The sequence below is a fragment of the Nicotiana tomentosiformis genome, chromosome 3, assembly GCF_000390325.3.
Source record: "Nicotiana tomentosiformis chromosome 3, ASM39032v3, whole genome shotgun sequence".
NCBI lineage: Eukaryota > Viridiplantae > Streptophyta > Magnoliopsida > Solanales > Solanaceae > Nicotiana > Nicotiana tomentosiformis.
In genome coordinates this window covers 44,118,046-44,190,134 of record NC_090814.1, presented here as the reverse complement: position 1 = coordinate 44,190,134, position 72,089 = coordinate 44,118,046, and the positions used below count along the sequence as shown (strand labels likewise).

The 72,089-nt window shown below is 40.2% G+C and overlaps 3 protein-coding genes across 5 annotated transcripts; 1 reads left to right on the top strand and 2 right to left on the bottom strand.

Annotated features, from left to right (window-relative positions):
• Window positions 1-837: 837 nt before the first annotated feature.
• LOC138907723 (uncharacterized) lies at window positions 838-1,254 on the bottom strand. The gene has a single exon (XM_070198329.1). The coding sequence runs from the start codon at window positions 1,252-1,254 to the stop codon at window positions 838-840; it is 417 nt and encodes a 138-aa protein (XP_070054430.1).
• A 21,525-nt stretch (window positions 1,255-22,779) lies between these two features.
• Window positions 22,780-23,697, bottom strand: LOC138907722 (uncharacterized). Its single transcript, XM_070198328.1, has one exon. The coding sequence runs from the start codon at window positions 23,695-23,697 to the stop codon at window positions 22,780-22,782; it is 918 nt and encodes a 305-aa protein (XP_070054429.1).
• A 5,226-nt stretch (window positions 23,698-28,923) lies between these two features.
• LOC104101163 (aquaporin SIP1-1-like) lies at window positions 28,924-33,319 on the top strand. 3 transcript variants are annotated; one of them, XM_009608585.4, is made up of 4 exons: window positions 28,932-29,373; window positions 29,983-30,255; window positions 32,719-32,761; window positions 32,968-33,319. In XM_009608585.4, the coding sequence occupies exons 1-3, from the start codon at window positions 29,080-29,082 to the stop codon at window positions 32,734-32,736; spliced, it is 585 nt and encodes a 194-aa protein (XP_009606880.1). In that variant the 5' UTR covers window positions 28,932-29,079; the 3' UTR covers window positions 32,737-32,761; window positions 32,968-33,319. The 3 variants fall into 3 exon arrangements, with proteins under 3 accessions (XP_009606879.1, XP_018627941.1, XP_009606880.1); XM_009608584.4 differs by lacking the exon at window positions 32,719-32,761 and having other exon boundaries at window positions 28,924-29,373; XM_018772425.3 differs by lacking the exons at window positions 32,719-32,761; window positions 32,968-33,319 and adding an exon at window positions 32,067-32,541 and having other exon boundaries at window positions 28,925-29,373.
• Window positions 33,320-72,089: the final 38,770 nt, after the last annotated feature.

The window sequence follows — 72,089 nt, the reverse complement described above, 5'->3', positions numbered from 1 at the left end:
AGACAAAACCCCTAAATTTTCCTTTAAAGTCAATTTTTTTAGATGTAGAAATTCATGGGAAAACAAGATACAAAGTCAAATCTAAGTGAAAATTGCTTTACCTCCAATGATGTAGTGAAATTGCTCTTCAAAAACCTCCCACTCTCGAAGTCTAGGGCTCAAAGTATGAAAAAGGGTAAAAGCTCTGAAAAACAACTTAAATAATTTGCCCAGTGAAATGCATCGCGATCGCAAAGGCCAAAAATCCACCTAACTGCTGCTCCTCTTTCCCACTACGCGAACACTATCCCTGAGTTGCGAACACGAAGAACAAACCACCTGCCAGCCTCCCCCATTCCTCGATCACGTGCAAAGAAGAAACCTGCACCAAAAAACCAGCAGTCTAAACCAAGGGAAAATGGTCCGAAACCACCCCGAATCACACCTGAGCCCCCAGGACCTCGTCCAATCATACCAACAAGTTCCAATACCTAATCCAAACTTGTTCAAGGGCTCGAAATACCACGAATTACACGAAAATCAAGAATCGATGATTAAAATCATTCTCTTAAGTTCAAGAACTTCCAACTTACAACCAAGTGTTTGATTCAAGCGTAACCAATTCGGATTCCAACCAAACTTTTCACACAAGTTCCAAATGATATATCGAACCTATACCAAGTTCTAGAACAACAATTTGACTTCGATATCATCAAAGTCAACCCCCAGTCAAAATTATGACTCTCCAAATCACCCGGTCTCTAATGCTCATACTTGACTTGCTGATAATTTAGACACCGCAACACATGTCCAACAATATCCTTCTTCAACATTTGCCATCAATAATGTTGCTTCAAGTCACGATACATCTTCGTAGTAGATGGGTGAATAGAATACTGTGAACTGTGAACCATCCATATTAGGAACACATATCCGACCTTGAAGCCTCAATATCCCATCATCACCAATGGTCACCTCCTTAGCACCACCTCGCAACATCGTGTCCTCAATGACAAGCAAATGAGGATCATCATACTGGCGAGCCTTAATGCGCTTAAACAAGAACGACTGCACAACAACACAAGCTAGAACTCTACTAGGCTTAGTTATATCCAAACTGGCGAATTTGTTGGCCAAAACCTGAACATCCATAGCCAAAGGTCTCTCCACCGCTGGAATAAATGCCAAACTCCCCATACTCTCCACCTTTCTACTCAAGGCATCTGCTACCACATTAGTCTTCCTCAGATGATACAAAATATTAATCAATATCATATTCCGTCAACAACTCCAACCATTTCCACTACCTCAAATTCAGACCCTTCTGTATAAAAAAAATACTAGAGACTCTGGTGATGAGTGTAAACCTTACAAGACACGCCATATAAGTAATACCTCCAAATCTTAAGCGCGTGCACAATAGTTGCTAACTCTAAGTCATGTACTAGATAGTTCTTCTCATGGGACTTCAGCTGGCGCTATGCGTAGGCAATCACCCTACCATCCTACATCAACGCACACCCAAGACCAACACGCGAAGTATCACAATAAACATTGTACAACCCTAATCTTGAAGGCAATACCAAAACTGGAACCGTACTCAAAGTAGTCTTGAGCTTTTGAAAGCTCTCCTCACACTCATCAGACCATCTAAAAGGAGCGCCCTTCTAAGTCAACTTAGTCAATGGGACTGAAACAGATGAAAACCCCTCCACAAAGCGATGATAATACCTAGCCAACCCTAAGAAACTCCTGAACTTTGTAGCTGTAAAAGGTCTGGGCCAACTCTGAACTGCCTTAATCTTCTTCGGATCCACCGTGATCCCATCACCAGATACCATGTGGCCAAAAGACCACTGAATCCAACCAGAACTCACACTTGGAGAACTTATCATATAACTTCTTGTCCCTCAGAATCTGGGGCACAATCCTCAAACGTTACTCGTGCTACCCAGCACTATGGGAATATACCAAGATATAATCAATGAACGTAATGACAAAAAAATCCAAATAAGGCTGGAATACACTATTCATCAAATGCATGAAAGCTGCTGGGTTATTGGTCAAACCAAAAGACATCACCAACCACTCATAATGCCCATAACGAGTCTTAAAAGCCGTCTTAGGAATGTCTGAAGCCCTGATCTTCAATTGATGGTACCCCGATCTCAAGTCAATCTTTGAGAATGCCTTAGCACCCTAAAGCTAATCAAACAAATCATCAATGAGAGGAAGTGGATACTTATTCTTCATGGTAACCTTGTTCAATTGCCGGTAGTCAATTCACATCCTCACAGACCCATTTCTTTTTCTTTACAAACAACAACGGCGCACCCCACGGTGACACGCTAGGCCTGACGAACCCCTTATCCAACAATTCTTGCAGCTGCTCCTTCAGTTTCTTCAATTCAGGTAGAGCCATGCGATATGGTAGGATAGATATGCGCTAAGTGCCCGGCACCAAGTCAATACCAACATCAATATCCCTAGCGGGTGTCTTGCCCGGTAGGTCTGTAGGAAATATATCCATAAACTCCCTCACTACTGGAACTAACTCAACAGTAGGAGTATCAACACAAATATCTCTAAGAAATGGCAGATATGCCAAACACTCTTTCTCGACCATCCACTAAGCCTTCAGAAAGGAAATCACTCTACCAAAAGTGTGACCAAGAGAACATCTCCATTCCAACCTTGGCAACCCTGGCATAGCCAAGGTCACGGTCTTAGCATGACAATCAAGAATAGCATGATACAGAGATAACCAATTTATACCCAATGTCAAGACCCAAATCCCACCTGGGTTGTGATGGCACCTAACCTTCAAGACTAGGTAAGCCAATCACATTATCAACATTAAATCATCAAAAAATGATATAGTAAATATGATTTATCATAAACAATAGCAATTGAGATAAACATCAGCCAAAACGGCAATACACAACACAACTCCCAAAACCAGGTAGTACACAATCATAAGCTATAAACCAGATACATAAAGAAATATCATAATACCATATTGTCTGAATGCGAAAACAATAGTATCAAAATAAGGGAAGGGACTCTAAGGGACTGCGACGACCGTGCAACACTACCTTGAATCCTCTAATCAGTGAATAACTCATTATCGAAGTCTGCTACCTCCAGCACCTGGATCTGCACAAAAATGTGCAGAAGTGTAGTATGAGTACGTGATAACATGTACTTAGTAAGTATCAAGACTAACCTCGGTGAAGTAGTAAACGATGTTCAATTCATATGAAACTCACTAATCAAAGAACCTGTGTAATATATCCAATAACTGGCAACAAGAATATAATAAGGTGCAATACCGAAGCTCAACAAAATAGGAGATATCAACTCAACATAGGTAAAACCATCCTGACTTCCTAATCTTCAAATGATAATAGAGGCATAGAATAGCATGTTAAATACAACGTGAAAACATGTACAAATGCAAGACAAAGCATAAAGAATGCATGTGCATGATCAGGAATACCACCCTTATATCGCCACATGAACATCAACGGTGAAATGCCACCCTTATACTCTACATATCATCAATAGTGAAATGCCACTATTATACTCCACACATCACAATCAATCACAACAATCATGCTACCACAGTCCGTGTCTACGCCATCAAGAGAGAAATATGAGAGGGCGACCTTAGGGGGATGAATTCATATCCACACGCTGCACGGCAACAATATCGTGCATAACAATAATCACAATCGCACAAAAAAGACCTCGTACCTCAATATCACACAATCACATAGCAATAACCTCGTGCCACAATATCATCACAATCGCACGGCAAAAATCTCGTGCCAACACCCAATCAATTTGCCCAACATGCACATGTTCCATGATTATAACAATGCAATGTGTCAAATTATCATCAAAAGATATATGCTCATAACTTTCCAACAATGTGCATAAGAACATGATATAACAAAATATGGATGAGTGTTCAATATATAAAGCATGAATTAAGCTAAATCAATTGTAGCAACTAAGTTCATGTAGTCATAGAATGATTAAGCATGTCTCATATAAAGCATGTCATCAAAATAAGTCATATTAGAAGCCGAAGGTCTAATCCGGTCAAAACCATACATAGCACTCGTGTACATGCTCATCACCTCGCTTACACATCGCTTTACACATAACAAAATTAGGAAAATAAGGCGAAATCCTAAGTGTTATTCCCTCACACAAAGTTAGGCAAGATACTTACCTCAATAAGCCCAAATTAACCCTTAAAATAGCCTTTCCTTTAAAACAACACCTTCGTCCAGCTCAAATCTAGCCAAAACAACTCGATAACATCAAACAATGCTATAGGAATCAATTCCAAATAAAAAAGTTTTAATCATTACCCAATTCTCAAAAAGTTAATAAAAGTCAACCCCGGGCACAAAAGGTCAAAGTCCGAGTCAAGGGATATATCCTGACTACCCATAATCTCATGAGTCCAAATATGTGATTAGATTCTAGAATCGAGTCTAACTCGACTCCAAATTCCCAATTTTTGTTTTCCAAAACATAACCAACCCCCCACCCCCCAGAATTTCTCTTCCAAATCCCATAATTTAGGAATAAAAATCCATGGTAAAATAAGATATAATATCAAAATCAAGTATAAATCACTTACCCCAAAGCTTATGTGAAAATCCTCTTAAAAAATTACCCCTCTCCAAGTCTAGGGTTCAAAATATGAGATAATGGGTCCAAGTACCGAAATTGGCTTATTAAAACCAGTTGCAGATGTTGCATTGATGACCAGAGATTCGCAAATATGAAGAAGGGGCACGCAAATGCAAACATGGCCCCAGAGAAGCAATCATCGCAAATGTGACCAGGAAGCTCGCAAATATGATCTAGAGTCGCAAATGCAGACTCCCCTTTGCAAATGTGGATGTCGCAATTGTGACACCAGCTTCGCAAATGCAAAACCTGGCCTTTCTAGCCAAAAATTACAAATGCGATCAACAGTCTGCAATTGCGGACCTTCACAAATGCGAGCAGATCGTCGCTAATGCAAGGTTTGCAGCACTAGAAAATCCTGAACTTCCCAAAATCAATCCAAACTAATCTGAAACTCATCTGAGCCCATGGGGCCCCACACCAAACATCCACAAAAGTATATAACCCACATAAAAACTTGATTGTAAGCTCAAAACATAAAAATAACATCCATAACCAAGAATCAAATACCAAGACACATCATGAGAGCCTTCAGGTTCATGAACTCTAAATATTCACAATCAAGCATCTGATTCATACCAAACCAACTCGGAATGAAACCAAATTTTTGCACACATGTCCCAAATGACAAAACGGACCTATTCCATGTACCAAAAAAATAATCTGAACCCAATAGCCTCATAGTCAACTCATGATCAAATTTATGAACTTTTTAAACCTTTAAATTGCCAACTTTCGGCAAATAGAGCTAAATCATTCTAGGAACCTCCAAATATAAATCCGGACACACCCATAAGTCCAAAATTACCATACAAACCTATTTGAACTATCAAAACACAAATCCGAGGTCATTTACATAAAAGTAAAACCTTAGTCAACTCTTATAATTTAAGCTTCCAAAAATAGAACGAAATCTTCTAATTAACTCTGAAACCTTCCTAAAACAAAACCAACACTCCTCACAAGTCACAAAACAACAACCAAGCACACGAGAAACATCAAATGGAGAATCAAGACTCAAATACACGAAATAACACCGGGTCATTACACCCAAATCATCTTTAAGTCCATGATACTAAGCAATAAGAGATCAACGCTAGTCTCATAACCCCCAATGGTAACCAAACAAGACCCATACACACGACCCACCATGATAGAGTCACAAACTGGTATAGATACATAAACAGGGATATCAAGAGAACTACAGTGGCAAATCCAAATGCGATGCAAAGTACGATGACACATAGGAATATGTAGAACCAAGATCAAATAGAATTGATGCATCTCTGTGATAGACTGAAACAATAACTGTACAACTGTATCAGAAGCCTCCACCTCTGGTCTAGCCAGAAATACATAACAATGTGCTTGACCTTCACCCAATTGACCTCCACCTCTAGGATGTTTCCTAGCTATTTTAGCTCCTCCTCTACCTGGTGGGGCTGATGGTGTAACAACTAGTGTTGGAGTCATGGTTTGAGAACACTGTTGTGTTGTGCCTCTACCACGCCTTGGGGCAATCCTTCTTGATATGACCCACCTCTTCCCACTCAGAACAACTTCAAGCTGAGAATGGCTACTGAATCTGAGGCTGCCTCTGGTAACTTGTGTACCCACTGGAAGAACTCTGCGTTAGTAATGAACTGAATGAAGACTGAACTAGAGTGCCAAGAGCGGGCTGATAAGCTGAAGGCGCTGACCCGCTAGGATGGCCTCTCCTAGAATGATCCTTACCTCCAGACGAGATACCACTAAAACTGCCAGAATATCGGGACATCTTGCCTCTCATCCCCATGGCCTCCCTATCCTGACCCCGAATGCGCTCAATCCTGCATGCTATATCTACAGCTTGAAGGAATATAGTCCCAGTCTCTGTCTCCCTCGCCATAGTAATCTTGATATCAAAATTCAATCCCTCAATGAACCTCCTCACTTTCTAAGCCTTGGCGGGGATTAAAAAAGCTACATGATGGGATAGCTCAATGAACCTTATCTCATACTCGGTCACAGACAAACAACCCTACTGAAGGTGCTCAAACTGGCCACACATCTCCTCCCTCTTCGTGAGGGGAATGAACTTCTCTAAGAAAAGATGTGAAAACTAACTCCAAGTGAGTGGAAGTGACCTTGCTGGCCTGCTAAGCTCATATGACTGCCACCATATCATGGCTAGCCCCTTGACCTGAAAAGTAGTGAAATTGACCCCATTATGCAGAATCTCCTGACAACCATCTAAGAAATCTTGTCTATCTACCAAAGGATCATCATCAAACTATGGAGGACCCATCTTTCTAAACTGATCAAACCTCTTATGCTCCTCCTCAGACATAGAAGTCTACATCACTGGCCTAAAATCAACCACGAGAGGGTGCCCCCAATTGGTACAACTCCTGGTGTCTGATACACAACAGCAAGTTGTTCAGGAATGTGAGTGGCAGGAGTCTGTGCCCCTCCCCCCGACCAATAAACAAGAGCATCCTAAAGTATTGGGGTAGAAATAAACCCTTCGGGACCTAAGTCGGTCCAAATGGCTCACCTTGATAAAAAACCTACTCCTCAACCGGAGCTACTAGTGGCTCTAAAATGGCTCCTCTAGCAGAAGCTCTAACTGTGGCGCGTGCTCCGCCCCTGCCTCGGCCCTGGCCCCTTGCGGCCCTAACCTGGGGTGCTGAAACCTGCCCAATTGCTCCCGATGAACGTGTTCTCACCATCTGCAAGAGAATATAAAGACAAGGATTCAAACTTCAGATCAATAAAGCGTCATGATAAAGAATGAAAGAAAGGGAAGTTTCCCAACATTCTGTAGCCTCTCGGAGATAAGTACAAACGTCTATGTGCCGATCCACAAGATTCTACTAGACCTGCTCATAACTCATGAGACTTACACAACCTAGGGCTCTGATACCAACTAGTAATGATCCAAATCCTACCTTGAGTCGTGATGACTCCTAGTTGTACATTCTAAGCAAGCCAACTCACAATCCACAAACATATAGCCATATTTCTTTAATTAACAAAGTACTATTATGAATAAAGATAGAAATAGTTCCAAAATAGTAAAAATATCTGATATAGTCATAACATGGCCTAAACACGACCAATATAGTACAACCCCTAAGACTAGGTGGCCTAAGTACACGAGAAACTATTGAATCAATACAAGTTTGAATACATGAATAAAGATGTCTGAAATAATAAAATAGACAGGGAATGGTAAAAGGACAGGGGCTCGGGAATTAAAAAACGAATCCATGGAGCACAGCTCACCCTAAGTCTATGTGCGACGCCTAGGCTCAATCAAGAGGCTTCATAAGGACCCACCTGAGCATCTGCACAAATAAAAATATGTAGAAGTATAGTATAAGTACACCACAATCGGTACCCGGTAAGTATCAAGTTTAACCTCGAAGAAGTAGTGGGGAGGCTATAGGTATCAAGATACTAACGACATGCATATAAATGATTGAACTTAGATCTGAAACAATAAATAGACACATAAATGACAAATATCAAGGATATCAACAGTCGAGAGATATAAAGCATGCCTTTTCAGTACAAGATATAATCATAACGCTGCTCAGATATAGTATTTAAAGAATACATGCTTCAAGCAACAGAGTCGAGGCTCCCAACTAGCATATATAGATGACATGTAATAATTAACACCTAAATGAATGCTCCTAGATTAGTCAAGAATATCTATGCATGCTCAAATTGGTACAAGATCCATGTACCACGATACACAATCTATGTATTATCATATCCTGATATAAAATATATGTATCGATCCGATACACAATCCATGTATCAACCATGCTCACAGGGCCCAAAGTATAATGGGTAATTACCTGACTCTAGAGGGACGGATCCTTATCCAAGCGCAAAATGGAGCTTGATATCTCACATAAACCAAATATCCAGTCATCATGTCATGTATACCATAACTGTATTTTCTCCGCATGACCTTACTTTTTATTCCAAAATTATCAGTCCAAATAAAATATTCATATACAAAATATATGCATATGCTCAAGAATTATAGATAAAAGATGCACAAGGACTTCATAAAATCATGCAGATATATGCTCATGGAATTTCTGTATGACTACTGATAGTTCAAGCAATTCAACATATCAAGAATAACTTCTCATGCCTTCATAAATAATCATAACCCTAGGCATGATTTCTAACACGAATAAGAGTGCGAACATAGTCATATGAGCCAAACAAATTATGAATCAAATGAGAATATAATCAAAATAAGGCATAAAGTATCCCACTTCTACCCGGTCATGATGTAACCTAGTAAGTGCATATACGCTCGCCACCGCGTATATACACTACCCCCAATACTTAAAACACATAGTAATCAAGTCAAATTCTAGGGTTTTCCTCTTAACAAGGTTCGCCAAGAGACTTACCTCCACCTGGTAGTCTTCAACCGTCCAAAATATCTGTCCCTCTCTAATCAACCTTTGAACGAGCCGAATCTAGTCAAATACAACTCAATAACGTCAAATAAAGCCATAGGAATCAATTCCAATTAATAAAGTTCGAATCTTTAATCAAATTCTCGAAAGTCAACAAAGTCAACCTAGGCCCACAAGATCAAAACATGAGTCAATGGGTAGATCCCGACTACCCATAACCCCACAAGTCCAAATTTTGATTATTTTCAAAAACCGACTCCAAATTAAGTTGTAGACAAAACCCCCAAATTTTCCTTTAAAATCCATGCTTTTAGGTGTATAAATCCATGGAAAAATAAGATATAAATTCAAATCCAAGTGAAAATTACTTACATCTGATGATGTAGTGAAATTGCTCTTCAAAACCTCCCACTCTCGAAGTCTAGGGCTCAAAATATAAAAAAGTGGGTAAAAGTCTCGAGAGCACAACTTAATTATTCTGCCTAGTGAAATACATCGCAATCATGACACACTCTTCGCGATCGCAAAAGCAAAAACCCCCAGTTGTTGCTTCTTTTCGCGAATGCGAAGCCCCTCCTTGTTAACGCAATGCCTGCCCAACTGAGCCTACGCGAACGCGGTCCTTCACCCACAAACTAGAAGACAATCCACCTTCCACACACCAAGCTTCCGCGAACGTATCCTCCTGCACATGAATGCGAAGCACCTGACCCAGCCTACTACACGAATGCAATCCCTGAGTTTTCAGTACAAGATATAATCATAACGCTGCTCAGATATAGTATTTAAAGAATACATGCTTCAAGCAACAGAGTCGAGGCTCCCAACTAGCATATATAGATGACATGTAATAATTAACACCTAAATGAATGCTCCTAGATTAGTCAAGAATATCTATGCATGCTCAAATCGGTACAAGATCCATGTACCTTGATACACAATCTATGTATTATCATATCCTGATATAAAATATATGTATCGATCCGATACACAATCCATGTATCAACCATGCTCACAGGGCCCAAAGTATAATGGGTAATTACCTGACTCTAGAGGGACGGATCCTTATCCAAGCGCAAAATGGAGCTTGATATCTCACATAAACCAAATATCCAGTCATCATGTCATGTATACCATAACTGTATTTTCTCCGCATGACCTTACTTTTTATTCCAAAATTATCAGTCCAAATAAAATATCCATATACAAAATGTATGTATATGCTCAAGAATTATAGATAAAAGATGCACAAGGACTTCATAAAATCATGCAGATATATGCTCATGGAATTTCTGTATGACTACTGATAGTTCAAGCAATTCAACATATCAAGAATAACTTCTCATGCCTTCATAAATAATCATAACCCTAGGCATGATTTCTAACACGAATAAGAGTGCGAACATAGTCATATGAGCCAAACAAATTATGAATCAAATGAGAATATAATCAAAATAAGGCATAAAGTATCCCACTTCTACCCGGTCATGATGTAACCTAGTAAGTGCATATACGCTCGCCACCTCGTATATACACTACCCCCAATACTTAAAACACATAGTAATCAAGTCAAATTCTAGGGTTTTCCTCTTAACAAGGTTTGCCAAGAGACTTACCTCCACCTGGTAGTCTTCAACCGTCCAAAATATCTGTCCCTCTCTAATCAACCTTTGAACGAGCCGAATCTAGTCAAATACAACTCAATAACGTCAAATAAAGCCATAGGAATCAATTCCAATTAATAAAGTTCGAATCTTTAATCAAATTTTCGAAAGTCAACAAAGTCAACCTAGGCCCACAAGATCAAAACATGAGTCAATGGGTAGATCCCGACTACCCATAACCCCACAAGTCCAAATTGTGATTATTTTCAAAAACCGACTCCAAATTAAGTTGTAAACAAAACCCCCAAATTTTCCTTTAAAATCCATGCTTTTAGGTGTATAAATCCATGAAAAAATAAGATATAAATTCAAATCCAAGTAAAAATTACTTACATCCGATGATGTAGTGAAATTGCTCTTCAAAACCTCCCACTCTCGAAGTCTAGGGCTCAAAATATAAAAAAGTGGGTAAAAGTCTCGAGAGCACAACTTAATTATTCTGCCTAGTGAATTACATCGCAATCACGGCACACCCTTCGCGATCGCAAAAGCAAAAACCTCCAGTTGTTGCTTCTTTTCGTGAATGCGAAGCCCCTCCTTGTTAACGCAATGCCTGCCCAACTGAGCCTACGCGAACACGGTCCTTCACCCACAAACTAGAAGACAATCCACCTTCCACACACCAAGCTTCCGCGAACGTATCCTCCTGCACATGAATGCGAAGCACCTGACCCAGCCTACTACACGAATGCAATCCCTGAGTGGCGAATGCGAAGAACAAACACCTGCCAGCCTCTACTATTCCGCGATCGCAAGCCTCCCCCGCGATCGCGAACAAACAACCTACACCAAAAACCCAGCAGTCCTAAAATAAGGGGAAATGGTCTGAAACCTTCCCGCATAACATCCGAGCCCACCGAGACCCCATCCAATTATACCAACAAGTTCCAATACCTGATCCAAACTTGTCCAAGGGCTCAAAACACAATGCATTACACAAAAACCAAAAATAGACGATCAAAATTATTCTTTTAAGATCAAAAACTTGCAACCAAACGTCCAATTAAAGCCTAACCAATCCACATTCTAACCAAATATTTCACACAAGTTTCAAATGACATAGAAAACCTATACCAAGTTCTGAAATAAAAATCTGACAGTGATATTATCAAAGCCAACCTCGGTCAAACCTATGAACTCCCAACCTATAAATTGCCAACTTTCGGCAAATAGAGCCAAAACATCCTTGGAACCTCCAAATCAAAATCCAAACATACGCCTAAGTCAAAAATCACCATACAAGCCTATTGGAACCATCAAAATTCAAATCCCAGGTCGTCTACTCAAAAGTCAAACCTTGGTCAACTCTTACAACTTAAGTTTCCAAAATGAGACTAAGTGTCTTAATTCACTCTCAAACCTCGCAAGTTGCAAAACCACAAACAAACATACGGAAAGCGTCAAATAGGGGATCGAGGCTCAAATACACAAAATGATCGACTGGTTCGTTATAAGTCGTGATGGCACCTAACTCCCAAGACTAGGTAAGCCAACATGCAACAGTTCAAAAACACACGAAATGAGATATAATATGATTGAAATAGCATAATAATGGAATAAATCTCCATCAACAGACAATGTACATATACCACAATAACACATCCCAAAAACCTGGTAGTACGCAGTCATGAGATCTAAAATTGAATACAAGAAAATCTCTCAATAATATCATACTATCTGAATGTATAGATAATAGTATGAATGATAGGGGAAGGGGACTCCAAGGTTATGCGGGAGATCATGCAGTACTACCTTGAATCCTCTCTGCTAGCTACAAGACTCACTCATGAGGTCCTTTACTGCCAATGTCTGGATCTGTGCATAATATATAGAAGTGTAGTATGAGCAGGGGACAAATTGTACTCAGTAAGTATCAGGTTAAATAGTGACAAGGTTCAAATCAAGTGATACTCACTAATCAAATAAACTTGTGTAGTTCATAATTTATCCACAACAAGACTATAACAAAAGAGGCAATGTCATCAAATATCATATCAAAAGATATCATCTCAACATGGATAATTCAACCTTGACTAACAAATCATCAACATATAATAGAGGCATCGAGGAGAAAGCATATAGAATGCATAATAAGACATAAATGATTCACTTGCATGGTCAAAGATTCCACCTTTATGCTCCAAACTCACCATCATCAGATTCTATATCAGAATTAACCAAACTTCTCACAATTTATCACAAACCGCGTGTACGCCATCAAGAGAGAAACATGGGAGAGACCCTAGGGGGTGGATCTAAATTCACACACTGCACAGTGTAAAACTCATGCCAAAACAGTAATAATATCATCATAACTGCACGACAAAGACCTCGTGCCACAACAATAACAATACACATCAACCGCACGGAAGAAACTTTATGCTAATTCCAATTCAATCTGCCAAACATGTCCATATGTGCCATAATCATAACGATCTTAAATAAAATTTCATCATAAAAGAGATATATACTCACAATTTATCAATAAGGTGCACAAGGACATAATAATAATAATAATAATAATAATAATAAAGCGCGAATGTGAGTGTGATATGTGAAACATGACTATTTCTAAATTAAGTATAATCACAATTTCACAAATACCCATCTTGGCCAAATAAGAGAAAATGATCCTAAAAATGATCACAAACATGAAAGAATAACCTCACATAGTCATACAAATGATTAAACATGAATCATAGAAAACACACAATTCAAATAAGGCATAATAGAAGCCTAAAGTCTAATTAGGTTACAAATCATATATAGCACTCGTACACGCTTGTTACCTTACATATACGTTACTTTACCCATAACCCTACGAGTCCAAATATGTACGTAGTTTCCAAATCTAAGTCCAAATCATAGCTCAAAACCTTAATTTTTACTCTCTTAAGTTATAAGGAAAAAATTCCAAATTTCATCTCAAGTTTCTATATTTTAGGTATTAATAATACATGTAGATTCTTGAAGTAATACCATATATAAGTAGAAATCACTTACCCCTTAGTCTTATAGAAAAATCTCCTTGAAAAATCGCCTCTCTCCAAGTCTAGGGTTTAAAATATGAGAGAATGAGCTAAAATTTAAAAATTCCAACGTAATAAATCTGCCTAGGGATTTCGCATATGCGGATAAAAGGCTCGCATCTGCGAGCTTGCTTTTGCGAAAAACCCACTCCTCAGCCAAACCTCGCACCTGCGACACAACCATCGCTTCTACGGAATCGCATGTGCACAAATACTACTGCAGGTGCGCAATCACTTCTGTAAAACACCCTCCGCAGGAGCGGTCTCCCAACTTTCTTCTCCTATTAATTTCAGAAGCCAAAACTTTAACATTTTAAATTTATAACTTTGCACGAAACAAAAGTTAAAAAAAGTTTAGAGCATAGAAAAGAAAATGCAACCAATCTAGTATTCTCTTGACAATCAACTATTGTACTGCCATTCTCGTCGTGGACGAAATCAATTTGGGTTTTCTTTATGGTGATATTGTTGAGGATGACTTCTTTTTCTTTGAGCATGTTTACCCTTAAAACGGATAACAATTAAATTTATACGCGGTTTTAAGGGCATGCAGATAGATTCAACACAAGTAATCAAGAATGTCAGATAAACGAATTAAAGATAAAATAAATAACCAAACCAGTTGTGACGTTGAGTCCAGGCTCAGATTTAAACTTAACAGTAGTTTTGCCCTCGACCGGACCCTCAATTCGAAGCCAAATGTGTATGGAGAACTATGATTAAAATAAGAACCTTTTAATAGCTAGAAAGCAAAGAAATAAATTTGTATTGCCTTGATATGCATGTTACAATGTCCCTATTGAATAAGAAACTTTCCCTTTATATAGTAGGAGAGTTTTACCTTTAGTAAAATTCTAAAAAAGGTAAAAATCCTCCTTATACGTCAATTACTGATATATTACCGACATCGGGCGAGATCCGCGCCGTGATATCCGGTTGGATGCAGATATCACGGTCCTCTTGTTAGTCGTGTACAACTGTTCGTAGTGTTTTCCGAGGTCTTGGAGCTCGTTCCGGGTTTGTGGGTGTTGTCTTGTCAGGCCCGGTGACGAGCATCCCGCTCCGACCTCGATTTAAGGAGTTCTCATAACCGGTCTTTATCTCATATATTCATACTTCCTACTTCGTTTGACTCACCAGGAACTCGGTGAGTATGCTAACCCTGAGTTCACCCGTATACAGAAAGTCCCCCTCATTTCTGAGAGAGTATGTTTGCCGAAATGATGGGAAATGATAGATGAACCCCGATTCCTTCCTTCGTATGTTACAACCGAGACTGTGAATAAGCCGAAACGTCCCATTAGTCGCGTCGCTCTGACTTCGGACACGTGCCAATCATTGGTTGGTTGCCTCTGAATGTGAAACGCCGCGTATTGATTACATTTTCTTCTATAAATGCTTCGGCCTTCTGTACTTCTTCCACTTTCCGATCCTACCTTTTATCTTCGAATTCTCTAGCGGCTATCAACTCTTTCAAATCTTCATCTCTTTACCTTTGATCTTCAAATCTTCATAATTGTTCTTATGTTTCTATCCAGATCTTCATCATACCTTCAAACCTTCATACTTTTTACTTCAAACCTTCATATCTTTCCTTCAAACCTTCATACCTTTCCTTCAAACCTTCATATCTTCCCTTCAAATTTTTTTATTTTTCAGATCACGATGGCTGAGACTTCCAAGTCAGTTCCTCAGCAGGCTGCCTCTTCATCTTCCCAACCAACAGGTACCGAGGCGGCCGTTCCCGAGGTGGTTCCTCTCGAGACAGCTGCTCCCGAGGTGGTTGCTCCCGCAGTGACTGCTACCGAAGCGGCCCCAAGCCCCACATGAAAAGCTTTATTTTCGGGGTCTGTTCAATCACAGAAGACTTCAAAGTCGAGAAGGCCTCATCCAAACAAGATCGGGGTAAAGGATCATGGAGATACATATGCCCCATTACTAAAGATATCCTTCCCATAGTCCGTGAGGACTGTAAATGGGAAGACAAGGACATGGTTGTCCCCGGGCCCAATAACGACATTACTACCCACGTGGAGGGGTATTCAAGTGTTTACACTTGCCCCTTCATGTTGGGCCAGTAGACCCGGTGATCCTGGCCTTTTATAAGAGGTACAAGGTGTGCCTCGGGCAAATCCACCCGTCCCTTTGGAGGATCGTGATCCTCCTCCGTCATTTCGCGAACAACACCGAGTCTCCTCGATTTACCCTCGACCATCTGCTTCATCTGTACAGTCCCCGAATTTTTCATGGGGTACTAATCAAGCTTGCCCGCCAAGCCAGCAAGGCTCCCTTTTCAAGTATCGGTGAAGATCAGGATCGAGGTTGGCATGGGCATTTTGTTCGGGTAAAAGTTGAAGACCTAATTCATCCCGAGTTTCTGCCATTCCCCGAGAAGTGGAATATATCTCGTAAGTATAGCCTTTTCTTAAGTGTCAATTTTCCTTTAACTCCTTTCTCATCATCAGTGTCTGTGGTCATGCAGTTGTTGCCCGGGTTCCCAATGCGGTCTCCCGGATCAAGGAGTGGATCGAAGGCATCTGTAAGAAGATGTCATATTTCAAGCGCGCGTGGCGCAAACTTTCAAAGGGTAGATGGGAGGCCCGTTCTCGTGGTAAGGCTTTCCCCTGAGTAGTTATTACTATGCCTCAAACTCTTATGACTCTGACCTTTTCTTTTTCCTTTGCAGGTTTGCCTAAGACCACCAAACTTAGGCCGCTAGAAAGGGACAAGGATGCGTCCTTATCCTTTGATCCCTCTATTATGGGACAGCCCGGGGCTGCCACGGGGGAGGAGAAGAAAAGGAAAAGAAAGTCCTCGGGCTCCTCGGGTCCCGAGGTGAAGCTAAAAAAGAGGGCGGCTTCCCGTGCTTATAACCCAAGAAGAATACCAAGTCTTGGGTGTCGTACTCTGACTCGCTTCGCTAGCTTAGGAATGAGTCTGAAGATGACAACATCTTTGTCGCTCATGGACTGACCCCTGTCGGGGAGCAAGCGACAATCGAGGAAAAGAACCATGAGGCCGATCTTCTTCCGAATCGAGAGGCCGAAATGGAGACGGGGGCTGAGACTTCCTGAGAAGTTGTTTTCATTTTGAAAGAGGCGACCAGTGTGATAGACATCATCGAGATGCCCTCCTACACCGAATCCATACTTGAAGAGGCCCAAGCAGGAAAAGAAAAGTCGAGTGAAGGAGTTCACGGCGCAGACGACCCTCTCCACTCCTTCTTTGATGGCATGGACATGTCTACTTTGGAAGACTTTTTCGGGCTGGGTGACTTAGATATCCCGAAGAAAGACCTGCCTTTGGGAGTTGGCGGGCCAAGTTCGAGCCCAAAACTAGTGAAATAATTTCCCACTCCGAGTGTGGACCCCGGTCGCAAGAGAACGGTTATCCTTACGGTCTCGGAGGATGCTCGGGTTCTATCTTCTCCCGTGGGCATAGCCAGCTACCTCTGATTCCTGGTGACCGAGGAGGACCAGGCAAAGATGAACGAGGTGGGTGTGTCGAGTCTCTTCAACGAGGCGTAGAAGGCGCTAAACCGGGTAGGCACCAACACTCCCTCGTAAATTCCACTTAGGTTTCGATATCTCTTACTATTTTTGTTATTTTGCAGGCTTCGGTGCTTCACCATGAGAGCTTCCTCTGGTACCGCTTTGAAATCAACCAGCTCGAGTTCGATCTCAAGGAGTAGGTTCGGAAGAAGGATATGTAAATGCTTCTCAATGAGCAACAGGACGGGGCTGTCAAGGATCTTCAGGCCGGGCTGGACAGGGCTCAGAAGGAAGCTTCGACCCTGTAGTGGGAACATGCCGACCTGGTTGAAAAGGTAAAGGTTTTTGAAGCTAAAAACAAGGATCTAGTTGTGGTGACTAACAACAAAACCTTGCAGGTCCAACAGAAGCTCGACCTGATCGACCAACTCCGAGTCAAGATAAACGAGGTCCAGGCCATGGCCGACGGGTGGAAAATAAAAATGGATATGTTGGCTTCAGAGAACGAAACCGCTAAGGCGAAGCTGGCATCGGTTGAGAACCAACTCCGAGTGGAGAAAGACAAAGCTAACCAGTGGTCTCAACTGAATGACAATCTCCGAGTACAGCTGATCATGACCGTCGCAGAATAGGACGCCCTCGGTAGAGAATATGAGGCTGTGAAGTCCAAATTGGACACAACCTCCGCCGATGCCAAGGAGATGGTGGCCCAATACAAGGCCGATGTGGAGGCCACCGAGACCCGCCTAAAAGCAAAAGCCGAATATATGAAGTGGCTATCCCGAAGAGAGACCCTCGAAGAGATCCACGCCTGAGGTTTCGACCTGTCGGCTGAGATCGAGGAAGCAAAAAAGCTCGAGGACGAGGCGAAGAAGCTTTACGAGCCTGAAGGTGCCGAAGACTCTGAAGGTTCCGAGGGCTCCGACAGTTTTGGTGATGAGTCGTGCCCCGGTGAAGATCATGCGTAGATGCCTTAGTACGTTTTTTGGTTTTTGTCTCATATATATATATATATAAAATTTTGAGGCCATTTTTATGGGGCCTTTGTAAGTATATTCCAGAATATATATAAAATTTTCCCTTTTTGGCAATTTTGTGTCTTTACTTTTTCAGCAACTTTTCATAATTTCTATGCTTGTAATGTTTCTAATACCTTAGCATAGAATCAAATGTAGTTATAGGGCATTTGTTTTTCAGAGATCCGAACGGAGCCTGACTTAGATACAACTTTGTTTGCTCGAGGCTTCGAAAACTCGGTGTGGTCGGAATTTTTTTTAAGATGCTTAAGTGATTTTAGATGATGCTTTTACCGAGGGTAACCTTTTAGTAGGTTTTAAATTTTTATAAAGGCCTTACTTTCTGATTACGAGCTTCGGACGTCTCTGAGCCATTTTTAGGGTGACCATAGCCTTTTGTATTTAGTCACCGCCTGATAGGTTTGGTGCCTCCGGAATTTAGTAGCCCGAGTTGTCTGAACTTTTTTCGGAAGACAGTACCTGAGTAGGGGTAGCCCTTGGGCTCGATAGTTCCCGAATAGGGGTAGCCCTTGGGCTCGATAATCCCCGAATAGGGGTAGCCCGTGGTCTCTTAGTATCCAAAATTTAAGATGCAAGAAAATGTGTAATAGGAAGGCAGAACTTTCTTTTATTTCAGTGTGTAAAGTACATGATCGAAAATGCGTAAAAGCTTGTATCATGGCTAAAGTGAACTATGTGGGGACGGTTCACATGACCGTTTGGCCCTTACAATGAATCCTAACCACCGAGCCTTAGCTTCTAGCATACAAGGTTTTATTTTTTCCTTGCTAAATTTTCCCTTGCTAAGAACCTTAATCCGAGGGTAATGGACCCCAGTATTCGAGGTCGATCTTGAGAGGGCTCGGATAATTTTGATGCAAAATTAACACCCATTGATTTAGGTTTGAGATCGGCCTTCGAATCTAAGTTAGCACGTTTTACTATTGCCTCGTTAAAAACCTTACCGAAAAATCCATTTCGGGACAAAAACAGTTCAAGGAAAAAAGAGTAAAATGCGTGCTTTCAGACCTAACATCCATATCCATCCTTGGTCGTTTACCTGCAAATGCTAGTCCGATTTGTAACATGTTTAAATATTAACTAAGTTCGTACCTTAGCAGTAGTACCGCTTTAAGTGTGTATGTTTTAGTTGTTCGGTAGCTGCACATTGTTTCCTGCTTCGAGTTTGGACGAGCCTTTGCCTGTAATTCCGATGACTCGATATGGTCCTTACCAATTTGGTCCTAGCTTCCCCTCGTTCGGGTTCCGGGTGTGCAATGTTACCTTTCTCAACACCAAGTCCCCGATCTTAAAGTTTTGGAGGTTGGCTCTTCGGCTGTAGTATCTTTCTATTCGTTGTTTCTAGGCGGCCAACCGGACTAGGGCGGCCTCCCACCTTTCATCAAATACCTCTAGGCTCGTGATCATGGCCTCACCGTTTGACCCTTCTGTCGCATATTGGAAACTGAGGCTCGGTTCTCCCACTTCGATTGGTATTAAGGCTTCGGCCCCTTAGACTAATAAAAATAGGGTGGCCCTGGTATTAGACTTCGAGGTCATACGGTTTGCCCACAGGACTTCAGGCAGGATTTCCTTCCATTTCCCTTTGGCATCGGTCAACCTCTTTTTCAAGTTTAGAAGTATGGTTTTGTTTGTCGATTCCGCCTGTCCATTCCTACTAGGGTGGTAAGGTGTTGATATTATGTTCTTAATCTTATGTTCTTCGATAAATTTATTTACCTTGCCGTCGATGAACTATCTCCCATTATCATGCACGATCTCGGCCGGAATCCTGAATCGACATATTATGTGGCCCCAAATGAAAACAATGACTTCTTTTTCCCGGACTTTCTCGAATGCTTGAGCTTCGACCCATTTGGAAAAATAGTTAGTCATGAATAGTATGAATTGAGCCTTACCGGGTGCCCACGGCAGGGGACCGACGATGTCCATCCCCCATTTCATAAATGGCCACGGGGACAAGACCGAGTGGAGTAACTCTCCCGGTTGATGGATCATCGGTGCGCGTCTCTAGTAGTCATCACAATTTTATAAGAAGTCCTTCGCATCCTTCTGCATTTCGGTCTAGTAATAACCGGCCCTGATTAATTTTTGAACCAAAGATTCCGCCCACGAATGGTTCCCGCAAGTGCCTTCATGAACTTCTCTCAAGGCGTATTCTGTATCTCCCGACCCCAAGCACCTGGCTATTGGACCATCCAACATTCTCATGAACAATGTCCCTTCGACCAAGCTAAATCTAGCAGCCTTGGTACGCAGAGCTCTCGATTCTTTGGGATCCGAGGGCAATTTTCCAGTCTTCAAGTAATATATGTACTTATTCCTCCAATCCCAAGTTAAACTCGTGGAATTTACTTTGGCGTGGACTTCTTCTATCACCGATTTGATGAGTTGTACTACTGTCCCTGAGCTGAACTCATCGACATTGACCGACAACCCCAGGTTAGCCAGAGCATCGGCCTCACTATTCTGATCTCGGGGCACGTGCTGCAGGGTCCATTCCCTGAATTGATGCAACGTTACCTGTAACTTATCTAACTACCTTCGCATCCGTTCCTCTTTTACATCAAACATTCCATTGACTTGATTTACCACAAGGAGGGAGTCACACTTGGCTTCGATCACCTCGGCCCCAAGGCTTTTAGCCAACTCGAGACCTGTAAATATAGCCTCATACTCGGCCTCATTGTTAGTCAATTTCACAGTTCTAATAGATTGCCTAATTATACTTCCCGTAGGTGGTTTCAACACGATGTCGAGTCCGGACCCATTTGCATTCGAGGCACCGTCCGTAATAAGGGTCCATATTCCCGAAGTAGTCCTCGAGGTTAATAATAATTCCCTTTCGACTTTGGGTATTAAGGTCGGCATAAAGTCGGCCACGAAGTCTGTCAAAATTTGAGATTTGATGGTGGTTCGGGGTCGATACTCGATATCGTACCCACTGATTTCGATGGCCCATTTGGCTAATCGGCTCGAGAGCTCGGGTTTGTGCATAATGTTCCTCAGTGGGTAAGATGTTACGACACATATGGGTGGACATTGAAAGTACGATTTTATTTTTTGGGAGGCGCTTAGCAGAGCGAGCACCAATTTTTCCAGGTGAGGGTACCTTGTTTCAGCCTCGCCTAGAGTTCTACTGACATAGTAAATAGGAAATTGCGTACCTTCCTCTTTCCGAACTAAAACTCCACTTACCGCCACCTCGGATACCACCAAGTAAAGGTACAGTTGATTATCCACCTTCAGAGTGTGGAGCAAGGGCGGACTCGAAAGGTACCGTTTGAGTTCTTCTAAAACTTGTTGGCATTCCGGGGTCCAGAAAAAGTTATTCTTCTTCTTCAATAGTGTGAAGAAACGATGGCTTTTGTCCGAGGACCTTGATACGAACTGACCCAGGGTGTCTGTACGCCCGGTTAGCGTCTGAACGGCCTTGACGTTATCCACTATGGTGATGTCTTCTATGGCTTTGATTTTGTGGGAATTGATCTCGATCCCTCGATTGGATACCATGAACCCGAGGAATTTTTCGGATTCGACCCTGAATGCGCACTTTTTTGGGTTCAGCTTCATATTGTATTTCTTCAATATGTCAAATGTTTCCTGCAAATATTTCAAATGGTCCTATGCTCGCAGGGACTTACATGTCGTCAATATAAACTTCTATTAATTTTCCTATCTGTTCTCCAAACATCCGATTTACTAGGCATTGATAGGTGGCACTGGCGTTCTTTAATCCAAATGGCATTATGTTATAACAATAGGTGCCGAATTTAGTGATAAAGGAAGTCTTTTCTTGATTGCCCGGGTCCATCCGAATCTGGTTATACCTGAAATAGGCATCGAGAAAACTGAGTATCTCGTGCACCCGGCCGTCGTGTCGATCATCATCGATGTTAGGCAAAGGAAAAGAATCCTTAGGGCATGCCTTGTTCAGATCTTTATAATCCATACACATTCTTAGCCTATTTCATTTTTAGGTACTACCACTACGTTAGCTAACCAGTCCGAGTATTTAACTTCCTGAATGAACCCTATTTTAAGGAGTTTAGATACCTCATCCCTGATGAATGCATGCTTGACTTCAGATTGAGGTCTCATCTTCTGTTTAACCGAGTGGAAATTCGGATCCAAACTCAGCTTATGAGTGGTTACCTCAAGCGGATCCCTATCATGTCAAGATGGGACCAAGTGAAACAAGGTATGTTAGCTATAAGAAATTTAATGAGTTTTTTCTTGAGTTTGAGAGTTAACCCCATTCCCTGGTATACCTTCCAATCGGGTAGGTGTTCGATCAATATGAGTTGCTCCATCTTCTCGACCGACGACTTGGTGGCATCAGAATCATCAGGAGCTATGAACGACCTAGGAACTCTGTAATTATCCTCCTCGTCTGCTCCTCGTCCTTCCGGTTCGTTCGGGACCGGTATCGGTGATTGCTATTTAATTTTTTCCTTTCTGGTTGGCTCCGTGTTCTTTGATATTGAGATCAAGGGCAATAGGATCACCTCATCGACTGCGAACATTTCCTTTGTGGTCAGTTGCTCTCCGTAGACCGTCTTGACTCCTCCCAGTGTAGGGAACTTCAGTGTCTGGTGTAAGGTTGAGGGTACCACCCTCATGTTATGAACCCATGGCCTCCCGAATAGGGCGTTGTACCTTATGTCCCCTTCGATCAAGTAGAATTTTGTGTCTTGGGTCATCTTAGCAGTGTTAACTAGTAGGGTTATTTCTCCTTTAGTAGTTTTGCATGCCATGTTAATTCCATTCAACACCCGGACTTCCCGTACTATTTGGTCTTGTAACCCCAATTGCTTTACGACCCTTGATCTAATGATGTTGGCCGAACTGCCTGGATCAATCAACACACATTTAACTCGAGATTTGTTGATAAGTACGGATATCACTAGTGCATCATTATGAGGTTGTACGATGCCCTCAACATCCTTGTCGCTGAATGAAGTGCGCTTTATCTTTCGCCCTTGGGGGACATCGACCCCTCCAATGATCATGTTGATGACATGGTGAGGTTTTTCTTGTTCAATCTGTTTATTGGAGTTCTTGTTCCTGAAGTGGTTTTTGGCTCGATCACTCAGAAATTCTCGGAGGTGCCCGTTATTAAACAACCGGGCAACTTCTTCTCTCAATTGTTGGCAGTCCTCGGTCCTGTGACCATGAGTTCCATGATATTTACATATCAAGTTAGGATTCCACTGGGTAGGGTTGGACTGCAATGGTCGAGACCACTTGGTTTCTTTTATGCGCCCAATGGCTGATACGATGCTGGCTGTATCGACGTTGAAGTTACTCTGATAATCTTGGTGCTTCCCTTCCCCCGAGCGGCCTATCGAAACCATTTTTGCTCATCATACCTCGGCTATTGGACCCTCGATCTCTTCTCTTTTCGTTCCTTGTAGAATTGCACTCAGGATCATTTCTGTCACGCCCCGACTTCGGGGAGCGCGACCGGCACTCAACCGAGATAACCCGGTCAAGCAAGTCTGCTAGATGATTTCTACCCGAACTTACTCATGAATAAAGTGAAGGTGCATTCCCATTAATTAGACAATAAGATGATCACGTGAACAACACAATCTCATTACCATTAGTTACCTCATTTATAATTTCCAAAAATACATTACACATTCATAGTTTTAAGTGGAACATGTGATACAATTACAACAATTCTAGTTTGACTTTCCCCCCACCAATGTACAACCCATACTATGTCTACGGAGCCTTTAACGGATACAAAAGAGTACTATGATAGTGTCGGCAACAAGGCCCCAGCTATACCTCAACATAATACACAAGGAACAAAAGATACACGACCCAAAAATAAAGTGGGGCTCACCAAGTCAGCTGGGAAGAGGGTGTACCGCTATCACTGATCAATGCCGCATGCTGTAGAACCACCTACATCCATTAAAGATGTAGCGCCCCCATCAAAAGGGATGTTAGTACATATTTAATAGTACTAGTATGTAATCCTAAACACCCCATCAATAGAACGAGTAACAATACAAAGAGAAACAATCATAGGAGCAATGGAAGCCTCAAACAATACCAAAGCATCAAGTTAGGAGCAAGATATGTTTTCAAGTAAATTTCAATATTTTAGGTTGGGAGATCTTTAGTACCGATATACCATTGTGTTTTTAGCATGGATTCCGATCACGGGCTGATCGGCTAGTCCGTCTCACCGAAAGACAACCACAACCACAATCACCACCAAGTGCGCGGCACGGCGTCCGATCTCGACCCGACGGCTAGGACGTCTCACCACAATGTTGTGTGGATCGACATCACATTTCTCTAGTAATCCTCTCATTCCAATTAAGGGGAAACAGTATCAACACATCAATCTCATCCCATTTAAGGGGAATATTCTCAACACATCAGTTCGGGGATTTACGCCTCAATCACTCCTACACCGGCACGTGTAGTTTTGGGGTTAAGTTATTTCAACCTACCCTTCCTCGGTAACTAACGATACTCCCAAAATATTTATTACATAAATGATTTTCATCTCATTCCATAATCTTTTACACATCTTTTCATTTCATTGACACTAGTGGCCATAAATGTAATATCATTCTTGGCACGTGGGCCATATTTCATATTTCATACTCACCCCTTTCACTTTCAAGCATCATCATGGATTATCAACAACAAGGCATTTCTAATCAAGACTTTAAGTACACATATAAAAAATTAAGAGTCTTAAGCACATTGAGTTTTCTTTCACAATTTGGCATAATAACTATCATTTGAAATACGACTTGAAGTCATAACATTTTAATACACAACCCATACTTTGAACACATTCTCGAAGGATAACATCATATGATAATAGCATTCGGAACACATTTTGAACATATATCTTTCGACACAAAGCTTATTCGGAATAGTCAAATTTATAATGAATATCTCGGAATATGAGAAATAAGAACTTGGACCATCATACTTGAGACTTACGAGAACATCGTGGGATTCAATTCTAAGAGAGAAGTTCAGCCAACATACCTCGCTTTGAGTTGTTCTTAAATTACTACAATATTTCGAAAATCCTAGCAACTTCAATCTATTTAGAAATATAATAAAATTGAACCATAATTAGAAAGATATTCGTGGTTTCATCTCATTTAAGCATTTTATCAAGTACTAGGTGTGCATTGTGATTTCAAGGTTCTCCTATGGTGGATTCCTTCGTCCCACAACCCAATATTTACCCATTTGAGCTCAACAACCTTCCCATAAATCTTGTTGGTACATGTATGCATAAATAACACTTTCATACCCAAGAATCACACTCCTCATTACCCATCTTCTACGCCAAATTCGAAATTGAATACTAGGGTATGGAACCTTACCTTTTGGATGAAGACCTTGTGAGTTTTCCTTGTGAATTCTCCAAGACTTGAGCAAGGATTGATGAACAAAATGCTTAGGGATTCCTCCTCTCTCTCTAGAGCACTTTTCTCTCTCTAAAATAGCAGTTGGAACCCTCTAAAATAACCCCTAAGGTCATTTTATAAAAATAGGATAGAGTGAAATTTTTCCCAAAGTTAAGCTTATGAAGTCGGGTCTGCGGTCGTAGACCGGACCACAAAATGAGTATGCGGTCTGCAAAGGGGACCGCAAAAATAGTCCCAAAAACTATGATGGCCTGGTCATTTTTGCGGCCTTTATGCGGTCGCATAACGTGCCGTGAAATCTCCCTCCGAAAATCTTCATGCTGGTTCTGCGACAGATTGTGCACCCCACAAAATAATTATGTGGCTGCATACTCGACCGCAAAATGATCTTCAAAAATTGGTTCAAGTTCTGTTGCACTCTATAGCCGATCTGCTGTCTGCGAAGAGGATTCTACAGTCGCATAGTGGACCGCAGAAATGCCATATTCTGCAAAAAGTTTCCTTCAACTCCCCGACGTACTCTACAATCCTCAAACACATTAGCCTACCTCAGCACCACAAAACCCCGAGTTTTAGTAAAATTTTATGGGGCCTTACAATTTCCCCTTCGATCTGTGTTGTATGGTTGATACCGATCTCGGACCGGCCTTGATTCATGATTGACGACTCTCTTTTGACCTGTCGTCAGTTCTGGTGGGATAAACGGACCTAGAAGGGGCTCTGAGTTGGTCGTCCTCGACTCTGATTTTTGATTGATACCTGTTGTGGACGTCGGCCCAAGTTACTGCTGGGTACTCTACCAAATTTTGTTTTAGCTGCTGCAAGGCCAATGAGCTTTGGGGGTTAAGTCCTTGAGTGAATGCTTGAACGGTCCAATCATCTGCAACTGAAGGCAAGTCCATCAGTTCCATTTGAAATCTTTACACTAACTCCCTGAGCATCTCGTTGTCTCTTTGCTTAACCTTGAAAATGTCCGATTTTCTGGGAATTATATGTCTCTACCTTCTTGTTGTTTGCCTCAACTTTCTTTTCACCTGATTCCACCCGTTTCGTTAATGCTTCAAGAATTTTCATTACTTCGGGGCTGACACCGGACTCAGCTTCACCCGGCCTCTTGGTGATCTGCTCATTTCTTCGGGTGTTTTTCTGGGATGGTTCAGGCTCAACTCTACTAGGGACACGACTTTGATTTTGCGGCTGTGTTATCGCCGCTTATTGAGCCTGTAATATTTCGAAGATCAATCGTAGATTGACCCTGTCACCTTCGCCTTCGGGCGCTCCTCGAGCCGTTGGTCGGGCTCCTCCGCGAATGCTGTTCTCGGGGTCGGTAGGCAGGTTGGCATTGATGGCCACCTGCGAGTTAGCATCGATTGGATCTGCAACTGGGACTCCGTTGGGATTTGCAAGGGGCACCTCATTGCTAGGCACCAGATTGTTGTTTTTGCCATGATGGCCAGACTCAGCCTCAACGTTCAAAGGAGCAGACTGAGAATTTGACATTTTTAAACTGACTTGAAACTGAGACCTTAGAGAACAAGTGTAAAATAGAGTGTATTATGGACATTTGTATCAAACCACTACTATTATCCTTAGCCCCACGGTGGGCGCCAAACTGTTTACCCTTAAAACGGATAACAATTAAATTTATACGCGGTTTAAGGATATGTGGATAGATTCAACACAAGTAATCAAGAATATCAAATAAACGAATTAAAGATAAAATAAATAACTAAACCAGTGGTGACATTGAGTCCAGGCTCGGATTTAAACTTAACACTAGTTTTGCCCTCGACTGGACCCTCGATTCAAAGACAATTATGTATGGAGGACTATGATTAAATAAGAACCTTTTAATAGATAGAAAACAGAGAAATAAGTTTGTATTGCCTTGATATACGTTTTACAATGTCCCTATTGAATAAAAAACTTTCCATTTATATAGTAGGGAGTTTTACCCCTAGTACAATTCTAAAAAAGGTAAAAATTCTCCTTATACGTCAATCACTAATACACTACCGACATCAGGCGAGATCCGCGCCGTGATATCTGGTTAGGTGCGGATATCACAGTCCTCTTGTTAGTCGTATGCAACCGTTCGTAGTGCTTTCCGAGGTCTTGGAGCTCGTTCCGGGTTCGGGGGGCATTATCTTGTCAGGCCCGGTGGCGGACTTCCAGCTCCGACCTCGATTCAAGGAGTTCTCAGATCCAGTCTCTATCTCATATATTCATACTTCCTACTTCGTTTGACTCACCAGAAACTCGGGGTATCTGCTAACCCCGAGTTCACCCGTATATAGAGCCATTGCTTGAGGAACAAACTTGTGAGTAGGGATTTTTGCGATTTGGTAAAGTGGGTAAAGACATTGATTCTATTATTTAATTGTTACCATTTTGATTGACCATTGAGATGGAGAGAAAGACTAGTTACTTTAGATAAGAAGAGGATGAAAGTGGAGAGCATTTCATATGGGGTAGTTAGATTTTCAATATGAGAGAGAAAAAATTTAGGTTCTTGTTCGAATTCGAATTGTGGGTTAGGTTAGCTGTTTAATGGGCAAAATGAACATGTCTCTTAAATTAATTTCCAGCCCTCCACATGTCCCTTTAATTGGTGGATCCTAGAGGTATTAACGGAGGAAGGGCGGATTTGAGCCGAAATATAAAGGCGCTAGAAACTAAAAGGTAAAGATGATCCTTTTCTATTTTTTTGTATTATATGTGCATACTGCATAGTACTTAAATTTCTCCTTAAAATGAATCTATATCTTATAAATATTTTTTGGCTAAAAGTACTTTTTTAGTAAGAAGTGTTTTTTTTTAAAGTTAAGGTGTTTGGTCAAATTTTAGAAGGGAAAAAGTGCTTTTGATTAGAAGCGGAAGCTATTTTTGAAAAGCTGAAAAAAAATAGCTTATTCCTAAAAGTACTTTTAAAAAAAATAATTTTGAAAAAATACACTTAGAAATAATTTTGAAAAGTTTGATCAAATACTAATCGTTGTTCAAAAGTATTTTTTAAATTAATTAATTAAAAATAAATTTTTTTTTTTATTTTAAGAAAATATTTTTTAAAATAAATTTATTTTAGAAGTTTGACCAAAGAAACTGTTAAATATTTTTATTCAATTAGAATAAATTCATATAATTTGGTGCACGTTAGGTGAACTTTTGTCCAACCCAAAATTTTGTACCAGATTAGTATCCATCGCTCTTCACTTGTATTTTTGCCGTCCTCTATCTATTTGTAATACCAATACCAATTCAGTAGGAGTACTTGGAGTTGACTTTTTTCTCCAGAGCTATCTCCTTCCTCTCTTCTCTGAGATGGGTGTGATTAAAGCAGCGATTGGTGATGGGGCGTTAACTTTTTTATGGGTTTTATGCTCCTCTTGTATTGGGGTTTCTACTTACTTGGTAGCTACTACTTTTGGTGTTGTCAATGAAATGGGCAGCCTCTTCATCACTACCCTTGTTGTTTTTCTTATATTCTTAGTGTTTGGATTTCTGGGTGATGCATTGGGTGGTGCTGCTTTCAATCCAACTGCCAATGCCGCCTTTTATGCAGCTGGTCTTGGTCACGATTCTCTTGTCTCAGCCGCCCTTCGTTGTCCTGCTCAGGTTCTTCATTTTTTTTTTTGAATAGAGGAGGTGAATAGATTAAGCACAGTCCGCCTTTTAAGGTTGTAGTTAGGAGGTAACAGACTAGTCTGATAGTGTTTTGTTTTAGGCTTAGGGTGCTAGTATTGTCCATACTACTTCATTAGGTTGCAGGTTAGGTTGTAAGAGCTAGTTTGATAGTGTTTTGTCTTAGGATGCTAGTGGCTCTTGTTGTGTCCTTATTACTTCCGTTGTGTCGGTAGTACTGCTTATTGTTACTGCTTTTCTTTCTATTTTTTGGTTAATACGGTGTTATCTTTCTGGCTTCCTTTGGTGTTACTGCTCCACTGTCTTCTGGCTTCCTTTGGTGTTACTGTTCCACTGTCTCTTTCCATCCTCGTGAACCGAGGGTCTATCGGAAATAGCCTCTCTACTCCTCTGGAGTAGGGGTAAGCTTTGCGTGCACACTAACCTCCCCAGATCCCATTTGTGGGATATCACTGGATTGTTGTTGTTGTTATTGTTGTTGTTGTTGTAAAAGGAGTTGAATAGAATAAGCACAATCCATATTCTGATAACATTGACCAATCAATTGGAAAAAGTATAAAAGCTATGATTTGATTGTTATAGGTAGCAGGTGCAGTTGCCGGTTCGCTTGCAATAATGGAGCTTATGCCTAAGCAGTATCACCACATGCTTGAGGGGCCTGCTTTGAAGGTGGATGTACAAGCTGGAGCTATTGCGGAGGGTGTCTTGACCTTCATAATCACATTCATGGTCTTTGTCATTGTCCTTAGGGGTCCAAAAAGTGCACTTCTCAAGAATTGGTTGCTCACGTTGGTAACTGTCCCTTTGGTGGTTGCAGGTTCAAACTACACTGGACCTTCTATGAATCCAGCCAATGTAAGTCTTGCTTTTATTTGTTGGCGCTCGCTTTCTAGACATTGATGATGAATAGAATTAGTTTTCCAGTGACTATTCAATTGGCGATAAAAAATAATTTGCAACTATCAAAGTATTTGCACATGGAAACTAGGATTATGAAAGATCTTCACTTGCATATCTTGAATCTCAGGCGCTGTCTCTCCACAAACTTAGCATATGTCAAAACACTTTTTTACCATCAATTCTTACTGGGAAAGAAAAAACAATTCTAATTTATAGAAAGGGATAAATTTAACAAGTTTCATTAGAAGCAATAAACTAAATACTGAAGTAGAATAGGAATGCGATTGCAATTTCCCCAAGGAACTTCTAATCTAACTTTGGTTTCATAAATCATCCCAAAAGGCCTGTTAGAAGATTCATCAACTTGCAAATTGCAAGAATACATGGGATTAAATTCCATAGAGATGGTAAAAGGCTCCGAGCTCCTCATCTACAAATTGATAACATGCCCCATCATAATATACTGTATAAAACGCAGTGTTTTTGTCAGACCCTTTGTTAGCAATTGTGGATGGAAATATACGGATGGTACTACCTGGGAATGAAAATTATGCCCTAACATTACACCACTAACCATCACAAAAGTCTTAAATTGAAACACTGTGAATCATTACTGGAAGGGAACTTGAAATCTTCCTGTATCTTTTGAAAACCAACTCTAACCTCATTCATCCTTCCAAATTTTATCTTCATACATTTATGTTCCCCTGAAGCTATTCTGTGTTGTTTCTGGCTCTAGCAATCTTGAGACCATCTTTGTGGATCACAAACTTAGTCATAAATTGCAAGCATCCTTGAAAAACAAGGCAATATTGTGCCAATGCAGGGGGGATTTAGGTTATGCCAAGCGGTGTCACGTGACACCGCTTCGCCGGAAAATTTTACAAAATATACTGTAGGAGCAATGTGAAAAAACAAAATTTCACCTATATTGTCTTTAAAGTGACACCACATGATTTTAAGTACTTAGTGGCTCACTGGCCAAGCACTGCATTTTTGTTGTAAATGTCAAGGGATCGAACCTCGACATGTAAACATGTGTAAGCTTCTAAATAAAACCTAACTTTTTAATACTCTCAAGAAACCAATTGGTACTAAACATTTTGACGCTCCCGGAAATCATTTAAGTATATAAATGAATGTAAAATTATATTTTGGAAAAACTGTTTGTCATCTCTCTCATCATCTACGCCAACTTCGGTGGGTCATCGACCGTTATAAGTTGTCTTGTTATTTTTTCGTTTATATTTCTCGTTGATTTTTTAAATATATTTGGTGTTTTCTTTATGAGTTGAATTCTATAATTTTATGAAAAGACTTTTTAATATGAAGACATTTTCGTAATTTGTTCATCTATTTAGCTTTTTAATAGTGACACCGCTTACGAAAAATTCTGCGTACGCCACTGTGATTACGTGTTAGCATCAAAAGTAGAGACCATCCATTGTCTCATAGGACTGGAGATTTAAGCCCATATTATGTAATGAGATCAGAAAACCAATGCGATAGATGAGACTCAAAGAGAGAGACTAAGATGAAGAATTGTTACTTCTCTTTACTCTCTAAGATTGCAAACTCTTGGGATTTATAACCTTGCTAAGCATTTATTTTCGACTGTCCAATTTTATCCTTTTCCACAATGCTGCCTTGCCCCAATGTATTACATCCCCATAGCCTCTCCATGTTACACCATGAGGGGTGAATGGACGGAATAAGTGAGATCATTCTTTTAATTGGTTTTTTCGTTTTTCTGGGGTATTATTTAGGTAGTCCCGACAAACCAGCTTTGGACTTTGCCTTGCATCTCAAAATTGAAGATGACCGCTGCAAAAAAATGCACTTTCTCTAGCATTTCTGTTTTGGAAAAGAGACAAGTGAAGAAAGGCGCAAACCGGATGTGCCATTTGAGTTTTTAGGAAAGATTACCAATGTGTGAACATTAACCAATTGAACCCTGAATATACTTGTATTTACCTCATACTGTCATGGAATATGGTAATTATAGAGAATAGATTTAGACAGCAAGTATTACCTAAATTTGCCTTTCAATCTAACCTAGATTATCCGTCTAATCTAGAGAGTGATCACATTGCTATTGTTTCGTTTTACTTATTTGCATTTTGTCGCATAAAGTCTAGTTACAAACTTCTTCGCAAGTGTAAATATTAATTGATACTTTACTTTTATGCATCTCTGTTTAGAATATGGAGAAATAAGACCGGGAATGAGTTCAATCAAGAATCTAGTCAAGATGACTAACCAAGTGTTTTATTTTACCCTACAATTTTCTATGAACGCATCCTGATCTGATTTGGAACTTTATACCTTTTCCTTCTACTAGCAACTGCTATCTTTAAATATATAAACATCCTCTTGGGCATATTAAGTTTGTTTTTCTTTTGAACTGGTTTTTTGTAGGGGCGAAATGGACAATAAGTTTGGCAAGGACTGCAGTAATCTTGTTAGTTTCATCCTTGTCTAACAAAAAATGCTATCTAAATTGTCAAGGAATTAAGTATTCTTCTTAGCTTCAACCTCACTGACATAGCCTAAATACGGTAGCCATTTGTTTGTTATTGTTGTTGTTGTTTCCTGCGTAACTTGTTAAATCGTTCCATAACACGAAGTACCACACAACTGCTTGTTAATTGGGTATGACATTTGCAGGCATTTGGCTGGGCGTACCTGAGCAATGCACACAACACATGGGAGCACTTTTATGTTTATTGGGTCAGTCCCTTCATAGGAGCAATATTAGCTGCATGGATTTTTCGAGCTCTATTTCCGCCTCCAGTAAAGCAGAAACGAAACTGAAAAACATTCTGCTTCAGTTTGTTCTCCAGTTCCTATATTGTTGTTGTACCTCGTCGATTAAGGATAGCTTAAAAATGCTCTTACAGAGTTCTTATATGGAAGTGTTCATTGTAGCTTTTGATTTTATTGTATTTTTTTAATAAATATTTCCCTTTTGAGTGACTTCTTAAACAAAATCAATCACAAAACTTTAGTTGTTCTTGCACTTGTGCATAATATGCTGGATTTGTTTTTTTGTGCTAGTTTATGTCATGACCCCAATTTTCCACCTTAGAATGTCGTGATGATACCTAGTCTCTAAGACTAATAAAGCCTAACATTCATTGATAGCTTAACAGAATTAACAACTAAGATAATAAGATAACTCGATAAAACTCATACTAACTCCAAAACAGAACATCTGTAATAAAATTTTCAAAACCGGTGGAACTGAGTCATAAGCTCTGCAGAAATAGTCTAAAAACCTCTAACAACACTGTCCGAGTAGAAGATAAACAACAGTAAAAGTAGTGACTGAAGGTGACTCCGAGGCCTGCGAGCGCCAAGCAGGTATACCTTGAAGTCTCCGGAATGTATAGTCAAATCACTGATGCCTAGCCTAAGATGAAGTACCTGGATCTGCACAAAAATATACAGAAGTGTAGTATGAGTACACCACAATGGTACCTAGTAAGTATCAAGCCTAACCTCAGTAGAGTAGTGACGTGGCCAGGTCAAGACACCTACTAGGATGAGAAACTGAATAACATATAGCATAAACGAATAATGGAAGACGAGGAAATAAATGACAATAAGGAATATCAATAATGTAAGCTAACACGAAATTTGAAGCAATAGAGGCAACAAGGAGTGATCACATAAAGGAATTACAAGTAATCAAAATGGACAAAATCATGTAAGGCAAATAAAGAGATAACAAAAACCGTTCAACCAATAAACCTCTTTAACATAGAATAAACAACAACAGTCACGACTGAGGTACCGCCTCGTATCCTTATTTCTCAATTTCAAAATCACAACCTTTCCTTATACCACCGCGTGAGCCTTACATTAAGATATTTTTTAAAATATTTTTTCCGAAATAGCTACACGCACCTTAGCCCCCTTATGTCGCCGCATGGCTTCAAGTAATTCCCTTACTAGCAACACGTATATAAATTGCCATCTTATGTCGCCGCATGCACATTAACCCCTATCCTTATACCGCCGCATGCGCATCAATATCACAACACAATAACAACACGCACCACAAGTGCCCATATGCCACAACTTGCCAAAACAAACAATATCGAAGTCACCACAACATATAGGCCACGACTCAACCACAATACGAACAAGAATCTCAATAATAACAAAATGAGTGAGAATTTCTCTACAAGGAGAGATATCTCAATAATCAACAACTTCAAATAATAATAACTGACAACAAAGGAGGTAACATAACAATAAGAGAGATAACAAAGGCAATTAAGACATATAAGAGCATGTTTGACAATAAAGGATAGAGCATGTGATAACCACATCAAGTAAAACATGTAAGAATAATTTAACAATGGAAGATCTAACATGATATTTCAATTTCTAATTAAATGCATGAAAAAGTCTAAGCGCCTAAACCGGTAAAATACTATATATAAGCAACACACTCATCACCTCATGTACACGTCTTTCACATAATCCAAATAACGCAAATCAACCCAAGTCCTAAGGGGTAATTCCCTCACACAAAGTTAGACAAGATACTTGCCTCAAACAAGCTAAATCAACCCACTAGTAAGCCTTTCCCGCGAAAATCTAATTCCAGACGGCTCGAATCTAGCCAAAATAATGTAATACCATAAATACAAACCATAGAAATTGATTCCGGATAATAAAGTTGCAATCTTTACAGAAAATTAAAAAGTCAACTCAAAAAGTCAACCCTAGGCCCGCACCTCGGAGCCCAACCAAACTTATAAAATTCGAACACCCATTCGATGAGTCCAATCATACAAAAGTTATCCAATTCCAACCTCAAATCGACCTTCAAATCCTCAATTTATAGTTTTGAAAATTTTTCATAAAATTCTCAATTTCTCCAACTCAAAATACTAATTAAATGATAAAAATAATGATAGAATCATGAAAAGTAAGTAAATCCGAGTTAAAAACACTTACCCCGATCCAATCCTTGAGAATCCCCTCCAAAATCACCCAAAACCGAGCTCTCTAACTCAATATATGGATAATGAAAAAAAAAACCTAAAAGAAGCAATTTCTGCCCAGCGATTTTCGCTTTTGTGGTCAAATTGTCGCATCTGTGACTCCGTATCTGCGGAAGAAATATCACAGATGCAGCTCTAACTCAAGTCTAGCAAATCCCGCTTCTACGGTCCACACAACGCATTTGCGCTTCCGCTTCTACGAAACTCTGCGCACATCTGCGTATCTGCTTCTGCAGCCTTCGACCGCACCTGCAGTCCCTCAATGCTCGCTCAAAGTTCGCTTCTGCAGACCAGTTGTCGCATCTGCGAGTGCGCACCTACACCCACGTGTCCGCACCTGCGACTTTCCCCTGACCAGCCTCCCTTCGCTTCTGCGATCACCCAGCCGCACTTGCGGCCAAGCCCACCGCAGGTGCGATGACACCAGAAATCAGATGTTCTTCAGCAATCCTCCTAAATTCAAAATGGACCCGAATTCAATCTAATTCACACCCGGAGAACCCGTAAGCCCATCCAAATATATCATTAAGTCCCCTTAAATAACATCAAATCTACGAATCATACCTCATTTCAAGCCTATTGAATCGATGAACATTCAACTTGTAAGACAAATGTCGATTCATACCAAACCAACTCCGAATGAGCTCAAATTTGTTATACAAGTCCCAAATGACACGACGGACCTATACCAACTCCCAGAATCACAATTCGATCCCTATATAAATAAAGTCAACTCTTGGTCAAACCTACCAACCTTCCAAACCTTCAACTTACCAACTTTCGCCAAAAAACCTCAAACTAACCTACGAACCTCTAAATCGATATCCGGACATACGCCTAAGTCCATAATCACTATACGAAACTATCTGAACCATCAGAACTCCATTCAGGATTTATCTCTACAAAAGTCAAACTCCGTTCAACTCTTTCAACTTAAGCTTCCAACTTTGGGACTAAGTATCTCAGTTCACTCCGAAACTCACCCGAAGCAAAATCAACCACCCCGGTACGTCACATAACCACAATTGAACATAGAGGAGGCAATAAATAGGGGAACGAGGCAAAATACTCAAAATAATCGGCCAGGTCTTTACATTATCCTCCTCTTAGAACAAACGTTCGTCCTGGAATGAGTATATAGGTATACCTGAAGTGCTGAAAAGGTGAAGATAATCGCTACGCATATCATGCCCAGTCTCCCAAGTCTCCTCCTCGACTGGTTGACCCCTCCATTGAACCTTCACTGAAGCAATGTTCTTTGACCTCAACTTTCGGATCTGCTTGTCCAAGATGTCCACCGGCTCCTCGACATAAGTCAAATCCTTATCCAGTTGGATTGAGCTGAAATTTAACACATGAGATGGATCACCATAATACTTCCGGAGCATGAAAACATGGAACACGGGGTGAACTGCTGATAAGTTGGGTGGCAATGCAAGCTTGTAAGCCACCTCCCCCACTCTCTTAAGGGTATCAAAAGGACCAATATACCTAGGGCTCAACTTTTCCTTCTTCCTAAATCTCATCACACCCTTCTTGGGTGAAACCCGCAGCAAAACTCTCTCTCCCACCATAAATGCTACATCACGAACCTTCCTATCGGCATAACTCTTCTGTCTAGACTGTGTTGTACGAAGCTGATCCTGAATCAACTTGATCTTCTCCAAGGCATCCCAAACCAGATCAGACCCAACAACCTACCCTCTCCCGGCTTAAACCAACCAACTGGAGAACGACACTGCCTCCCATATAAGGCCTCATAAAGAGCCATCTGAATACTCGATTGGTAGCTGTTGTTATATGCAAACTCTGCAAGAGGCAAGAACTAATTCCATGAACCCTCGAAATCTATAACACATGCACGTAGCATATCTTCTAAGATCTGCATGGTGCGCTCGGACTGACTGTCCGTCTGTGGGTGAAATATTGTACTCAACTCAAACCGTGTGCCTAACTCACGTTGTACGGCCTTCCGGAAGTGCAATGTGAACTGCGTTCCTATATCAGAGATAATGGACACCGATACTCCATGGAGACAAATAATCTCACGAATATAGATCTGAGCCAGCTGCTTTGAAGAATAGGTAGTCATCGCCGAAATAAAATGCGCCAACATGGTCAACCTATCCACAATCACCCACACTGCATCAAATTTCTTCAAAGTCCGTGGGAGCCCAACAACGAAATCCCTAGTAATACACTTCCACTTCTACTCAGGAATCTCAAGTCTCTGAAGCAAACCGCCCGACCTCTGATACTCGTACTTCAACTGCTGATAGTTCAAGCACCGATCTACATACTATACTATATCTTTCTTCATTCTTCTCCACCAATAGTATTGCCTCAAATCCTGATACATCTTAGCGGCACCCGGATGAATGGAGTACCGCGAACTGTGGGCCTCCTCAAGAATCAACTCACGTAACCCATCCACATTGAGCACACATATCCGACCCTGCATTCGCAACACCCCATCATCTTCGATAGAAACCTCCTTGGCATCGTTGTGCTATATCCTGTCCCTAAGGACAAGAAAATGGGGGTCATTATACTGACGCTCTCTGATGCACTCATGCAAGAAAGACTGAGAAATCACACAAGCAAGAACCCGATTGGGCTCCGAAACATCCAATCTCACAAACTGATTGGCCAAATCTTGAATATCCAATGCTAGTGGCCTCTCACCAACTAGAATATATGCAAGGCTACCTATACTCTCAGCCTTTCTACTCAAGACATCAACCACTACATTGGCCTTGCCAGAATGGTACAAAATAGTGATATCATAGTTTTTCAACAGCTCTAACCATCTTCGCTGCCTCAAGTTCAGGTCATTTTGCTTAAACAAGTGTTATAGACTCCGATGATCTATGAATACCTTGCAAAACATGCCGTAGAGATAATTCCTCCAAATCTTCAATGCGTGCCAAATCTAGATCATTAACATGGTAGTTCTTCTTATGGAGATTCAGCTGGCGCAAAGCATGAGAAATTACCCTACCTTCCTGCATCAATACACACCCAATACCAATCCACGAAGTATCACAATAAACCATATATGAACCTGATGGTGAAGGCAAGACCAAAGTTGGAGCTGTGGTCAAGGTAGTTTTTGAGCTTCTGAAAGCTCTCCTCACACTCGCCGGACCACCTGAATGGAGCACCCTTCTGGTTCAATCTAGTCAAAGGTGCAACAATAGACGAGAAACCCGCTACAAAACATTAATAATATCCGGCCAAACCCAGGAAACTCCAAATCTCAGTAGCTAAGACAGCCTAGGCCAACTCTAGATTGCCTCAATATTCTTCGGATCTACCTTGATCCCCTCACTAGACACCACATGACCCAAAAATGCCACTGAATCAAGCCAAAATCCACACTTTGAGAATTTTGCATATAACTTCTTCTCGCTCAAGGTCTGGAGCACAATCCTCAAATTATGCTCATGATCCTCCCGGCTGCGGGAGTACACCAAAGATGTTATCAATGCATACGATGACAAAAGAGTCGAGATATGGCTGGAATACACTGTTCACCAGATGCATGAATGTTGTCGGGGCGTTAGTCATCCCAAATGATATCACTAGGAACTCGTAGTGACCATACTAAGTCCTGAAAGCAGTCTTCGGAATATCCAGATCCTGAATCTTCAGTTGATATTACCCTAACCTCAAATCAATCTTCAAGAACACTTTAGCACTCTGAAGCTGGTCAAATAAGTCATCAATACGTGGTAATACATACTTGTTCTTGACTGTGACTTTGTTCAAATGCTTGTAATCAATACACATCCACATAGTACCAACATTCTTCTTCACAAACAAAACTGAAGCACCCCAAGGTGATACACTAGGCCAGATGAAACCCTTATCAAACAACTCCGGAGGCTGCTCTTTCAATTCCTTCAACTCCATATGTGCCATACGATATGGTGGAAGAGAAATAGACTGAGTGCCCGACACCAAATTAATATCAAAATCAATATCTCTATCGGGCGAAATACCCGATAGGTCTGCTGGAAATACATCTGGAAAATCCTTCACTACCGGAACTGATTCAACGGTAGGAGAATCAACACTAACATATCTCACAAAGGCTAGGTATGCATCACACCCCTTTTCAACCATTCGATGTGCCTTAAGAAAGGACACAACTCTGCTAGGATTATAATCCAATATGCCCCTCCACTCCAACCGTGGAAAACCTGGCATAGCCAATGTCACAGTCTTGGCAGGTCAATCCAGAACAGTATGATAGGGCGACAACCAATCCATGCTCAAGATCACATCAAAGTCTACCATATTGAGTAATAATAGATCAACCCTGGTCTCAAAACCACCAATAACAACTAAACACGACCGATAAACACGGTCCACAACAGTAGAATCTCATACAGGCGTGGACACATATACATGAGAACTCAAAGAATCACGAGGTATATCCAAATACAGAGCAAAGTAAGATGACACATATGAGTAAGTAGAGTCTGGATCAAATAAAAATGAGGCATTCCTGAAACAGACCGGAACAATACCTGTGATGACTGCATCTGAAGCGGTATCCGCTATCGTACCCGAAAAAGCATAGAAACGAGCCTGGCCTCCTCCTCTAGGGTGACCTCTGCCTTCTCGACCTCCACCTCTAGCTGGCGGTGCAAGTGGGGCGGCAACCATGGCCTGCGAACCTTGTGGAATCCGTGGAGCATGTGTAGTCTGTGGAGGTGCACCCCCTAAGTCTGAGACAGTCCCTCCCCATTTGTCTGGTATCGCCACACTCAAAACAAGCTCTCAGTAGGCGTGGCTGATGAAACTGACCCTGGCTTGGTCAGCTGGACTGATCGCTGAAAGCACCCCGTGTGGGAGGTGCACTAGAAAGTGGTTGTGCATATTGGTCAACATGGGGCCTAGAAATAGCCGGAGCACTGCTAGAAGCTGGAAGTGCTGAATGAACTAGTCGACTCACACATCCCCTACCATGACAGGATGTAGCTGCAGCGTGGCCACCACTAAATCCTCCAGTACCTCGAGGCCTCTTGGCCTCCCTGTCCTCTCTCTCTCGGCCCCGCATGCCCTCCAACCTCCGTGCGATCTCTACCACCTGCTGATACGGAGTGTCAGTATCCAACTCTCGAGCCATGCTGAATCTAATACCATAGTTGAGCCCTTTGATGAATCTGCGGACTCGCTTTCTGATGGTAGAAACAAAGTAGGTGCATGTTGGGACAACTCACTGATTCTGATAGCATACTCTAACACTAACATAGTCCCCTGACGTAGCTGCTCAAACTCCGTGTGCCATGCATCCCGAAGGGCATGGGGAACAAACTCCCTATGAAATATCTCTAAAACCTGAGCCCAAGTGAGTGAGTTTGCATTATCTGGTCTACCCTCCTCGTAAGCCTTCCACCATTGGTACACTGCCCTTGATAGCTGAAATGTAGTAAAACTAACTCCGCTCACCTCCACAATACTTATGGTGCAGAGAATACAGTGACACTTTCTCTAGAAAGCCCTGAGCATCCTCGGTAGTTGTGCCGCTGAAGGTAGAAGGATCATACTTCTTGAACCTCTCAAGTTTCCTTTGATCCGCCTCAGATGCCGCTGGCCAAACCTCAGGCTGAACCGGAACAATAGGAATTGCTGGCATAACCCCCGGGACCTGATCAACATGGACCCGTTGTTCTGGAGTGTAGGTTGTGGGAGTCTAAGCTCCTCCCCCATCCTGAGATATAGTTGGTTCAAGGGGAATCAATCCCGCCTGAGCTAGAGTGTCGAACATGCTCATGAACTATGCTAGGGTCTCCTGAAGTCTAGGGGCAACAGCAGGTGTCTCGGGTGTTTGTCATCCAATCGGAGCTACTAGTGGCTCCTCAATCGCCCTTCGGGCAAGTGCTCTGGCTGCACCACGTGCCTTTACTCGGACTCTACCCCAACCCTGGCCTTTTGCGGCTCTAGCAGGGGGCACAGATATCTGATCATCGGATCTAGCAGTGCGTATCCTCACCATATGTGAGAGAATAGAAAGACAAAACTCAAAATTCGTAATCAATAATTTCGCATGATAAGGAATTAAAGAAGTGGAATTTTACCTAGTGTCGAACATGCTCATGAACTATGCTAGGGTCTCCTGAAGTCTAGGGGCAACAGCAGGTGTCTCGGGTGTTTGTCATCCAATCGGAGCTACTAGTGGCTCCTCAATCGCCCTTCGGGCAAGTGCTCTGGCTGCACCACGTGCCTTTACTCGGACTCTACCCCGACCCTGGCCTTTTGTGGCTCTAGCAGGGGGCACAGATATCTGATCATCGGATCTAGCAGTGTGTATCCTCACCATATGTGAGAGAATAGAAAGACAAAACTCAAATTTCGTAATCAATAATTTCGCATGATAAGGAATTAAATAAGTGGAATTTTACCTAACAGTTTTGTAGCCTCCCGAAGATAAGTACAGACGTCTTTGTACCGATCCATAAGACTCTGCTTAACTTGCTTATGACTCGTAGCACCATAAACCTAGAGCTCTAATACCAACTTGTCACGATTCCAATTTTTCACCTTAGGATATCGTGGTGGCATCTAATCTCTAAGACTAAGTAAGCCTAATATTCATTGATAGCTTAACAGAATTAACAACTAATATAATAAGATAACTCAAAAAAACTCCTAATAACTCCAAAACTGAACATCTGTAATAAAATTCCCAAACCAGGTGGAACAGAGATATAAGCTCTACAGAGATATCTAAAAATCTCTAATACAACATTGTCTGAGTATAAGATAAACAACAGTAAAAGTATTGACTGAAGGTGACTCAGAGGCCTACGAGTGCCAAGCAGGTATACCTTGAAGTCTCTGGAATGTATAGCCAAATCATTGATGCCTAGCCTACGATGAAGTACCTGGATATGCCCAAAAATATGCAGAAGCATAGTTTGTACTTATGAGCACACCACAACAGTATCCAGTAAGTATCAAGCCTAATCTTGGTAGAGTAGTGATGAGGCCAGGTCAAGACACCTACTAAGATAAGAGAAACTGAACAAGGTATATCATAAAAGAATAATGGAAGACGAGGAAATAAATGTCTATAAGGTAGTTCAATAATGTAAGCTAACACGGAATTTAAAGCAATAAAGGTAATAAGGAGTGAGCACATGAAGGAATTACAAGTAATCAAAACAAACAAATGCATGCAAGGCAAATAAAGAGATAACAAAAATTGTTCAACCAACAAACCTCTTTAACATAGAATAAATAACAAGAATCACGACCAAGGTACCGCCTCGTATCCACATTTCTCAATTCAAAATTACAACCTTTTCTTATACCGCCGCATGAGCCTTACATTAAGATATTTTTGAAAATATTTTTCCCTAAATAACTACACGCACTTTATCCCCCTTATGTCGCGTGTGGCTTCAAGTAATTCCCTTACTAGCAACACGCACATAAATTGCCACCTTATGTCACCGCATGCACATTAACCCCTATCCTTATACCGCCGCATGCGCATCAATATCACAACACAATAATAACACGCACCACATGTGCCCATATGTCACAACTTGCCAAAATAAACAATATCGACGTCACCATAACATATAGGCCACGGATCAACCACAATACGAACAAGAATTTCATTAATAACAAAATGAGTGAGAATTTCTCTACAAGGAGAGATATCTCAATAATCAACAATTTCAAATAATAATAACCCGACAATAAAGGAAGTAACATAACAATAAGAGAGATAACAAATGAAATTACGACATATAAGAGCATGTTTGACAATAAAGGTTAGAGCATATGATAACAACATCAAGTAAAGCATATAAGAGAAATTTAACAACAGAAGATCTAACATATATTTCAATTTCTAATTAAATGCATGAAAGAGTCTAAGCGCCTAAACCGGTCAAATACCATATATAAGCCCGTATACACACTTGTCACCTCATGTACACGTCTTTCACATAATCCAAACAATACAGATCAACTAAAGTCCTTAGGGATAGTTCCCCCACACAAAGTTAGGCAAGATACTTATCTCAAACAAACCAAATCAACCCACTAGTAAGCCTTTTCCATGAAAATCTAACTCCGGACGGCTCGAATCTAGCCAAAAAAATTTAACACCATAAATACAAACCATAGGAAATGATTCCTGATAATAAAGTTGCAATCTTTAAAAAAAAATTAAAACGTTAACCCCGAGCCCGCACCTCGGAACCTTACCAAACTTACAAAATCCGAACACCCATTCCGATACGAGTCCAAACATACTAAAATTATCTATTTCCGACCTCACTTCAACCTTCAAATCCTCAATTTATAATTTAGGAAAGTTTTCTCAAAAAGCCCAATATATGAGCAATATTCAAGATAAATTGAAGTTGACTAAAGACGATACTCGTGACTTTGTTAATGCTACATATTTTAGAAAATTGGTAGGGAGTCTAAGGTACTTGACTTCTATAAGACCTGATATTACTTATGGAGTTGGATTAATTAGCAGATTTATGGAGACTCCATGACAATCCCAGTTGCAAGCAGCAAAGAGAATTTTGAGATATATTCAAGATACGGAGACTGATGGTATATTTTATTCAAAGACTAATGATAGTAGTCTTGTGGGATTTACAGACAGTGACTGGGCTGGTGATACGATACAAAGAAAAAGTACTTGTGGCTATGCATTTTATTTGGGTTCTGGTATATTTTCTTGGTCTTCCAAAAAGCAACAAGTTGTTACTTTATCAAAAGCTGAAGCAGAGTACATGGCTGCAACAAGTAGTGCTACACAAGCATTGTGGTTAAGAAGAATGCTTGGATTTCTCCAATACAAGCAAGACAATCCTACAATATGTTTTTGTGATAGCAAGTCTACAATTGAGTTAATAAAGAATCCAGTTTTTCATGGGAGTAGCAAACACATTGATATCAAATTTCACTTCGTGACTTGGTTCAAGGCAAGGAGATAGTTATTGAGTATTACAAGACTGGAGAGCAAGTTGTTGATATTTTCACAAAACCACTAAAATTTGAGTTATTCATCAAGTTGAAGAAGATGTTGGGCATGATCAAATTTGAAGATCTTGGTTTAAGGGAGGCTGTTGGAAACTAAACCAAGATTAATTAGTATTCCTAAGTTGTCTAGGATTTGATATTTGATAGTTTATTTAATTCATGTCTAGTTAAGTTTTATTTACTAAATTCATATTGGAAATAATTTTGTTAATCTAGTCAAATTTGGTTTGTAGTATTATAAATAGGGGTGCTACTACGTATTTTCTATTGTAGAGAGATAATTATGATGTAGAAATATTCAAAAATTTCTGAGTTATGAAAAAGCCTCCAACCACGTTTTCTCCCTAGTTTAATAAATTTCTTCTATATAGTTTTTGTTAAATTTTTTGCTTGTCTAAATTATTCTTGGGTGTTTCAATCCTTCACCACCAGACATGGGTTTAGCCGAATGTTTTTTGTGTCTTTTATTATCTCGAATCTGCCAGAGCTCACCGCCGACGGATCGTTTCTGTTAATGGCTATTGCTCGCCTGAAATGGCTATCATTGGCACCCCCTATTCGTTTGTTCCAATTTTTGGAGTATTTGCTTGGTATTGTTTGCCCGTGGTTTGGGATTCTTCCCGTTGTTGGTGACTTTTGCTACTATTCTTATTGTAGGAAATCGTTCCATGTCTAGACGTTGTCACAAGACTTTTGGATGGAAATTTGGACTAATTTCGACTTTGGTGTTAAAACCCATGTTGACTTTGGATTGATGATATTTTCCAACAAATTTACTGGGTTTCTTCATTTTCTGATAGTTACTGGTTGAGCAGATGCTACACCTCGGGGCACTATTGAATAAAATGTTATACCGGGCCGATGAGAATAACTTTTTGAAGCCACGGCCTTCCGAATGACCCTCCGGATTGGGCCCGAAATAACGAGGCGATGACGAAGTCAAAGAAAAATAAAAGACGACAATGTGAATTTCTGTGCTTCAGGAGACAATACGGTTGGCAGTCGGAGTTGCAACAAAGTTGGTGTTTGCATTCTAATGTCTTATTGCTATGACATACACCATCCGAACCTCCAAAAATATTTTTAAATCATTTTAAAAAAAACATTTCAAATCATTTTCAAAAAGAAAAATGATTTTTTATAAAAGTATTTTTAAGGGAAAATCATTTCAAAATTAGTAATATTTAATTTATCTTACTTTATATTATCTTACTAACAATTTTGCTCCTCTTTTGCGAGGTACAATTATACAAAATCGCTTTCGAAAGATGGTACTTGGGAGAAGGATTGAAGACGAACCCTCATCGAATCCCCGCTTCGTACTTCCCTTTCTCGGATGTACCCCAAACATAAAGTATAGTAAAGCAGTAGATAGATGTCGTGTTTGCTTGCTTGCTTTTATGTTTATCTGTTTGCCGAACACTTATGTTGAAATGAATTTAATTAATAATCTGGTTAACCTACAATGTTGTGCATTAGGTAATTTGTGAAATTTGCATGTACACTTAGGGTGTCAAATATATCTTTAACTTGGTTAATTAATTAGGATTGTCATGTACATAATCAATTAGGTTAGTTGTATACCAAAGATAAAAACATATCATCTTCTTTTCATGAAAAAAAATAAAAATAAATCATTTTATCGTATTTTCTTAAAGTTACACTAGCATGCCTTTCGAATCTCTCTATATGTAAATTACTCTTCAATTAACACATTTTGAGTAGACATGGTTTGTAAAGAAGTTTTAATTGAGTTATTATGCTATTCTTTGAGAAACTTGGGCCTTGTAGTCATTAGGGCTTGGCTCACACAATTTGTGTTTCAAGACCATGACTCTAAAGATGGTCTTAGTTCTTTATTGAATGATGACTCAATTTGTTAGCATGGACACTTCCTCATATTAATACCGGCCAAACTGAAAAAACCAGCTGAACCGTGAATTTTGATTTTTCGATTTCGGTTTAATCGGTTATTTAGTCGGTGCACGATTTTTAAATTATTAAATTTTGGTTTTTTGGTGCGGTTTACGATTTTGGTGTTTCGATTTTCGGTTAAACCAAAAACCAAAATTTTGAGTATTAGTTGAAAAATAGGTTTGAACATATGGGTTCTTTTGAGAGTCCAAAACGTATTACCCATTTGAAGTCCAATAGTCCAATACCCATCTGAAACCCACCCAATTTACCCAAACCCATCTGAAGCCTAACCTAAGACTTACTCACTTAGTGACTTAAGTTACTCCCTTCCTTAGAAATCAAAAATTAGGGTTTCTCCTCTAGTCCTCTCACCTCTGTGTGACTGCTGCTGCCGACGCCCGACTGCTGACTGCTGTGACGCCTTCTTCCTCAGCTCGTCGCTCATTTTTTTTCCTCAGGTTAGGGGTTACCTCCTTCTTTTGAGCAATATTCACTTTTTAGGCATCCATGAATTCCATAATTGAAAACAAAGGTATCAATTTTTATTTTTATTTTCTGGAGATTACTTGCTTGCTTCATTTTATCATTTTAGATCAGTAGATGGTCTAGTTTTATTTTGACCAGAGCTGCTTTTTGACATGGACAATTGGAGATTGCTAAGGCCAGGGTGGACATTGTTTGTTAACAGTCTTTGCAGACTTCTCATTTGAACTATGTATACATTTTAGATTTGCTTTGATGGTAAAGTTCATGAGTCACAATAACGCTCAATTTTTGTGTTGGAGCCTTTTCCACTGTATATATAGCAGAACTCAATCTTATGGGTCGAACCCTTTTTGTACTTATCTAGTTATTATCACTTGTAATTGTAAAGAGAACTTGTAGTTGTTCTGGCACTAGAACTGGAAGTTTACACGGAACCACAGTGAAAGAACTGAAAGTTTACACGGAACCACAGTGAAAGAACTGAAAGTTTACACGGAATCACAGTGAAAGAACTGAAAGTTTATGACCAAAACAGTGAAAGAATAACCACTGGACTGGAAGTTTATGACCACCGAAAGTAAATCCAAGATATAAAAATCTTGAACAGTTAATAACCGAAAAACTAAATCGAAAATAACCGAACCGAACCTTGAAAAAATCGCGCCGAACCGTAAATACTTTGGTTTGATTTGGTTATTAATATTACAAAATCAAAAATCGATAAACTGAACCGTACTTTCATAATAACCGACCGAACCGGACGCTCACCCCTAATTGATACAAAAGGTTTTTATGTCAAATATTTTGACATATTCTTCCTACACCATTCATTCGTTATCTATCACATCAATTCTTTCATTTCATTCATTATACATTAAGTAAATGGGAGATAATACTTTGAGAATAACTCTTTTCCATTCTTGTCAAATTATTTCAGTTTGAGTTTCCTTTTAATCCTTCACTCCAAATAGTTAACCATGGTACATGAATCAATATTCTTTCAAACATATTTTTATTAATATTCATTTAGACAATTTATACATATTTCACTTATCATTACCTATTCTCTTGTATTTTTATTTCTTTAGCAACTTCTTACATTAGTTCATTCGTTTCAAAATAAATTCTTTAATATGTTGTTCATTTAATTAAAAGTGCATGATGTAGTGTTCGTACATCCTTTAACCTCGTCTTGTATTGTTTACAACCCTTTATTGAATTTTGTATTCCAGTCACATACATGCATTGTTCCCTTCTCACTTAACTTATTCTTTAAAATACCAAATTCTTCTCTTTAGGTCTTGCACAACGATTTCAAAGAATATAAATTATTTCATACACTTTGTTCATTTACTTCTATTACATGTGCCTGTGAATGTAAATTTTCTATTATTTGCTTGCTATAACTAATTGTCCTCTATTTAATTTCACTTTCAACTTTCTTGTAAATATTAAATCAACACTTCTTACATCATTTATTACATAAAAACTCTCCACATATAACTCTTCACCTTTTGTTATATGTGTGTTCGAATAAGACTAATCTTGTATAAGTAAATTGCTTGGTTTTAATAATAAATCAAAGTTTCCTTCTATACTTTATTTCAAACCCAAGTCTTTCAATCCAACTCCAAAAAGATTATTTTTGTTTATTAATCTACTTTGCATATCCTGTCGTATATATTTTGGTACAAATAAAATGGTCATGCTTTGAATATTTATTCGCTACATGACAATTGCATTGACTATTTTTCGATAGGAATTCTTTATAAATATTAAATTAATCATTCTTTTGAACCTTCCCTCATTTATTTGATCGAGTCCACCAGAATCATATTTTATGGATCTTGAGGGATGCCTAACACATTCCCCTCGAGATAACTTGAACCTTTACCTAGGATCTCAATGGTTTCGCAGATCATAGTTGAAGTGTATATTACATAGTATAGTATAGGTGTCCTAGTATACCTTAAACACTAGGTGGCAACTCTAAACTTTAATTAACCTCGTAGAGTACTATAAGTTATAGTTTATTTTATCTTGTGAAAAATAGGGTGCAACAACATGGCGACTCTGCTAGGGATACTTCAGGTTCTAACCACAGCGGACTTGATCAATTACTCGAGGGATTACAGGTTCTCAATTATTCCAATTTCTATTCTTTATGTCACCTGATTCAGGCCGTATATTCTTCGCTTCAAGTTGTATATTCTTTTCTTCAAGTTGTATATTCTCTTCTTTAAGTGGTATATTCTTTGCTTCACGTGGTATATTTTTGTCGCATGCTTCAAGTAGTCTATTCTTTGTCATGCGCTTCAAGCGGTATGTTCTTGTTATGCTTTAAGTGGTATATTCTCTGTCATCCGCTTCAAGCAGCATATTCTCTATCATGCTCATGTTGTATATGCTTCCCATATGTCTATGTTGTATATTCTGTTACATATTACTGTGTTGTATATTCCTTTCCACATGCTTTTGGTGTTGCTCTATTAAATTGTCATCATTTTTCCATCGATTCTTGGTCGTACACAATCACACACAAGTCACGCGAGGGTTATCTTTTCACCCCTTCGAACCTTCTTTTAAAACTCTCTAGTTTCAGATATTGGCACACGAGATTAACTACGTACTATCTTGCAGTTGTCCTTAACTCATGTCCAAATCTAGGTAAATCTTCTCATAGAATTCCTAGGTCACTGTACACACAATCTTGCAGCTTGATTTACCTGAATTAATCCTTGCATATCCTTTATTTGCTGCATATTCTTGGTATATTTGTTATATATTCTTTGCCTGCAATTGTTATGTATCATTTATATGTTACATGTACATTTTGTTTGTTATCCATTATTAGGTGCTCTCTATCTGACTAAACTCTGGTTCACTTGTGTTGAACCTTGACCTTTCAAATATACATATCCATTCCGGTCTTCATGACCATCCCTACAAGCATACCATCTTTTGGACTCTACCATCCTTTTCTAAAGATACATCAATTCAGCTTGGTACATCTTCCACTTATTTGACGTATTCTTCTTAACCATGCCTCACACTTTCACTGACTTTCATCATTTGAGACAGATCCATGCGCTATGCTATTGTCTATCCCTTATCCAGGAGTTATCAGTCTCCACCCACCCACCCAGGAACTTTCATTCATAGTCACACGCTTCTCAAGGAACAATCGCTCATTCTTGATAATCATACAAATCTCATAATTTTAGTAGTTGGCCTGAACTACGTTTTGACCTGATTCTTGCCCTAGCAAGATATGTAGGCAACCCTACGTAAGGGTTCGGTCTTCCTACTATTTCAAATTAATTTCCTCAGTACGGAAAACTAGAACAGTTCTTTTGGAACATTGCGATGATGCTCTCAACCTAGAAATCTCCGAGAGCGTCAACAAAATTTCATCCAAAATTCAAATATCAAAATACCATGTTAACCTTACTCTATCCCTTACCTGACTTAAATCCCAACATATGGGATGTAAGTCCTTTCTTCAAATATCTGGCTATGGAGTCATGGTGTTCAGTTCCACTTTCCAAATTCAGAGATTCGGTGCAAGTCAACCCACTTTGTTACAGGGGCAGGTTGTTAGTCAGCCTTTGAGAAGTGTCATGCTCGCACGACTCAGACAAACAGAGAAGGACAAACAAGGCCTCAAGTCAACACGAATAAATTCCCTTCCTTCGAACTAAGAATTTTTCTTTGGATGCAGGAAGGACAACATCATCTCTGGAACCATCAAGGAATTCCGACATCGCATTTCCGATAACAATTAGATACACCACTGGCTACACGATCTAACTCCGCACCCTCTTAATTTTATAACTTCATCTGAGAGGAACTCTAACGTTTTATCCTTTGAGTTTTGCAGGTACATCATCCCGGGCACTTCACGGGAGATAACATCTTTTCTCGGACTTGGTGGAGCAATATTTAGATATTAGGGGAGTAGTAGTTTTACAATGAACTCCAACATTTTTCATGACTTCGCCGCTCTCACCACTTTTCTATATTCAGATCAGAACATCGTTCCCGGTTGTCAATAGGGGACGATCATCAAATGGTTCCTACTGACAGCCGAAAGGTGCATCATCCCGGGACTGCACGGGAAATAACACCCGACATTGAACATTGCGGAACACCAACTGAACACTCAGGGGAGTGTTGCTTACAATTCTTAATTCCATCATTTTATGATGGCGCTACTCTCACTATATTTCTATATTTGCATCAGATAAACGTTCCGGCTAATAGCCGAAGACGATCACCAAAAAGTTCCCGTGGACAGCTGAAAGGTCACAACAAAATACTCATGCAGTCAATTGGGAGACAACCACAACAACTGTCTCATAAACAGTCAAGGGCATCTAGGCAACTGTTCGAAAGAGCAACTGGGGCATATCTTCTGGAGGGAGACACTCTTCAACTCCAGAGATACCACACCCAGTCATGGGCACAACGAGGCATCGCTCCGAGTTTGTCTATACCCTTGCATTTCATACATAGCTTTGATGTAATTAATATAGTTGCAATGCCTTGAAATATGAGAGTAAAAGAAGTGTTGAAAACTACACATCTCATACTCCCCAACCTTCACGAACTACGCGTACCTGATTCTTGACCTTGTGTATAGATACGTAGGTAACCCGTCATGGGTCAGGTTTTCCTCGTCCTTAATTGGACGAGTCGGTCAAGTCTGGCCACTTGGATCACAATTGACCGAAGATCCTTGCGAAAGGGTCATCTATGAAAAAATAAAAAAAAAATGTATATATCTTTCCTTGTTGCTTCGAAGTCTTTCCTTGCGAAAGGGTCATCTATGAAAAAATTAAAAAAAATGTATATATCTTTCCTTGTTGCTTCGAAGTCTTTCTATAGACATCAAAGGAAAATCAAAATTCAAAAACATATCCTTGCATAATTACTCCTTGAGGAAATTCAAAAATTTGAAACATCTTCCTCTATCCCTAATCTTCCCGAACTACGCCTGACCTGATTCTCGCTTCGACGAGATACATAGGTAACCTGCGGGTTCGGTCACATTTTTTTTAAAAAGAAATCATCAATCAAGGACCCTTCCTGGGTTCGATCACATTTTTCAAAAAAAATGAAAAACCAATCATCAATCAAGGACCCTTTCCGGGTTCGGATACATTTCTTTTAAAAAAAATAAAACAAAATCATCAATCAAGGACCCTTCTCGGGTTCGATCATATTTTTCAAAAAAACTTTAAAAAAAAGATCATCAATCAAGGACCCTTCCCGGGTTCGGACACATTTTTTTAAAAAAAAAATAAAAAAAAATTATCAATCAAGGACTCTTTCCGGGTTCGGACACATTTTTAAAATAAATCAAAAATACTCCAATCGTGCAGAGATTTTTAATTCCCGTCTCTCCCATCGCGTGGAGATTTTTTATTTTTTAGCTACTCCCATCGTGCGGAGATTTTCAATTCTTGTTACTCCCACCGTGTGGAGATTTTACTTTCTTGTTATTGCTCCTATACGGAACGATACACAACACATCTAACAATCAATGCTCCTATACGGAACGGTACACATCCCGTCATTTTACTTTCCCGTCAATGCTCCTAAACGGAACGGTACCCAGCCCCGTCTAACAATCAATGCTCTTATATGGAAGGTACATAGTCCGTCATTTTACTTTATTGTCAACGCTCCTAAACGGAATGATACACAACCCCATCAACAATCAATGCTGCTATACGGAACGGTACACAACCTGTCATTTTACTTTCCTATCACAGCTCTTAAACGGAATGGTACCTAGCCCCGACTAACAATTAATGCTCCTATACAGAATGGTACATAGCCAATCATTTTACTTTATTGTCAGCGCTCCTAAACGGAACGGTACCTAACACCATCTAACAATCAATGCTCCTATACGGAACGGTACACAATTCGTCATTTTACTTTCCTGTCAGCGCTCCTAAATGGAACGGTACCCAGTCCCGTCTAACAATCAATGCTCCTATACGGAATGGTACACAACCTGTCATTTTACTTTCCTGTTCAATACTCTTATATGGAACAGTACACAACTCGTCATTTTACTTTCCTGTTCAATGCTCCTATACGAAATGGTAAACAACCCGTCATTTTACTTTCTTGTTCAATGCTCCTATACGGAATGGTAACTACAAAACCCGTCTAACCTTCAATACTCTGATATCGCTTCGGAACGGTAACAAAGCCCGTCTAACATTCAATACTCCGATATCGCTTCGGAACGGTAACCACAAAGCTCATTTTACATTCAATTCTCTTTATAAAAAAACACAAAAAATGATTAAATAAAAAAAAACAAAATAAAAATCTAAAAATATTTTCTTTTCACACTACCTGAACTACGCTTGACCTGATTCTCATTTCAACGAGATACGTAGGCAACCTTCGGGTTCGGTCTCATTTTTTTCAAAATAAAAAAAATTGATTAAGTCAAAAAAAAGAAGAAGAGAAAAACAAAACAAAAATTATTGTTAAGTCAAAATCTAAAAATCCAAAAGCAAATAAAGGGAACCCTTTCTTGGGTTTGGTCCCATTTATCAAAAATAAAAAAGAAGAGAGGAAACTTTTCTTTGACTCTGGTCCCATTTACCAAAAATCAAAAAAAAAAAGACGAAGAAGAAATTGATCAAAAATTGACTTGGTTGGTACCGATTTAGTTATGAGTGTGCATGTGAAAGAATAAATGTTAATTGGTATGATGGAGAGGATCAGTTTCGGGTAAACCATAAACTCTTGTGGTATCTTCCCATTATACCTTAGTGACACTTGAAAAATCTCATACTAACAGTTAGGGTAAGAACAAAGATGATCTCATCGTTTGATGTGTATTGTGTGGCGAGCTTTAGACAAAAATTCATTGCATTGCATTGTAGATCTAGAACTTGTCCCGAATATTTTTTGAGGTGAAATCCTGAGTGACGCTTGGTTTAGGAAAGGACCCGTTTGAGCCTTTCTAGCCTACCAAATGACGTCAATCCTAGCATTTTCCCCTTTGAGTCTTAAGCATTTTTCTTGGATAACCACATCTTAGCCTATACCCTTTCTTGTGCTAAATGCATTATCCCTCTCTTGGCCCAACCCCCTCGAGCGCATTGGAAACGTGTAATTCAGACGGAGACCAAAGTGAAGGCGACAAGCATGAAAAGACGAAAGATGCAAAGTCCAAGACAATCATAGACATGACTTCAAGATAAAAAAAAAAAGAAACTCCGCAAATTCAAAAAGAGGATTCCACAAAGAGGAGGAAGCTTCCGCAAATTCAAAGAAAAATCCAATAAAAAGGGAGAAAACTCTACATTTAAAGAGAAGGAACTCCAAAAAAAAAAGGAGGAAAATATTCCTGCAAAGCAGGAGAAACTTTAAAAGCGAAAAGAAGAAGAAAGAAAAAGAAAGTAAAAAGCCTCAAAAACGGAAGAAGAACCTCCGACAAGTTCAAAAAAAGTCAAACAAAAGAATGGGACATCAAGCCGAACAAGATCAAGCGTCGAAGCATGGTTTGAACTCTGATACTTCATTTCTCATCTCTCAAAAAATTGAGAGCATAGCCACCAGCCTAAGGCTCCATCACTTAGCTCTCTCTCAAGGCCATGGCTGGCCACTGCTGCTGTTAGTTCACTGCCTCGCCGGAGTTGGTCGCCGGCGACCGGCTATCGCCATCACTGCCTCTCCCCCTCGCTTCTGAAGCTTCACCCGCCATCCCCTTCCCCACTTCCCTCTCAAGAGCTCTCTCTCTTTTACTCTCCTTTTACAGATCCGCCGTCGCCGGATTTCATCACCGGCTGGCCGGCGACGGTTACTTCAACCACAGGCCATGCCGCTCCGTTTGATTCGTGACCTCGACTCGCCGGAAATCATGGACCCCATTTAGATCTGGCCGTATCATTGATTTTCCAGCTGCTCTCGTTCTTCTAGTTCGTTTATTGTTTTGTTTGGGGCTTAATATTATAAAACCAGATCGGGAAATGGTTTATTTGTGCTGGCCGGTCTGCTTATTACAATTTTCGGCGACTCCTATTTGGTCGGACAATTTTCCGGCGACCTCCGTTGTCGCTAATATTATTTTTCAGGGAATACATATGTTTTCCAATGATTCTTTGTGGATATTTCTGATTTTTTGGTTTGTTCATAGGTGAAGATCCGATCCAAAAGGGTCCAGCCAGTTTTTTGTATTTTCCGGCGACCTTTAGTTTGTTCGAACAATTTTCCGGCAGCCCCCATTCTTTTCTGGTGGTTGGCGTTAAGACTGGTGCCACAAGATCTGGGTTTAGCTGAATGTTTTTTGTGCATTTTATTATCTCGAATCTGCCGGAGCTCACCGCCGACGGATCGTTTCTGTTAATGGCTATTTCTCGCCGGAAATGGCTATCATCGGCACCCCCCCCTGTTCGTTTGTTCCAATTTTGGGAGTATTTGCCCGTGGTTTGGGATTCTTCCCGTCGTTGGTGACTATTGCTACTGTTCTTATTTTATGAAATCGTTTCATGTCTGTTGTTTCATGACTTTTGGATGGAAAGTTGGATTAATTTCGACTTTGGTGTTGAAACTATACCTGTTAATCGGGCCGGGCTGATCCGTTTACGGCCCGTATTAATCCGGTACGATAGTATTGGACGGGTTGGGACGGGTGGGGCGGAGAGCGGATTTCAAACGAATAGTTTTTTGATACTGGTATACCGGAACCCGCTAAGTTCGCTAACACGTTAACGAGTTTTTAACGGGCTACAATCCGGTTCAACCTGGTATCCGTTATAATTTTTTTTCTTATTTTTTATTTTCTAGATCGTTGCCTACGGTCAAATTCAAAAATGACCGTTGGCCAACGACTCTTTTTTGCAGAAATGGTCATTTCGGCCTGCTCCTAAGAAAATAGCCCCCACACCACTAATATTTGATAAATTATAATTTTAACCTTTTATATACACACACACAAACACACTTCATTGTAATTTGCAAACGCGCTTTAATTACTTTCAAATTTTAATTTTAAAATTCAAATTTCAAATTTAAAACTTTAAACTTCAAAGTTTAATTCTAAACCTTAAAAGTTTGCAAACACTTAAGTATCAATAACATTCAATAAGAAAAATAAAATTTACTTTAAAAAAATAAAAAATAGCTCGGCCCGGTCTAGCCCGCTAAGCCCGAACACGGACGGACAAAAAACCCCCTAAAAAAGTACAACCCGCTAACAGCTCGCTAATTCAGCCCGCTAACAGCCCGGAACGTTAAACGGACGAGTTAATTTTTTTGTATACAGCTCGTCCCAGCCCGCCCGTTAAACACCTTTAGTTGAAACCCACCCCGACTTTGGATTGATGACATTTTCCAACAAATTTGTTGGGTTTCTGTTCCTGGTTGAGCAGATGCTACACTTCGGGACACTATTGAACAAAATATTATACCGGGCCGATGAGAATAAATTTTTGAGGCCACGACCCTCCGAATAATCCTCCGGGGGAACGAAATAACGAGGCGATGACAAAAGTCAAAAAAAGAAGAAGACGATAATGTGAATATATTCGTGCTTCAGGAGACAATACGGTTAAATACCGGAGTTGCAACCAAGTTGTTATTCGCATCCTAATATCTTATTGCTATGGCATACACCATCCGAGCCTCCAAAAATCTTTTTAAATCATTTTCTAAAGCAATTTAAAAAAAACATTTCAAATCATTTTTAAAAAGAAAAACGATCTTTTATAAAAGTATTTTCAAGGGAAAATCATTTCAAAATTGGTAATATTTAATTTATCTTACTTTATATTATCTTACTAACAATTTTATTTCTCTTTTGCGAGGCACAATTATACAAAGTCACTTTCGAAAGATGGCACTTGTGAGAAGGATTGAAGACGAACCCTCATCGAATCCCCGCTTCGTCCTTCCCGTTCTCGGATGTACCCCAAACGTAAAGTATAGTAAAGCAGTAGATAAATGTCGTATTTGCTTGCTTGCTTTTTATGTTTATCTGTTTGCTGAACACTTAGGTTAAAATGAATTTAGTTAATAATTTGGTTAACCTACAATGTTGCGCATTAGGTAATTTGTGAAATTTGCATGTACACTTAGGGTGTCAAATATATCTTTAACTTGGTTAATTAATTAGGATTTGTATGTATATAATCAATTAGGTTGGTTGTATACCAAAAATGAAAACATATCATCCTCTTTCATGAAAAAAAATAAAAATAAATTATTTTATTGTATTTTCTTAAAGTTACACTAGCATGCCTTTCGAATCTCTCTATATGTAAATTACTCTTCAATTAACATATTTTGAATAGACATGGTTTGTAAAGAAGTTTTAAGTGAGTTATTAAGCTATTCTTTGAGAGACTTGGGCCTTGTAGTCATTTGGGCTTGTCTCAAACAATTTGTGTAGAAATAGCGTGGTATAGCCACCTTTTTAAGTGGTATTTACTTTTAGCCAGTGTTTTTAATGTTGAGCAAAAATAACCACTACTTTATTAAAATTAATACGAAAAGTCTTTTTTACCATTTCTTCATGAGTGATGTGTAAATATTAAAGACATGGTGTCCTTAATTTCATGAGTGGTGTGTAAAATATTAAGGACACTATGTCCTTAACATTTACACTGCACACATGAAGTTAAGAACACCATATCCTTAACATTTACAATGCACATATGAAGTTAAGGACATGATGTCCTAAAGCTTAACAACAGAAGTTGCAAATACAAGTTAATGATATTATGTCCTTAACATTTACATTGCACACATGAAGTTAAGGACACCATGTCCTTAACATTTACACTGCACATATGAAGTTAAGGACACCATGTCCTTAATATTTACATTGCACATATGAAGTTAATGACATGATGTCCTAAAGTTTAAAAACAGAAGTTGCAAATACAAGTTAATGATATTATGTCCTTAACATTTACATTGCATACATGAAGTTAAGGACACCATGTCCTTAACATTTACACAACACATATGAAGTTAAGGACACCATGTCCTTAATATTTACACATCACTCATGAAGTTAAGGACACTATGTCCTTAATATTTACATTGCACACAATGTCCTTAATATTTACACTGCACATATGAAGTTAAGGACACTATGTCTTTAACATTTACATTGCACACATGAAGTTAAGGACACCATATCCTTAACATTTACACTATACATATGAAGTTAAGGACATGATGTCCTAAAATTTAACAACAGAAGTTGCAAATACAAGTTAATGATATTATGTCCTTAACATTTACATTACACACATGAAGTTAAGGACACTATGTCCTTAATATTTATACTGCACATATGAAGTTAAGGACATGATGTCCTAAAGTTTATCAGCAGAAGGTGCAAATATAAGACACTTTGTCCTTAATATTTACACATCACTCATGAAGTTAATGACACTATGTCCTTAACATTTATAATGAACACATGAAGTTAAGGACACCACGCCCTTAATATTTACACTACACATATGAAGTTAAGGACATGATGTCCTAAAGTTTAACAACATGAGGTGCAAATACAAGTTAAGGACATTATGTCTTTAATATTTACATTGCATGCATGAAGTTAAGGACACCATGTCCTTAACATTTACACTATACATATGAAGTTAAGGACATGATGTCCTAAAATTTAACAACAGAAGTTGTAAATACAAGTTAATGATATTATGTCCTTAACATTTACATTGCACACATGAAGTTAAGGACACCATGTCCTTAACATTTACACTGCACATATGAAGTTAAGGACATGATATCCTAAAGTTTAGCAGCAGAAGGTGCAAATACAAGATACTTTGTCCTAAATATTTACACGACATTCATGAAGTTAAGGACACCATGTCCTTAATATTTACGCAACACCTATGTCTAGCACAGGAGTATTTTTGTCCGACGGATAAAAATTTATTAAGCACTGGCTAAAGAGTAAATACATTTAAAATAGTGGCTAAAAAGTAAAGACATCTCTAATCAGTGGCTATCTATGAACTTCCCCCACAATTTGTGTTTCAAGACCATAACTCTAAAGATGATCTTAGTTCCTTATTGAATGATGACTCATTTTGTTAGCATGAGCACTTCTTCATATTGATACAATAATTTTCTATGTCAAATATTTTGACACATTCTTCCTATACCATATTCATTCCTTATCTATCAGATCAATTCTTTCATTTTATTTATTATACATTAAGAATATTGGGAGGTAATTCTTTGAGGATAACTCCTTTCCATTCTTGTCAAATTACTTCGGTTTGAGTTTCCTTTTAATCCTTCACCCCAAATTGTTACCATGGTACATGAATCAAAATTCTTTCAAACATATTTTTATTAATTCATTTAGACAATTTACATATATTTCACTTATCATTACCTATTTTCTTATATTTTTATTTCTTTAGCAACTTCTTACATTAGTTCATTCGTTTCAAAATAAATTCTTTCATATGCTATTCATTAAATTAAAAGTGCATGACGTAGTGTTTGTACTTCCTTCAACTTCGTCTTGTACTAATTACCACCCTTTATTGATTTTTGTACTTCAGTCACATACATGCATTGTTCCCTTCTCACTTAACTTATTCTTTAAAATATCAAATTCTTCTCTTTAGGTCTTGCACACCGATTTCAAAGAATATAAATTATGTCATACACTTTGTTTATTTACTTCTCTTACATGTGCCTGTGAATATAAATATTCTATTATTTGCTTGCTATAACTAATTGTCCTCTATTTAATTTAACTTTCAACTATTCTTGTAAATATTAAATCAACCCTCTTCTTACCTCATCTATTACATAAAAACTATCCACATATAATTCTTCACCTTTTGTTATATGTGTGTTTGAATAAGACTAATCTTGTTTAAGTAAATTGCTTGGTTTTAAATATAAGTCAAAGTTTCCTTCTATACTTTATTCTGAACCCAAGTCTTTCGATCCAACTCCAATTTTTTTTTGTTTATTAATCTACTTTGCATATCCTGTCATATATATATTTTGGTACAAATGAAATTGTCATGCTTTAAATATTTATTCGCTACATGACAATTGCATTGGCTATTTTTCGATAGGAATTTTTTGTAAATATTAAATTAATTATTCTTTTGAACCTTTCCTCATTTATTTTGTTGAGTCCACGGGAACCACATTTTGTGAATTTTGAGGGATGCCTAACACCTTCTCCTCGAGATAACTTGAACCCTTACCTAGGATCTAAATGATTTCGTAGATCATAGTTGAAATGTATATTACATAGTATAGTATAGGTGTCCTAGTATACCTTAAATACTAGGTGGTGACTCTAAACTTTAATTAACCTTGTAGAGTATTATAAGTTATAGTTTGTTTTGTCTCGTGCAAAATAGGGTGCAACAACGACGATCAAGGACAAAGAGGATGCTGTCAATCTTTATGCCGACCTAGCACTGGCAAAAATGAATAGACCAATCCATATCTTAAACGGAGTATACTATATTGAAAAAAGGTACTCGTGTATGCTGTCAGTCTGTTCACATCCGGAGGACGTGAACCCCTATTGAGTCATCTGGTTTTGGTATTATTTAGTTACAAGTGAATTACTCGCGCGAAATAAGACATCAATTGTATTTAACAAACCATGTACTCTTTTCGCCAGCCTTGGCAAGTGCATAGAAAATTTGATTTTTAGCTTTGGTTATTTCTTCTTTATGTTCTCCCCCAAAAATTTGATTTTTACATTCATTACTGGAAATTTCTAACATCTCCAAGAGCAAGTTGGACTACATTTGAATTCTCAAAACGTGATAGTACTCCTAGTATTTTTGTATTTTAACGAAAGTTGTCTTCTGACAACTCTTATGCAACTTGTAATATCTAAAAGTCTGATATGCCTTTATAAAGAATTATTTTCACTACTTAACAATATAATACTATCAATAAGAATAATATCATTTAACATTTTAATTACTCAACACACAAATACCTATGAATATTGTAAATAATCTGAATTAAGCTTTTGTATATGAAGAAATCATTACGTCCATACTATTATGCTGTTACTCCTGCTGTTAGGACATCAACAATAATTTTCAAGAAAAAGAAACAAAAATGAAAAGATTAGTTTTAGTGCAGAAAGGGAAATAAAAGAATACTTATGGTATGAAAACTCCTCAAAAGGTGAGAAGTATTCTTTTATTGATGGTCGTTGCACAAGTTTTTTTGGTAGTAAAAATCCTTTAATACAATATTATTATTGGTTAAGAATTGTAATATTTCTCCGGAGAATTCTAGTACTTCAAGAATTGTAGTCGTTGCACAAGTTTTTTTGGTAGTGAAAATCCTATAATACAAGAGTATAGGATATACTGGCATAAATCTAATCTTATTGTAGCCAATAATTTTGCGTCAAGAAAGTAATCGAGACTGAAAAATATTGCAAAAATCGTAATATTTTATTTTAAATAATTTGAGTGTTACAATCTGTAACGACCCGACCGGTCATTTTGCTTTCTAGAACCTCGTTCCCCTAAACAAGGCTTCCCGTATGTGCTTTTACTATTTTATGACTTGCGAGGATGGTTAGTTCGGGATTTGAAAGAGTTCGGGTTGAAATCGGAACACTTGGTTCAATGGTTTGGCTTTAAAAAGCTAAGTTTGACTTCGGTCAACATTTTAAGTAAACGACCTCAGAATAGGGATTTGACGGTTCCAATAGGTTCATATGATGATTTCGGACATGGGCGTATGCTCGGATCTAGTTTTGGATAACCCAGGAGCGTTTCAGCGCCTAATAGTGAAAGTTGGCTCTTTGAAGGTTTTAAAGTTCTTTAAATTTGGTTTGGAGTAGGTTTTGGTGTTATCAAGGTCCAATTGGGATTACGAGACCAGGAATAGTTCTGTAATATCATTTAAGACTTACACGCAAAATTTGGTATCGTTCCAAGCAGTTTAAGTATGTTTCGGCGTATTGGGAGTGAGTTAGAAGAACTTGAAGTTCATATTTCTGATTCAATTGGTTTGGGGTGTGATTCTTAGTTTTAATGTTATTTTGTGCATTCCGAGAGCTCGAGCGAGTCTGTTTTTCAATTTCAAACTTGTTGGTATATTTGGACGGGGCTTCGGAGGCCCCGGATTCCATTCGGACGATGCGCGGATTGAGTTAAGACTCAAAAGGGCTGCTGGTGCACCAGTTCTGGTGTGCCCGCACCTGTGAGCTTTTGGCCGCAGGTGCGAGCCCGCAGGTGCATGATTTTGCCGCAGAAGCGGCTTGGGAGCGTTTGGCCATGGACCGCAGATGCGGGTGATTGTGCGCACCTGCGAACGCGCATATGCGATTGGGAAACCACAGAAGCGGCCTGAGCCGCAGGAGCGGCACGCTCGCCGCAGAAGCGGGACCGCAGAAGCGGATCCCTTCTGCAGATGCGGCCCACGCTGGGCCTGTGGAGTTCTGCAGAAGCGGGCCTAGTGCTGCAGAAGCGGCACCGCAAATGCGACTAAGTGACCGCATGTGCGGAAGTTCTACTGGGCAGAACCATCATTTAATGTCGGGACTCAATCATTTTGCGTTCATTTATTTCATTGCTTGGGCGATTTTTGGAGCTCTTAGAGAGGAAATTTTACCTACCACTTTGAGGTAAGTAATTTTTACATAATATGTGTTAAATACATAGTTTATGGGTAGATTTAACATGTAAATTAGTGAAAATCATGTGTTTAGGTGAAAACCTAGATTTTTTTTATATATATAAAAATGGGATTTAACCACAAAAATGGTTATGAGATTTAGTAAAAATTATATATATGAGTTCATGAGGTTATGGGTAATAACTTTCTTCGAAAATTTCCAAAATCCGGGCACGTGGGCCCGGGGGGTGAATTTTAGGATTCTTCAATTGGGGTTGGGTATTCACTTTAATAATTAGGATAAGAACTTTTGAGCATGTATTGACTATTTTATATAATATTTGACTAGTTTCAAGTCGTTTGGCACCGAATTGACGGTTTAAGCATAATCTTGGACCAGAAAGTAGGCTTTGAGACGAGGTAAGTCTCTTTTCTAACCTTGTAAGAGAGAATTTACCCCATAAGTGAATTTAATTAATATTTGCTTCTATTTATGGGGGGGGGAGGGGGGGGAGAGGAGGCTACGTACGCATGAGGTAACGAGAGTCCGTACGTAGCTACTAATTATGTTTACGTCCGAGTAGTTTTAGGTTTACACCATGCTTTGTTGACACCGTTATGCGTTTATGCTTACTAATTGCCTTGAATAGAGCTGAGATTGAGGATTTCAAAATTTTAAAAGTTTCTAGTTGAATTTATTGTTTTGGAAAGAATTGAGGGATATTATGATAACTTGAGAAATCTATGTTCAACCGCGTCGCAAGTATATTTTCGCGAGCGGGGTAAATTTCCACTACTCTTGTGGGAGCGGGCCGTTCACCTCGGCAGGTTAATAGATGCATCTATGGTTCGTGCCGTTCGACCCTCGGCAGTGCACACAATATATGTATATGTATTTTGTAGCGGGCCGTACGTTCTCGGCATAATTCGTGCGTAATAATACTGGGAGCCCAATTATATTTGATATTGTTTCATTGGCTGGAGAGGTTAAACGGTTAAATGAGGGAAAATGATTTGGTACTTACTCTCGGTGAAAGGATTGTTTATTTATTTCTTGCTTCTGAGTTCTATTACGATTTATATACCACATGTTTAATTAGAATTTTATATATTTTATTGCTGGCCCATAGTAAGTGTCGAAGTCGACCCCTCGTCACTACTTCTTCGAGGTTAGACTAGATACTTACTGGGTACATATTGTTTATGTACTTACGCTACACCTATGCACTAAATGTGCAGGATCTGAGGCAGGTGCATCTGGATATCAGTCTGGCGCGCATGCTTGACTACTACGAGACCTTGAGGTGAGCTGCCTTCCGAGTCCATTCTGCAGCAGTCGAAGTCTTTCCTTGCTATATTTTCTATCTATTTTGTTCCAGACAGTAGTGTAGTATTCTTTTGTATATTCTATTAGTAGCTCATACACTTGTGGTACCAGGTCTTGGAGATTTATGCTAGTAGACACTTGATGGTTTTGAGTTATTTTACTTATCTCACTTGCTTTCAAAATTTTGATCTCTCATTTTTATTATATTCATACCTCTTATTTATGCACGAACTAAAAATCAACTATTTCAAATCTTTAAAAGAAAGGATCACAAAGTTAGATCACTGTTGGCTTGCCTAGCAGTAACGTTGGGAGCCATCACGGCCTATAAGAGAATTTGGGTCGTGACAATATGGTATCAGAGCACTAGGTTCACGTAGGTCTCACAAGTTATGAGCATGCCTAATAGAGTCTTGCAGATCGGTGAAGAGACGTTTGTACTTATCTTCGAGAGGCTATAGGGTGTTAGAAAACTACTCTTTCTTCATCTTCTATCGTGCAGTTGATGTTATATTAAGTGTCTTTCTCTTATTATCTCACAAATGGTGAGAACGTGCACGGTGGATGTTCCAGACTCGGGATGAGCTGCTCCCCCTATTGCTAGAGGCCGAGGCAGAGGCCGGGGGAGGGCACCGGCCCGAGGTAGGAGATGAGGACGTCCCAAAATGGCCCCAGCTATACCACCAGCGGATCCAATAGAGGATCCTATTATTGAGGAGCAGGGCGAGATGCCTACAACATAGCCAGCCCTGGGGGATTTCATGTCCACACCGGGATTTCAGAAGGTCATGGGCCGTATGCTGCGGTTCATGGACACTATGACCCAGGATGGTTTATTTCCAGCTGACCCAGCCATATCTCAGGTGGGAGGGGGAGAATAGATCCCTACTGCTCACGCTCCTGGGCATGCAGCTGCTGTATATTAGACCCCAGGCCCACTATCCGTGGGCGGAGCCCAGCCAGTGGCAACAGCCGTACCTGAGCCCAGACCAGCTACGACCGGTGAGCCGCAAAAGCTATTGGATAGATGGACTAGGTTATACCCTCCTGTCTTCGGGGGTGAGCGACATGAGGATCCCCAGGACTTCATTAATCGGTGCAGGGACAAACTACACAACATGAGGATATTAGAGTCCCACAGGGTGGATTTCATTACTTTCTAGTTGGAGGGCAGGGCCCGCAGATGACGGCAGTCACATATTCTCGGCAGACCAGCAGGTTTTCCTCCCATGACTTGGAATCCATTTACACGCCTTTTCTTGGATAGGTATATTCCACTCTCCCAGAGGGAAGAGTTGCGGTTTCAGTTTGAGCAGCTCCGGTAGGACCAGATGTCAGCGACCGATTATGAGGCGAGGTTCTCTGAATTGTCTTGCCACACACTTATGATACTTCCTACTAAGACAGAGAGAGTATGGAGGTTCGTTGCAGGGTTGCACTCCGGTATTCAAGCCACTATGGCCCGAGAGGTTGAGATGGTGACATCTTACCAACTAGTTGTGGAGATAACTCGGAGGATTGAGGGTTATCACCAGCAAGACCGAGAGCAGATGCCGCGAGACAAGTGGTTCCATCATTCAGGAGTATTCAGTGGTGCTCTATCTAGGGGCAGAGGTCAGTTTGGGAGAGGTCAGCCGAGCAGGCCTACATATCCAGCACCGCCGCCTCCTCAGGATACTCCAGTTCGACCCTATTTTAGCGCCATGCCAGAGAGTTCCTACTGCCCACCAGCAATCTAGGGTTCTTTTAGTGGGAATTTAGGCCATCAGGGTCAAACCTCAGGGCAGCAGTCCATCGCTCTGAGGGGTTGTTACGAGTGCGGAGATCCTGGCCACATGAAGAGATTTTATCCTAGACTTTGGGGCAAGGCAGTGCAGCAGGGTCAACAGCCCATGATTACAGCACCAGTAGCCGCACCAGCCATCCGGCCGCCCAGAGGCGGAGGGCAGGTGGGTAGGGGCCATTCTAGAGATTGAGGACATGCAGGTGGCGCTCCAGCTAGATTCTATGCTTTCCCGGCCAGACCAGATGCAGTGGCCTCAGATGCCGTGATCACAAGTATTATTTCTATCTGCGGTAGGGATGCTTCGATATTATTTGATCCAGGGCCCACCTATTCATATGTGTCATCTCTATTTGCTCACTTCATAGATGTTCATCGTGAGTCCTTGGGTACTCCTGTTTATGTGTCCACTCCGGTGGGTGATTCTGTTATTATGGATCAGGTCTATCGATCCTGCATTTTACATTCTGTGGTTGTGAGACTAGAGTGGATCTTCTGCTACTCGATATGACCAACTTTGAGGTTATCTTGGGCATGGACTGGTTATCTCCATATCACGCCATCCTTGATTGCCATGCCAAGACTGTTACCTTGGAGATACCAGAGTTGCCTAGATTGGAGTGGAAGGGTTCGTTTGTCAGCATAGCTAGTCGGATCATCTCTTTTATGAAGGCTGGACACATGGTCGAGAAGGGTTATTTGGCTTAACTAGCTTATGTTCGGGGTACTACCGTGGAGACTCCGGCAATTGATTCAGTACCCGTAGTCTGGGAGTTCTCTGATGTGTTTCCCTCTGATCTTCTGGGCATGCCACTAGATCGTGATATCGATTTCTGTATTGATTTGGTTCCAGGTACCCAGCCTATATCTATCCCACCGTACCGCATGGCTCCGAAGGAGTTGAAGGAACAACTTGAGGAGTTTCTAGCAAAGGGGTTGGTCAGATCAAGTGTATCACCTTGGGGTGCACCAGTGTTATTTGTGAAAAAGAAAGATGGGACTATGCGGATGTGCATTGATTACCGCCAGCTGAATAAAGTCACCATTAAAAACAATTATCCGTTGCCGCGGATTGATGATTTGTTTGACCAGTTGCAGGGTGCCAGGGTGTTCTCTAAGATTGACTTGAGATCGGGGTACCATCAGTTGAAGATTCGGGATTCGGATGTTCCGAAGACTGCTTTCCTGAGTAGATATTGGCATTATGAGTTTCTAATAATGTCCTTTGGTTTGACTAACGCCCTAACGACATTTATGGATTTGATGAATAGGGTGTTCAGGCCTTATATTGATTCGTTCATCATTGTCTTCATTAATGACATTTTGATCTACTCACGCAGCATAGAGGAGCACGAGCAACACTTGATAGTGGTGCTTCAGACCTTGCGGGAGCAGAAGATATATGCTAAGTTCTCCAAGTGTGAGTTTTGGCTAGATTCTGTAGCATTCTTGGGGCATGTTGTATCAGGCGAGGGTATTAAGGTGGATCCCAAGAAGATTGAGGTAGTTCAGAGTTGGCCTTGTCCTACTACGGCGACTGAGATTAGGAGCTTCTTGGGGTTAGCAGGTTATTATCACTGGTTTGTGGAGGGCTTCTCATCTATTGCGACATCTTTGACTAGATTATCCCAAAAGGCTTCTCTGTTCCGTTGGTCCGACGATTGTGAGGCGAGCTTCCAAAAGCTCAAGACAGCTCTGACTACAACACCAGTTTTAGTGTTGCCTTCCGGTTCGGGGATGTATACCGTGTATTGCGATGCTTCACGTATTGGATTGGGTTGTGTATTGATGCAGGAGGGGCGAGTTATTGCATATGCTTTACGTCAGCTGAAGCCCCATGAGAAGAATTATCTTGTACACGATTTGGAGTTGGCCGCTACTGTTCATGCTCTTAAGATCTGGAGGCACTATCTTTATGGGGTGTCCTGTGAGGTTACACTGATCATCGCAACTTACAGTATTTGTTCAAGCAAACGGATCTCAATTTGAGGCAACGCAGGTGGCTTGAGTTACTAAAGGACTATGATATTACTATTCTTTATCATTCGGGCAAGGCGAATGTGGTTGCGGATGCCTTGAGCAGGAAGGCAGAGAGTATGGGTAGCTTGGCATTCATTTCAGCAGAGGAGAGCCCATTAGCTTTGGACGTTCAGTCCCTGGCTAACAAACTTGTGAGGTTGGATATTTCGGAGCCCAGCCGAGTTATTGCATGCGTCGTTGCCCAATCTTCACTATTGGAGCAGATCAAGGCTCGACAGTTTGATGATCTGCACTTGTTAGTTCTCAAAGAGACTATACTACAGGGTGGTGCCAAGGAGGTTACTATCGGTGATGATGGTGTTCTGCGACTCCAGGGTCGTCTATGTGTTCCTAATGTTGATGGCTTGAGGGAGAGGGTTCTAGAGGAGGTGCACAGTTCACGGTATTCTATTCAGCTAGGTGCTACGAAGATGTATTGCGACCTGAGGCAGCATTATTAGTGGCGACGGATGAAGAAGGACATAGTTGGGTATGTTGCGAGGCTTCTAAATTGCCAGCAAGTTAAGTATGAGAACCAGAGGCCAGGTGGCCTACTCCAGCAGATGACTATACCTGAGTGGAAATGGGAATGCATTACTATGGACTTCATGTTGGATTGCCGCGAACCTTGCGTAAGTTTGATGCAGTTTGGGTCATTGTCGATAGGTTGACCAAGTCGGCACACTTCATTCTGGTGGTGACCACGTATACTTCAGAGAGGTTGGCCCAGATTTATATTCAGGAGATAGTCCGGCTGCATGGTGTGCCCATTTCCATCATTTCGGATAGAGGCCCTCAGTTCACTTCGCATTTCTAGAGGGCAGTACAGAGTGAGTTGGGGACCCGTGTAGAGCTCAGCACAACCTTTCATCCACAGACTGACGGGCAGTTAGAGCGTACAATTGAGATCTCGGAGGATATGCTCAGGGCATGCGTGATTGACTTTGGAGGGCAGTGGGATTGATTATTGCCTTTGGTTGAGTTCGCCTACAACAACAATTATCAGTCCAACATTGAGATGGCTCCATTTGAGGCTTTATATGGTCGGCGATGTCGTTCTCCCATCGAATGGTTTGAACCCGGTGAGGCCAAGTTATATGGTGCTGATTTGGTGAAGGATGCCTTGGAAAAGGTAACGTTGATTCAGGAGCGACTTCGCACAGCACAGTCTAGACATAAAAGTTACGCGGATTAGAAGGCACGTGATTTATCATTCATGGTGGGCGAGAAGGTTCTCTTAAACATCTCGCCGATGAAGGGGATCATGAGGTTCGGGAAGAAGGGCAAGTTGAGCCCAAGGTTTATAGGTCCATTCGAGGTGTTGAGTCGAGTTGGGGAGGTTGCTTATGAGCTTGCTTTGCATCCCAGCCTATCAGGAGTTCATCCGGTTTTTCACGTGTCTATGATCTGGAGGTATCATGCCGACAGGTCACATGTGTTAAACTTCAGCACGATTCAATTAGATAAGAGCCTAGGATATGAGGGAGACCCAGTTGCCATTATTGATAGGCAGGTTCGCTAGTTGAGGTCCAAGAGGATTTTCGCAGTAAAGATTCAGTGGAGGGGCCAACCAGTCGAGGAGGTGACTTGGGACTCCGAGGAGGACATGCGGAGCAGATATCTACACTTATTCAACACTCCATGTATGATTCTAAACCCGTTCGAGGACGAACATTTGTTTAAGAGGCAGAGAATATAACAACCCAACCACTCGTTTTGCTTTCTAGAACCCCGTTCCACAAAACAAGGCTCCCCATATGTGATTTTACTATTTTATGACTTGCGAGGATGGTTAGTTCGGGATTTGGAAGAGTTCGGGTTGAAATTGGAACACTTGGTTCCATGGTTTGGCTTTAAAAGGCTAAGTTTGACTTCGGTCAATATTTTGAATAAACGAACTCGGAATCGGGATTTGACGGTTCCAATAGGTTCGTATGATGATTTTGGACTTGGGCGTATGCCCGTATTGGGTTTTGGATAACCTGGGAGCATTTCAGCGCCTAATAGTGAAAGTTGGCTCTTTGAAGGTTTTAAAGTTCTTTAAATTTGGTTTGGAGTAGGTTTTGGTATTATCAAGGTCCAATTGGGATTTCGAGATCGGGAATAGTTCTGTAATATCATTTAAGACGTGCACATAAAATTTGGTGTCGTTCCGAATAGTTTAAGTATGTTTCGGCGTGTTGGGAGTGAGTTAGAAGAACTTGAAGTTCATATTTCTGATTCAGTTGGTTTGGGGTATGATTCTTAGTTTTAATATTGTTTTGTGTGTTCCGAGAGTTCGAGCGAGTCCGTTTTTCGATTTCAAACTTGTAGGTATGTTTGGAAGGGGCCTCGGAGGCCCCAGATGCCATTCAGACGATGCGCGGATTGAGTTAAGACTCAAAAGGGCTGCTGGTGCACCAGTTCTGGTGTGCCCGCACCTGCGAGCTTTTGGCCTCATGTGCGAGCCCGTAGGTGCGTGATTTTACCGTAGAAGAGGCTTGGGAGCATTTGTCCATGGATCTCAGATTCGGGAGATTGTGTGCACCTGCGAACGCGTAGATGCGATTGGGGAAATCGTAGAAGCAGCCTGAGCCGCAGGAGCGGCACGCTTGCCGCAGAAGTGAATCCCTTCCGCAGATGCGGCCTACGCTGGGCCTATGGAGTTCCGTACAAGCAGGCCTAGTGCAGCAGAAGCGATGCCACAAATGCGGCCAAGTGACTGCAGGTGCGTGATTTTGCCATAGAAGCGGCTTTGGAGTATTTGGCCATGGACCGTAGATGCGAGTGATTGTGCGCACCTGCGAACGCGCATATGCAATTGTGGAAACCGCAGAAACGGCCTGAGCCACAGGAGCAGCACACTTGCCGCAGAAGCAGGACCGCAGAAGAGGATCCCTTTTGTAGATGCGGCCTACGCTGGGCCTATGGAGTTCCGTACAAGCGGGCCTAGTGCCGCAGAAGCGCCACTGCAAATGCGGCCAAGTGACCGCATGTGCAGAAGTTCTGCTGGGCAGAAGCATTATTTAATGTGGGGACTCAACCATTTTGGGTTCATTTATTTCACTGCTTGGGCGATTCTTGGAGCTCTTAGAGAGGGGATTTCACCTAACACTTTGAGGTAAGTAATTTTTACATAATATGAGTTAAATACATAGTTTATGGGTAGATTTAACATGTAAATTAGTGAAAATCATGGGTTTAGGTGAAATCTTAGGTTTTTGATAAAAAAAGGGATTTAACCACGAAAAAGGTTATGGGATTTAGTGAAAATCATATATATGAGTCCATGAGATATGAGTAACAACTTTCTTTGAAAATTTTCTGAATCTGGGCACGTGGGCTTTGGGGTTGAATTTTAAGATTCTTCAATTGGGGTTGGGTAATCACATTACTAGTTAGGTTATGAACTTTTGAGCATGTATTGACTATTTTATATAACATTTGGCTAGTTTCAAGTCGTTTGGAACCGAATTGAGGGTTTAAGCACAATCTTGGACCGGAAAGTAGGCTTTGAGACGGGGTAAGTCTCTTTTCTAACCTTGTAAGAGGGAATTTACCCCATAAGTGAATTTAATTAATATGTGCTTCTATTTGTGAGGGGGGCTACGTACGCACGAGGTGACGAGAGTCCGTACGTAGCTACTAATTATGCTTATATTCGGGTAGATTTAGGCTTACACCATGCTTTGTTGACACCGTTATGCGTTTATGCTTAATAATTGCCTTGAATAGAGCTGAGATTGAGGATTTCAAGATTTTAAAAGTTTCTAGTTGAATTTATTGTTTTGGAAAGAATTGAGGGATATAATGATAACTTGAGAAATCTATGTTCAACCGCGTCGCAAGTATAGTTCCGCGAGCGGGGTAAATTTCCAATACTCTCATGGGAGCGGGCCATTCACCTCGGCAGGTTAATAGATGCATCTATGGTTCGTGCCATTTGACCCTCGACAGTGCACACGGTATATGTATATGTATTTTGGATTGGGCCGTACGTCCTTGGCATAATTCGTGCGTAATAATACTAGGAGCCCAATTATATTTGATATTGTTTCATTGGCTGGAGAGGTTAAACGGTTAAATGAGGGAAAATGATTTGGTACTTACTATCGGTGAAAGGATTGCTTATTTATTTCTTGCTTCTGAGTTCTATTATGATTTATATACCACATGTTTAATTAGAATTTTATATATTTTATTGTTGGTCCATAGTAAGTGTCGAAGTCGACCCCTCGTCACTACTTCTTCGAGGTTAGACTAGATACTTACTGGGTATATGTTATTTATGTACTCATGCTACACCTCTTCACTAAATGTGCTGGATCTGAGGCAGGTGCATCTGGATATCAGTCCGACGCGCATCCTTGACCACTACGAGACTTTGCGGTGAGCTGCATTCCGAGTCCGTTCTGTAGCAGCCGAAGTCTTTCCTTGATTTATTTTCTGTCTATTTCATTCCAGATAGTAGTGTAGTATTCTTTTGTATATTCTACTAGTAGCTCATACACTTGTGACACCAGGTCTTGGAGATTTATGCTAGTAGACACTTGATGGTTTTGGGTAATTTTACTTATCTCACTTGCTTTCA

What these genes read in the sequence shown, in the direction of transcription:
- LOC138907722 (XM_070198328.1), bottom strand. Translation starts at nt 23,697, where the DNA reads ATGGTTTCGATAGGCCGCTCGGGGGAAGGGAAGCACCAAGATTATCAG.
- LOC104101163 (XM_018772425.3), top strand. Translation starts at nt 29,080, where the DNA reads ATGGGTGTGATTAAAGCAGCGATTGGTGATGGGGCGTTAACTTTTTTA. An exon ending in CCCTTCGTTGTCCTGCTCAG is followed by an intron (nt 29,374 to 29,982) that starts GTTCTTCATTTT and finishes TGATTGTTATAG; the next exon opens with GTAGCAGGTGCAGTTGCCGG. An exon ending in CTTCTATGAATCCAGCCAAT is followed by an intron (nt 30,256 to 32,066) that starts GTAAGTCTTGCT and finishes GGTATTATTTAG; the next exon opens with GTAGTCCCGACAAACCAGCT.
- LOC138907723 (XM_070198329.1), bottom strand. Translation starts at nt 1,254, where the DNA reads ATGATATTGATTAATATTTTGTATCATCTGAGGAAGACTAATGTGGTA.